Source organism: Lactuca serriola, chromosome 4 (genome assembly GCF_051521515.1).
Source record: "Lactuca serriola cultivar US96UC23 chromosome 4, Lser_US96UC23_V15, whole genome shotgun sequence".
Lineage (NCBI taxonomy): Eukaryota > Viridiplantae > Streptophyta > Magnoliopsida > Asterales > Asteraceae > Lactuca > Lactuca serriola.
In genome coordinates, this window is record NC_136411.1 from 10230180 (window position 1) to 10301734 (window position 71555).

The window sequence follows — 71555 nt, forward strand, 5'->3', positions numbered from 1 at the left end:
AGACATGTTATGAGGGAAATCTAATATCTACCAAGATGTTCAATATAATTTCTTCAACTTCAAAGATTATTTCTTTATGTATCTAATCTTCTAAGCATAGAAAATGAGGAGGAATGACTGTAAAACCAACTTCAAAATATGTGCACATGTTCAATGGGGGGAGATAACTAACAAAACACAATACATTCATTTTGTCCTCATACCCATTTACAATATTAACATTACATTAGTTTCAAGTTGAAGTTGATTGTGATTTGTGCCTATATCTACATGACATTGGTTAGCTTGTGAGATGATGATTATTGTTCCTTTGCAGGGACATGATTCGGGCAATACGTGCCTGTAAAACTGCAGCAGAGGAACGTGCTGTTGTTAGAAAGGAGTGTGCTTCTATTCGTGCAGCAGTTAGTGACAATGACAATGATTATAGACACCGTAATTTGGCAAAGCTCATGTTCATTCACATGTTAGGGTATCCTACACATTTTGGTCAAATGGAATGCCTCAAGTTAATTGCAGCTCCTGGATTTCCAGAGAAGAGAATAGGATATCTAGGACTCATGCTGCTTCTTGATGAAAGACAAGAAGTTTTGATGCTAGTAACCAATTCACTAAAGCAGTATGCACCTACCCTTTAGTAGTATTGTTTTTTTAGATTGTGGACTTCCAGTTGATGAAAAATCCATTGTCATTTTGCAGAGATCTTAATCATACCAACCAGTATATTGTAGGACTGGCTCTTTGTGCTTTGGGCAATATAAGCTCTGCTGAAATGGCTCGTGATCTTGCACCTGAAGTTGAAAGGCTGCTGCAATTTCGAGATCCAAATGTTCGCAAGAAAGTAAGTCAACGAAAATATCCTTCTGAAATGTCATTGTCTTTGAATTGTGTTGACACCATTAATGATTTTTCATATATTTCCACAATATGTTGTACTTATCTACATTCTTACAATGTACAGGCAGCATTATGCTCTATAAGGATTATAAAGAAAGTCCCTGACCTTGCAGAGAATTTTGTAAACCCTGTTGCTTCCTTACTCAAAGAAAAGCATCATGGAGTTCTTTTAACTGCAATCCAGCTTTGTGCAGATTTGTGTATAGTCAGTGAAGAGGCCCTTGAATATTTTAGGAAGGTATATTGGCCTTGTTTTTTACTTTTTCGATATTTTGATTGGAGTTTGTGAATATTTTAGGAAGGTGTATTGACCTTTTTGTTTCTTTCTCATTCTCTATCTAGAAATGCACAGAGGGCATAGTAAAAGTTCTGAAGGATGCAGTGAACAGTCCATATGCTCCTGAATATGATATTTCTGGGATTTCGGATCCTTTTCTTCAAATAAGATTACTCCGTATTTTACGGATCTTGGGTCATGGAGATGCTGATGCTAGTGATTTCATGAATGATGTCCTTGCTCAGGTCAGCTTCCATCTTTTATGTGATATCTTGTTAAGTTGTCAATGATAATAAGGTTTAGGTTGATATCCTCCATCCAACTATTCACTGTGTATACATTTGGTCATTCTGGATTTATTTCTACATATAGGCTCCCTAAACTTTTTAAATCCTCCATAAGTACAACAAAAAGAGTTTTCTAAGGACTTTTGATGAACAGAAAAATCTATAGGGATCAAATGTTGATAGCAAATAGTTGGTTTTTAATATATAGTTTTATTATTATTCACATATATACTATTTTTATGCTTTCGAAAATACATAAATCATAGGTTAAATACATGCAACAGTAATATACTTTTATTTGTTTGTTTAATAACCAACTATATTTGACCTACAAGTGAGATTTTATTAAAGTAAAGTTTAGTGACCTTAAAAAAATCCCGGGTGATTAAATGTGTACACAACAAATAGTTGGATGAAGGATTTCAACCTAAAGTAAACCCCATCTAATATGGGATTTATTTATAGTCATTGATCTACATACACGTTTGGTTTGACTGTTGCTTTCAAAAATCATAAGTTGTAGTTCATGAATAATGTCTAGGTGGCAACAAAGACAGAGTCAAACAAGAATGCAGGGAATGCTATCCTTTATGAATGTGTAGAAACTATTATGAGCATTGAAGATAGTGGTGGTTTGCGTGTTCTTGCAATCAATATTTTGGGGAGGTTCTTATCAAACCGTGACAATAATATCAGGTAAAGCATCTCCTCCCTCTTCCATGCATGGTAGTAAATATCTAGTCAGTCTTGATGTAAATTGTAAATTGTAAAATGAAATGATTTACTTTCAATTGAATATTATTATTATGGCAGGTATGTTGCATTAAACATGCTGATGAAAGCAATATCAATAGATGGTCAAGCAGTGCAGAGACATCGCGCAACAATCTTGGAATGTGTCAAGGTAATATTTGTAAACTAAAAGTAACATTTATGATTTATATAATGATGATTGGATTTGAATACTGCACAATTGCATGTATATAAACAGTAAGTGCTCCTTTTTTATTCAGGATTCAGATGCTTCAATTCGAAAAAGAGCCCTGGAACTTGTGTATCTTCTGGTCAATGAGAACAACGTAAAACCTTTGACCAAGGAGCTAATTGATTATCTGGTAGTAAGTGACCAGGACTTCAAGGGAGATCTTACTGCAAAAATTTGCTCCATTGTGGAAAAGTAAGTAAAAGGGTATTTTTGTAATAACTAATATTATCATTTATCATATGCATTTCTCATTTTAATCTCCACTCCATTCTTCTTCTAGGCTCTCCCCAGAGAAAATTTGGTACATTGATCAGATGCTCAAGGTTCTTTGTGAGGTCCGTATGTACTTTTGTAGTAGTTTTCCAAATGATAGTTTATTTAATCTTCAATGTATGTTTAAATTGGGATTAGTTTTGCATTTGCTTACTGAAATACTAAAAAAACTATGAATGTTTATTAGGCTGGAAATTATGTAAAGGATGAAGTGTGGCATGCTCTAATTGTTGTGATAACCAATTCATCTAACCTCCATGGATATACAGTAAGGTCACTCTATAGAGCAATCCAAACATCATGTGATCAGGTACCATGAATCTTAACAAAAATATTTTGTCTAATCTTACTGGACGTTTTTGCCCTCTCGTATATATATGTTGTTTACGTGTTTTCAAACAGGAAGCTGTAGTCCGGGTAGCAGTATGGTGCATTGGAGAATACGGTGATTTATTGGTAAACAATGTTGGAATGCTTGATATCGAGGAACCTATAACTGTGAGTTTGTTTCTTCATAAATTGAGTTTGAAATACCCAAAATGCCCCACCCAAATCTATATGTTTAACTTAACTTGAAACTTGAGAAGAGTTGTTGTTGATTGATATGACAGGTAACGGAGTCTGATGCAATTGATGTTATAGAAGCTGCTATCAAGCAACACACATCTGATCTTACAACCAGGGCAATGTGTTTGATGGCTTTGTTAAAACTGTCTTCACGTTTCCCTTCTTCTTCACAGTAAGTTTATTTATTTAAAAAAAAAAATTCGTTTATTAAAAATATATAATATATATGGTGGTATCATATCATAGTGGTTATTGATTTTTGTAGGAGAATAAAAGACATTGTGAATCAATCTAAAGGAAGCCTTCTGCTTGAGCTGCAGCAGAGATCAATCGAATTTGATTCCATAATCGGAAAACATCAGAATTTAAGGTATGAAAATGAAATGATGATTATGTATGTATGTATGTTTGTATGATAATATTATGTAACTAAGCTGATATATATATGTAATGAATGGATTTGAAGGTCTGCATTGGTTGAAAGGATGCCAGTTCTTGATGAAGCAAGTTACAGTGGAAGAAGAGGAGGTTCAGGTGTTTCGACATCAGGGATTAATAATATTCCGAATGGGGTTGTTAAAATAGTTGATGCTCCTCTAGTAGACTTGCTGGATCTTGGTGTAGATGAACCTACACATCCACATCCACCACCTCCTAACTCTTCTTCAGGTGCCAATTTTCTTCACGACCTTCTTGGTGTTGGTGCTGACATCTCATCTTCTTCGCCACAATCAGGTTAAATTTTTAGTTTTTATTATAAAAGTTAAAATTTGATGTTATAATAACAATCAGAGCATGAATTGAATGAATGGTGTACCATTTGAAAAATGAATATAAAATATAGAGATTAGATATTAATATTGATATTTAGTTGTATGTGTTTGATTTCAGGAGGTAGAAATACAATGCATGGGCATAAAAGTGGTACAGATGTTCTGCTGGATCTATTGTCAAGTGGGTCACCACCTGCTCCTGCTCCTGCTACTCAAAAAAGCTCATCTACATCTGATCTCTTATCCTTGACCCAACTTAATAATAATAATAATAACAATAATAAAGCCTCACCCTCACCCTCACCTTTTAGTGCTTTGGATACTCTTTCTTCGCCTCTACCTACACCTGGCGCTTCCCCTATGATGGATCTATTAGACGGATTTGGTCCAAATCCTACTACACCACCACCACCAACACCTAGTAAGTATATATATATATTTTTTTTCGATCCAGGTAAATGATGCTTAAAAAATAACAGCACACTGCTAGGAAAAAAATAAAATAAACTAAGTTTCGTGACTCGTTCTTGTTCATTTTACCCTTACATTCCAAACAACAAATTTCACAATATCCATCAATTTTAAGCCAATGGGAGGGAAAAAGAAAGGTAAAAGGGTTAGTGTGTTGATACATCTAGGGAAAACCTATTAAGTGATTCTGTCCTGATTAAGTAATAAAAAATAATGTCCAAAATCCAAATTAAGTGAAAATGAAACAACCCCTATTTCATGTATGTACTCCTTGATAAATATATTAAGTCAAAGCAAGGATATAATATTTTATTTTTGAACAGAAGAAGAGGAGAATGGGCGGACATATCCACCAATTGTTGCATTTGAGAGTGGTGCATTGAGCCTAACGTTCAACCTGTCTAAGCAACCCGGAAGTCCACAGATAACCCTAATTGAAGCAAAATTCACAAACAAGTCTTCCCAGCTCTATACAGACTTCGTCTTCCAGGCAGCAGTGCCCAAGGTAAACCTAAATTACATATCTGCTCCCTCCCTCCCCCCCTATATCTATAATTAATATATATCTCTTGCAACTTTTGTCCTTTTTGGGACCAAAATTGCAAAAATCAGCTAGGGACCCAAATTGAAAATTTATATTCTAACTTATTGTCTCATTTACAATCTACAGTTCCTACAGCTGCATTTAGAGCCTGCTAGCAGTAATACTCTTCCTGGAAATGCAAGTGGCTCTATAACACAGAAATTACGAGTCACCAACAATCAGCATGGCAAGGTATTTATTTATTTTTAATAATTCAATATAGAATACTACTCTCTTGTTTTATCACCGACTCACTCATGACTCATGAGCAGAAATCAGTTGTGATGCGCATACGAATAAGCTACAAGTTGAACAACAAAGATATGTTGGAGGAAGGGCAAATCAGTAACTTCCCTCGCGACTTGTGAACCATCTCTCCCTCTTTCTCTCTTCCTACTTCTAGTGTTTAGTGCAAGTTTAAAGTTTTGGTTGGCTGAAAGTTGAATCAATTGTTGTTTCCCTTTTTTCGTATATTTTTGGGTGTAGCGTTTGGAATATTGAGTTAACAAGTTGAGCTGAGCGTCTTTTTTTTCTTTTTCTTTTTTTTTTTTTTTCTTTTTTTTTTTTTTTTTGTATATTATATGAACAAAAAAGATGTTATTGTATTCAATTGTGAGAACCAAATTTTGCCATCATAGGCATAGACACAAACTCATCAACCTTATTTTTTTTATTTTTATAATTTATTTCAGATGTCAAACAAGTTTTATTATCTTCTAACTTTTCTATTATTGTTGATTTAGATTCAATAATATTACATTATGATAGATTTAAATTTATACATTTGTGTACCTGTAACATAGAATTCTATTAATACAAGTCAATCAAATAAAAGTTTTTTTTTTTCCTTTAACCAAACATATCCCGAAAAAAGAAAAAAACTTTACAGGAACTTTCTTCAATGTCTTAATAAGGCAAAACAAGTTGCATTTCGTATAATATCTTGTAAAAATTATTAATTAATATCCTAATTTTATTTAAACCTAAATACGTCACTCAGAATCATCGTCTTCGTCCTCGCCTTGATCATCTGCATCATTCTCCCCAGCGTCACTCTCGTCGTCGGAATCTTCACTCTCGACGAACATATCAGAATCCTCGTCTGATTCGTCAAACAAATCATCATCGTGAGATAACTCATGCAGGGGTTGAATATGAGCCCTATAAATGTGCCCCACCAAATCAGCACGAAGGGCCTGATGAAGGTCGCGATTGTGTACTTCTCTTTTATTCACCCTATACTCTTGTGTACCAACGGCTACTCCTTCGACATTTGGCAAAACTTTATTTTCGTTGTATCGGCATATCACTCTTCCTTCGTCTTCAAGAATCATATTATGCAATATGATACATGCATACATTACGTGTTGTAACATTTTCACATCATATGACCTTGCCCCGACCGTTAGTACTTGCTAACGTCTCTTAAGTACACCAAATGCTCGCTCCACATCCTTCCTAGCTGACTCTTGCGCCTCTTTAAACTTTTTCCTTTTCGGGTCGTTAGGACATGTAAACGATTTCACAAAAATAGACAAGGGAGGATATATACCGTCAGTAAGATATTATCCACGCTTATATGCTACCCCATTTGCTTGAAAAGGTACATCGTGTGACTTTGCAAGGTAGATATCGTTGAATACAGGCGACTGGTCTAGCACGTTGATGTCATTGTTTGCACCAGCTGGACGAAAGAATGCATGTCATATCCAAAGATCATGTGATGTGATAGCCTCTAGAATTATCGTCGGCTCTTTGCGGCCGCCTCTCATGTACTGACCACGCCATGCGTTGGGGCATAATTACCAACTCCAATGCATGCAATCGATACTACCTAGCATTCCAGAGAATCCATGTTTGCCTTCATGCACCGTATACAATTGGTGGATATTGTTGATAGTTGGTTTGCGCAAATATCGTTGCCCGTAAACCAAACAGATCGCTTTGCAGAACTTGTACACAGAGTCCCTCACGGTACGCTTGACATCCTAAAATACTCGTCCCATTTGTCTGCGCCCATGCTGTATGCTAGCTGACGAATCGAAACTGTGCATTTTTGAATGGGAGAGAAACCTTTTTCCCCTTGCATCCATTTTCCATTGGAAATATGGAAAGCGGCCTTCCAAATCGCCAACAATACGTAAAAATAGTTTCTTCCTCATCCGGAACCGACGTCGAAACTTTACAGCGTAGATGGTGTCATCTGCAAAATAATATTCTATAAGACGATTGTGTCCGGCTTCGTGATTTCTACGTAACGGCGACTTTCTTAGGTTAGGTCGTGCACGTGATGTTTCACCAAGTCGGTTTTGATAGTACGTAACCATTTTCGCCATGACGGAACCGATAAACTTAGCCTCCTCTACTGTCGTCGAATCGGATGATGAAGATGATGACATTTTGAGTAATATTTTTTAGAGAGAAATATAAATTATGGTTTAAAAATGATAAAATGTTTGAGTATTTATAGATTAAGAAAAGGGAAGGAAAAGAGAATATATATATATATATATATATATATATATATATATATATATATATATATATGTATGTATGTATGTATGTATGTATGTATGTATGTATGTATGTATGTATGTATGTATGTATGTTAACGGCTATATAGCCGTTTGAGTAAAAAAGAAAAAAAAAGCGTCGGCCAATGGTTAGAAGAGAGAGAGAGAGCGGGACTCTCTCCCCCCTGTTTCTTCCCACGGTTCCTTTCCCGCACCCACGGTGCGGTGTGCACAGGTGTGGGATCGGTTCCCGCTCATTTCCCTCACCCCACTCCGTCCGGCCTTATGCATGATCCATTGTACTCTATTAAGAAGTTTCATTGCATCCGACGCAAGAAAACCAAACGTATCAAATGTAAATGGTATAAACACGTGTTGATTTTTTATGCACGATTTTCATGTTTGGTGACATTGCATGTAGCAGCTTTTAATGCAACATGTACCGCCATGAAACCCCAGACCATCAAGCCTACGAGAGGGGATACCACTATAAAGTCTATACATGTGTGTTTCCCTCCAACCCATCCAAAAATCAAAATGACAGTCGGTCTAAAGGTTGATATTTCTTCTGTCGGGTCAGTCAAGAAATTCACAGGAGCTTATTTCTTGGCGAAAACCCTGACAAGCTTAAACCAATTTTTAGTACTTCTTATCGATTAATACCATTTTTAATCCTAAACCTAAACTCAAACCACTTTTTTTTTTTGTTAAAACAAATTAAACCCAACCCATAATATCTTATGTTTCTAAATGAAGGGAAAAAAAACAAAAATATAACCTTTTCTTTAAAACCAAATTCTATTTTACCGGACTAATATTTTCTTTCAAACTAATTGTTTTAACTTTCTTTTTTAAACCTAAACATCATTTTTTATTAAAACCATTTTATACTCACCACCTCCTTAGCCACGTTTTAATAAAAAGAAAAAGAGTTGATTTGTTTATATTAAAACCATATCAACCCTATTCTCTTTTAAATTTTCGTCCATCGTAAAGAAAAATAAAAAACCATTTTAAATGTCAAGTTGTTTTGGTAGTCAATTCACCCTAGAACCCTAGACACACCCCATCTTTTTTGGTTTTTGGTGTTACACGCAAAAGAAAAAATTGGCTAAAATTTTGTCAAAGCAAGACTAAACCTTATGTTCATTTATTTCTTATGCAAACCTAATATTAGTTTGCATGTGTATCTTATACGACACGCATATCTATTCATTTTCTTCTCCATACCCCACATGATGTTCAATAAAGCAAAAACAAGAAAGCGAGGGGCTTTAGATTCGTACAAGCCATCCCCTACTTCCATGCATCTACTTCACACGTCTTTTTACCCCATGCAAAAAACCTACCAAGCTAACTTATCCCATTTGCCTTTTCGGACGAGATAAAGACGAAAGATAAGATACATTATGGTGGTTTTTTTCTCATTTATACAACAACAAAAGATAAAATGGGAAATGCCATTATGAGTGATTGACTTTTACTCCATCTCATGGGCAAACAATGAAGAAATAAAAAAGAAACAATGATCGATTGATCTTTAGCAACAAGCAAGTGGATGAATGGAGGAACAATACTCAAGATATCTTCTTATCTTCTAACACTACAAGAAAATTTTGATTTAACTACGGAAAAATTCCGTAGCAAAATGATGTAATTTCGTAGCTAAACCTAAATAACTACGGAAGTTGCTACGGAATTTGCCAATAACATTCCATAGTAAGATTTCTTGTAGCAAAATGTTTAACTACGAAATTATAGTTTCGTAGCAATTTTGCCATGGTCGTTGCTACGACGTCTATCCGTAGCATTTCAACTACAACACACTTTCATCACAATTCCGTAACAATGAATTTTGTAGCAAATTCCGTAGCCATTTGGTCCATAGCAAATTTCGTAGCTAATTGTTCCGTAGCAAATTCCGTAGCCATTTGATCCATAGCAAATTTCGTAGCCATTTGGTCCATAGCAAATTTTGTAGCTAATTGTTCCGTAGCAAATTTTGTAGTCATTCGTTCTGTAACAAATTCCACAGTCATTCGTTCCGTAGCAAATTTCGTCACAACTTTTTGTAGTCAATTTCATAACAATCGTTCTATACCGTTTTTTCTATAAAATTCGGTTATTTAATTTGACTTATTATATCAATTTACAAAAATACAATTAATATAAAACCAAAAATAAAAAAGTATTTCTATAGAAACGAAAAGACATATCCAACACATCAAAGGATACATATTTCAAAATCAAAAGTCGCTACAAATTTAACGAAAAACATTATTCGATACATAATATTCTATCACCATATTTGTATTTTGCTTTCATTGCAATGTTTGAGCACCTTTCTTTTCCTTTGATTATCACCATATGCTCCTCTTAAAATGAACTGTGACATCTTTCCTGAAATAAATGGATGTCAAATTACAAGAAATACCAATGTACTTATGTATTTATACCAATCAAGACAATGTACTAATATTTTTACCCATAATAGCAACAAGCTATCATTTCTTACTGATATAGGCAACTATTTTCACATTGACGATGACATGGCAGCAACCGGTGTGGCGGTGCCACATCATCATTTTATAGGTTTTAAGTTACAAAATACAAATTACATTTGACTGGTTTTGGGGTAGGTGATGGTGGTGGATTATGAACCCGGGAAGTTGAAAGTGACTAGTTAAATATCTAAACTAATGTTGCTGAAGTTGAAGTATGTCTCATCCAAAGTTGTGGACAATATTTTTGGTTAGCATAAAGATCTACAAAGTACTAGAGGTGTTGGCTAAAGGTAAAACTGAAGTTGAGAAGTATATAAGTTAAGTATTTTCTATTATATTGATTTTTTAATCAAATAGAAATTAGAGAGTGGCCAAAGTGTGTTGTTAAAAAAACCCAACAACAAAAATTTGATAGAAGATGAAATATATAACCTTACGGCTGGTTCGAGAGTGAGATGGAAGTAAAGTTGGCCTTAAATGCCACGACCTACATACAACATACAGAGTAGATAAATAGAATTAAAATGTTATTACCCAGATTTGAACCATTGAAGCTGAACCAGAATTAGAGCTTCTGGATTCTTATGAGAGTGGTTAGAGTTATGCTAGATCTTCGACAATATTCAAAAAAATTATATACCTGACTCATATCAAACGAATTACTAGAAAATGAGCTAAAGTCAACACGTAACTAGGTAACTCCAATACAAAAATTGATAATCTCAGCCAAAATCGCAGAACCTGCAAAATCAAATTTAAAATAAACTTAATTAAAAATCAATCTGTTGTATGTTAATAATGACCAAAACAAAAAGTACTTAAATATTTCCATTTTTGTAATTATATTCAACCTTTTTAACAAAGCAAACAAAAATGTAAATCGTAGTAATTACTCACAGTGAAACCACTAGAAATCAACGTAATATCATATTAAAGATCAATAACTCTCAATGCCCCATCATCACCATCATTACTCCTGCAATCCACTTGCATCATTCATAAAGAAATTATAATCATATTATAATTTCTTAAATAAAGTATTTTTTTAAAATAAATCTTACAATCAGTCCATGTCTCAATGATTAGATGTTCCTTTATGTGCTTTTAGCCTTTACAGGCGAGTCTACGTACAGCCAAGAAGAATCTTGGATGAGGCAATTTAGGAGATGGCATATCAGGAACTGAAAATCTTGTGGAATATAGTAACAATTACAATGGTGGTGTAGTGGATTATCTATCCAAGAGTTGGAGCCCAAAAGACATGATTTTTATGATAATGCTAGAACTATTATTAGATAACAACATGTGCCTTAAAGAAATGGAAGAATTTGTTTAATTTCTAACTTAGATTTAATGTATATTACACAAAAAAAATAAAATTTTTTGGACTTCTGATTTAGATCATTAGATGGATATCATCTGTTTCAAGTTTTAGATTGTATAATCTATTTAGGTTATGGTTTCTTGATTAGGATTGCATCATGTGGTTTTTTATCAGGGTATGTTTAGTTCTTAACTCCAAGCAAGCAATCAATAATCTCAGTCGAATAACATGTTGCTAGTTAAAAATATGATAATTGAACTATTCAATGAATGCATATGGATTTATGTGAACCTTATATATTTTCTCTGAGTTATGTTTTATCTATTTGGTTTGATTTGTAATGTCGATGGTTCTTTTAATACTGAGCACTAAGCCAATTAACACTACAATAATCAAACGAAATGTGTCGTGAACTTTTTCTTCCTTACACTCATTAACTCTACCACAACATTTAGAGAAGCTACTATGGAGTTCATAGTTCTCAAAAGCTAAACATTGTTCGAGAGGATCTAATTTATAAAACCAATTACTGGAAAATTGCTAAAATGGACAAAACTACTCTGTAACAATAGTACTTACTGAAATTAGACATCACAAACACTCAATTTAATAAGTAATTAGCAACTACGAATGTCGGTTTCCCATTTTACCTAATTTATTAAGTCTTTATAAGAATTGAATACCTGAAAATGATATAATAATAAATAACTGGCAATCTTCTAGATGACAACCTTACTCCAATTATATATTAATGAACTTAAATTTTATACAATCTTGGTTTGAAAACTTGAGCCAGTGATGAAGTAACTACTTTCTTTCTCCTTTTCATTTCAAGCGCCTTCATATACATTTGTATGAACATTATTTGTTTACACAAAACATACGTTGCAAGTCACAACTTATAAAAAAAACAATTTTAAAAATAAAAGCGCTTATATAAAAATACCTCATAGTTTGTTTGATCATTGAATTAAAAATACTCTTCACAACCTTCATATGCGTTTGTATACACATTATTCGTTTACACGAAAGACAAACTGTATGTTACAACTTATAAAAAAATAAAAACACTTATATAAAAGTATCTTATAGTTCGTTTGATCGTTGAATTGAAAATACTCTTCACAATCTTCATATGTGTTTGTATTATGTGTTTGTATGAATATTATTCGTCTACATGAAACACGCGTTACAAGTTACATCTTACATAAAAAAATTTATATAAAAATACCTCATAATTCGGTTGATCGTTGAATTGAAAATACTCTTTCCAACCCGTCATTGCTTAAATGATAATAAAAACCTTGTGTTTACAACTTATTTTTTATGGAAACTTTTACTTATAGTAAGTATTTTTAATATGTGAAAATAGATAAGCACACACTATAGAAAAATAAAAACGTTGATGATATATCTCTTTTTAGTATGTATGTTGCCTTCTTTTTATAGAAGCAAAACATTTACTAATACTATCATTTACACTACAAGAAAAATGCTTAATAGCTACGGAAAGTTGCTACGGAATCAAAATTTGTAACTATTATACTATGGAATATGCTACAGAATGTTTTGTCGTAGCTATATTGCTACGGAAATGGTTATGGAATTGCATTCCATAGCTAAATCCTAAATAGCTACGGAAAGTTACTATGGAATGATAACCGTAGTTATTTAATTATGAAATATGCTACAGAATGGCTGGTCGTAGCTATTTTGCTACGAAAAAGGCTACGGAAATTCATTTCGTAGCTAAATCCTAAATAGTTGTTACGAAATCAAAAGTCCGTAGCTATTTTACTACAAAATATGCTACCGAATTGTTGGTTATAGCTAGTTCGCTATGACACTTGTTATAGAATTCATATATGTAGCTAGTAAGCTACATAACTAGCTACCAAATTAAAATTTGTAGGTAGTTGGCTACGAAATTGAAATTCGTAGCTACTTTTGCTACACAATAAAATTTCGTAGCTAATCTACTATAGAACTTTTTACGAAAATCTTAACCATAGTTACTTGTGTATACAACTTGTTTTTTGAATTTGTAAAATAGCAACGGAAACATATTCCGTACCTATTTGGCTACGAAATATTTCGTAGTCAAGTAGCTACGGAATATGATTCCATAGCAAAAAATAGAAAATTGTTTTTAATGGTAGTTAAAAAAAGAGAAAGTAATCATGATAGATTAAAGAGGATGGTCTCCACTTGCAAACTAGTAATATCACTTAAGAATATTGGGTATTTTAGTTGATAAATGTTTTATAAATCGTACCACTTCCATTTAGGAACTATGAGTTAGTGAATATATAAAAACATTTGAAGGGTAATTTAGTAAATTAAGTATTAAGGGGCTTAGAGTAAAGATGAGAATATAAAGGGCTTAAATTAAATAAACGGAATCAAGTTTGGTAATGCTCAGACTACTTTATCGTGTTCATAAAATTTATTCTCGAAGAGATTCTAGATCTAGGGCAGACAGAAGCAACGCCATTTCAGACCACACACGATGAAGAGCTAACTATTTCTGGAGCCTAACATGCATTGATTCTATGAGGTTTTTCCAGCAATAACACTCTGGCGTGGCTGAAGTAGCTTCAATAGAGAGAGAGAGAGAGAGAGAGAGAGAGAGAGAGAACTAGACATTCACTGCTCAGATTTCCGACAAAGGTTTGGTGATTGAATGAAGTGCTCCGGTGAAGTGGTTACAAAGGATTTCAGCTATTTGATTACAGAGGTCGGAAGTTGAGTCGATGGTAGGGACGAGTCTAATCTCCAATGTATCTAATAACCGGAAAGCAGTAACTTCGACGAAGAAACTAGGTGGATCAAGTTTAATCTAGAGTCGAATCAGTACATATGTGTAATTGTCATGTATACGAATTGATTAGTTGCGGTATTAGCTAAGTTAGTGTACATAGATCAAAGGTGAGGTTGGATCTGTGCTCGAAAACATTTTTCTGGCAGAGCATCTGCTTTCCGGAGAAGATCAGGTAACTCCGACGAGCGTATTATGCTTGGGCCAGTCGCGTGAGAGATACGATGTGATCTATATGATTTTTCTGCACCATTAACCCTATGTGCTTCTCTGGAGAGGAATCCATGGTGTTGGACGACAATGAGATCTATGGTGGAGTCTGGCGTGACCTATAGATTGTCTCTCATACAGGGAAAGTTCCATTCAACTTCCAAGTTGACTTCCACTGATGAGATTTCAGGAATAAATTAGAGGCCGCTAATAAGCAGTCTGGCATGAACTACAAACATCCTCTGCTGCGCTTCGCCCCCAAATCCTGTAAATCCTCTTGTCTGCTCCGCCTATAGCCCCCTGCTCCGTCAATCGCTAGGTACGTTCCATCCGTTTTTCTTTATTCTGGTCTTGAAAAATCTAAAACATTTTCAGCAAGAATGTTGAGTTCTAGAAGATTTGCTAATTACTTATTAAATTGAGTGTTTGTGATGTCTAATTTCAGTAAGTACTATTGTTACAGAGTAGTTTTGTCCATTTTAGCAATTTTCCAGTAATTGGTTTTATAAATTAGATCCTCTCGAACAATGTTTAGCTTTTGAGAACTATGAACTCCATAGTAGCTTCTCTAAATGTTGTGGTAGAGTTAATGAGTGTAAGGAAGAAAAAGTTCACGACACATTTCGTTTGATTATTGTAGTGTTAATTGGCTTAGTGCTCAGTATTAAAAGAACCATCGACATTACAAATCAAACCAAATAGATAAAACATAACTCAGAGAAAATATATAAGGTTCACATAAATCCATATGCATTCATTGAATAGTTCAATTATCATATTTTTAACTAGCAACATGTTATTCGACTGAGATTATTGATTGCTTGCTTGGAGTTAAGAACTAAACATACCCTGATAAAAAACCACATGATGCAATCCTAATCAAGAAACCATAACCTAAATAGATTATACAATCTAAAACTTGAAACAGATGATATCCATCTAATGATCTAAATCAGAAGTCCAAAAAATTTTATTTTTTTTGTGTAATATACATTAAATCTAAGTTAGAAATTAAACAAATTCTTCCATTTCTTTAAGGCACATGTTGTTATCTAATAATAGTTCTAGCATTATCATAAAAATCATGTCTTTTGGGCTCCAACTCTTGGATAGATAATCCACTACACCACCATTGTAATTGTTACTATATTCCACAAGATTTTCAGTTCCTGATATGCCATCTCCTAAATTGCCTCATCCAAGATTCTTCTTGGCTGTACGTAGACTCGCCTGTAAAGGCTAAAAGCACATAAAGGAACATCTAATCATTGAGACATGGACTGATTGTAAGATTTATTTTAAAAAAATACTTTATTTAAGAAATTATAATATGATTATAATTTCTTTATGAATGATGCAAGTGGATTGCAGGAGTAATGATGGTGATGATGGGGCATTGAGAGTTATTGATCTTTAATATGATATTACGTTGATTTCTAGTGGTTTCACTGTGAGTAATTACTACGATTTACATTTTTGTTTGCTTTGTTAAAAAGGTTGAATATAATTACAAAAATGGAAATATTTAAGTACTTTTTGTTTTGGTCATTATTAACATACAACAGATTGATTTTTAATTAAGTTTATTTTAAATTTGATTTTGCAGGTTCTGCGATTTTGGCTGAGATTATCAATTTTTGTATTGGAGTTACCTAGTTACGTGTTGACTTTAGCTCATTTTCTAGTAATTCGTTTGATATGAGTCAGGTATATAATTTTTTTGAATATTGTCGAAGATCTAGCATAACTCTAACCACTCTCATAAGAATCCAGAAGCTCTAATTCTGGTTCAGCTTCAATGGTTCAAATCTGGGTAATAACATTTTAATTCTATTTATCTACTCTGTATGTTGTATGTAGGTCGTGGCATTTAAGGCCAACTTTACTTCCATCTCACTCTCGAACCAGCCGTAAGGTTATATATTTCATCTTCTATCAAATTTTTGTTGTTGGGTTTTTTTAACAACACACTTTGGCCACTCTCTAATTTCTATTTGATTAAAAAATCAATATAATAGAAAATACTTAACTTATATACTTCTCAACTTCAGTTTTACCTTTAGCCAACACCTCTAGTACTTTGTAGATCTTTATGCTAACCAAAAATATTGTCCACAACTTTGGATGAGACATACTTCAACTTCAGCAACATTAGTTTAGATATTTAACTAGTCACTTTCAACTTCCCGGGTTCATAATCCACCACCATCACCTACCCCAAAACCAGTCAAATGTAATTTGTATTTTGTAACTTAAAACCTATAAAATGATGATGTGGCACCGCCACACCGGTTGCTGCCATGTCATCGTCAATGTGAAAATAGTTGCCTATATCAGTAAGAAATGATAGCTTGTTGCTATTATGGGTAAAAATATTAGTACATTGTCTTGATTGGTATAAATACATAAGTACATTGGTATTTCTTGTAATTTGACATCCATTTATTTCAGGAAAGATGTCACAGTTCATTTTAAGAGGAGCATATGGTGATAATCAAAGGAAAAGAAAGGTGCTCAAACATTGCAATGAAAGCAAAATACAAATATGGTGATAGAATATTATGTATCGAATAATGTTTTTCGTTAAATTTGTAGCGACTTTTGATTTTGAAATATGTATCCTTTGATGTGTTGGATATGTCTTTTCGTTTCTATAGAAATACTTTTTTATTTTTGGTTTTATATTAATTGTATTTTTGTAAATTGATATAATAAGTCAAATTAAATAACCGAATTTTATAGAAAAAACGGTATAGAACGATTGTTATGAAATTGACTACAAAAAGTTGTGACGAAATTTGCTACGGAACGAATGACTGTGGAATTTGTTACAGAACGAATGACTACAAAATTTGCTACGGAACAATTAGCTACAAAATTTGCTATGGACCAAATGGCTACGAAATTTGCTATGGATCAAATGGCTACGGAATTTGCTACGGAACAATTAGCTACGAAATTTGCTATGGACCAAATGGCTACGGAATTTGCTACAAAATTCATTGTTACGGAATTGTGATGAAAGTGTGTTGTAGTTGAAATGCTACGGATAGACGTCGTAGCAACGACCATGGCAAAATTGCTACGAAACTATAATTTCGTAGTTAAACATTTTGCTACAAGAAATCTTACTATGGAATGTTATTGGCAAATTCCGTAGCAACTTCCGTAGTTATTTAGGTTTAGCTACGAAATTACATCATTTTGCTACGGAATTTTTCCGTAGTTAAATCAAAATTTTCTTGTAGTGTTAGAAGATAAGAAGATATCTTGAGTATTGTTCCTCCATTCATCCACTTGCTTGTTGCTAAAGATCAATCGATCATTGTTTCTTTTTTATTTCTTCATTGTTTGCCCATGAGATGGAGTAAAAGTCAATCACTCATAATGGCATTTCCCATTTTATCTTTTGTTGTTGTATAAATGAGAAAAAAACCACCATAATGTATCTTATCTTTCGTCTTTATCTCGTCCGAAAAGGCAAATGGGATAAGTTAGCTTGGTAGGTTTTTTGCATGGGGTAAAAAGACGTGTGAAGTAGATGCATGGAAGTAGGGGATGGCTTGTACGAATCTAAAGCCCCTCGCTTTCTTGTTTTTGCTTTATTGAACATCATGTGGGGTATGGAGAAGAAAATGAATAGATATGCGTGTCGTATAAGATACACATGCAAACTAATATTAGGTTTGCATAAGAAATAAATGAACATAAGGTTTAGTCTTGCTTTGACAAAATTTTAGCCAATTTTTTCTTTTGCGTGTAACACCAAAAACCAAAAAAGATGGGGTGTGTCTAGGGTTCTAGGGTGAATTGACTACCAAAACAACTTGACATTTAAAATGGTTTTTTATTTTTCTTTACGATGGACGAAAATTTAAAAGAGAATAGGGTTGATATGGTTTTAATATAAACAAATCAACTCTTTTTCTTTTTATTAAAACGTGGCTAAGGAGGTGGTGAGTATAAAATGGTTTTAATAAAAAATGATGTTTAGGTTTAAAAAAGAAAGTTAAAACAATTAGTTTGAAAGAAAATATTAGTCCGGTAAAATAGAATTTGGTTTTAAAGAAAAGGTTATATTTTTGTTTTTTTTCCCTTCATTTAGAAACATAAGATATTATGGGTTGGGTTTAATTTGTTTTAACAAAAAAAAAGTGGTTTGAGTTTAGGTTTAGGATTAAAAATGGTATTAATCGATAAGAAGTACTAAAAATTGGTTTAAGCTTGTCAGGGTTTTCGCCAAGAAATAAGCTCCTGTGAATTTCTTGACTGACCCGACAGAAGAAATATCAACCTTTAGACCGACTGTCATTTTGATTTTTGGATGGGTTGGAGGGAAACACACATGTATAGACTTTATAGTGGTATCCCCTCTCGTAGGCTTGATGGTCTGGGGTTTCATGGCGGTACATGTTGCATTAAAAGCTGCTACATGCAATGTCACCAAACATGAAAATCGTGCATAAAAAATCAACACGTGTTTATACCATTTACATTTGATACGTTTGGTTTTCTTGCGTCGGATGCAATGAAACTTCTTAATAGAGTACAATGGATCATGCATAAGGCCGGACGGAGTGGGGTGAGGGAAATGAGCGGGAACCGATCCCACACCTGTGCACACCGCACCGTGGGTGCGGGAAAGGAACCGTGGGAAGAAACAGGGGGGAGAGAGTCCCGCTCTCTCTCTCTCTTCTAACCATTGGCCGACGCTTTTTTTTTCTTTTTTACTCAAACGGCTATATAGCCGTTAACATACATACATACATACATACATACATACATACATATATATATATATATATATATATATATATATATATATTCTCTTTTTCTTCCCTTTTCTTAATCTATAAATACTCAAACATTTTATCATTTTTAAACCATAATTTATATTTCTCTCTAAAAAATATTACTCAAAATGTCATCATCTTCATCATCCGATTCGACGACAGTAGAGGAGGCTAAGTTTATCGGTTCCGTCATGGCGAAAATGGTTACGTACTATCAAAACCGACTTGGTGAAACATCACGTGCACGACCTAACCTAAGAAAGTCGCCGTTACGTAGAAATCACGAAGCCGGACACAATCGTCTTATAGAATATTATTTTGCAGATGACACCATCTACGCTGTAAAGTTTCGACGTCGGTTCCGGATGAGGAAGAAACTATTTTTACGTATTGTTGGCGATTTGGAAGGCCGCTTTCCATATTTCCAATGGAAAATGGATGCAAGGGGAAAAAGGTTTCTCTCCCATTCAAAAATGCACAGTTTCGATTCGTCAGCTAGCATACAGCATGGGCGCAGACAAATGGGACGAGTATTTTAGGATGTCAAGCGTACCGTGAGGGACTCTGTGTACAAGTTCTGCAAAGCGATCTGTTTGGTTTACGGGCAACGATATTTGCGCAAACCAACTATCAACAATATCCACCAATTGTATACGGTGCATGAAGGCAAACATGGATTCTCTGGAATGCTAGGTAGTATCGATTGCATGCATTGGAGTTGGTAATTATGCCCCAACGCATGGCGTGGTCAGTACATGAGAGGCGACCGCAAAGAGCCGACGATAATTCTAGAGGCTATCACATCACATGATCTTTGGATATGACATGCATTCTTTCGTCCAGCTGGTGCAAACAATGACATCAACGTGCTAGACCAGTCGCCTGTATTCAACGATATCTACCTTGCAAAGTCACACGATGTACCTTTTCAAGCAAATGGGGTAGCATATAAGCGTGGATAATATCTTACTGACGGTATATATCCTCCCTTGTCTATTTTTGTGAAATCGTTTACATGTCCTAACGACCCGAAAAGGAAAAAGTTTAAAGAGGCGCAAAAGTCAGCTAGGAAGGATGTGGAGCGAGCATTTGGTGTACTTAAGAGACGTTAGCAAGTACTAACGGTCGGGGCAAGGTCATATGATGTGAAAATGTTACAACACGTAATGTATGCATGTATCATATTGCATAATATGATTCTTGAAGACGAAGGAAGAGTGATATGCCGATACAACGAAAATAAAGTTTTGCCAAATGTCGAAGGAGTAGCCGTTGGTACACAAGAGTATAGGGTGAATAAAAGAGAAGTACACAATCGCGACCTTCATCAGGCCCTTCGTGCTGATTTGGTGGGGCACATTTATAGGGCTCATATTCAACCCCTGCATGAGTTATCTCACGATGATGATTTGTTTGACGAATCAGACGAGGATTCTGATATGTTCGTCGAGAGTGAAGATTCCGACGACGAGAGTGACGCTGGGGAGAATGATGCAGATGATCAAGGCGAGGACGAAGACGATGATTCTGAGTGACGTATTTAGGTTTAAATAAAATTAGGATATTAATTAATAATTTTTACAAGATATTATACGAAATGCAACTTGTTTTGCCTTATTAAGACATTGAAGAAAGTTCCTGTAAAGTTTTTTTCTTTTTTCGGGATATGTTTGGTTAAAGGAAAAAAAAAAACTTTTATTTGATTGACTTGTATTAATAGAATTCTATGTTACAGGTACACAAATGTATAAATTTAAATCTATCATAATGTAATATTATTGAATCTAAATCAACAATAATAGAAAAGTTAGAAGATAATAAAACTTGTTTGACATCTGAAATAAATTATAAAAATAAAAAAAATAAGGTTGATGAGTTTGTGTCTATGCCTATGATGGCAAAATTTGGTTCTCACAATTGAATACAATAACATCTTTTTTGTTCATATAATATACAAAAAAAAAAAAAAAAAGAAAAAAAAAAAAAAAGAAAAAGAAAAAAAAGACGCTCAGCTCAACTTGTTAACTCAATATTCCAAACGCTACACCCAAAAATATACGAAAAAAGGGAAACAACAATTGATTCAACTTTCAGCCAACCAAAACTTTAAACTTGCACTAAACACTAGAAGTAGGAAGAGAGAAAGAGGGAGAGATGGTTCACAAGTCGCGAGGGAAGTTACTGATTTGCCCTTCCTCCAACATATCTTTGTTGTTCAACTTGTAGCTTATTCGTATGCGCATCACAACTGATTTCTGCTCATGAGTCATGAGTGAGTCGGTGATAAAACAAGAGAGTAGTATTCTATATTGAATTATTAAAAATAAATAAATACCTTGCCATGCTGATTGTTGGTGACTCGTAATTTCTGTGTTATAGAGCCACTTGCATTTCCAGGAAGAGTATTACTGCTAGCAGGCTCTAAATGCAGCTGTAGGAACTGTAGATTGTAAATGAGACAATAAGTTAGAATATAAATTTTCAATTTGGGTCCCTAGCTGATTTTTGCAATTTTGGTCCCAAAAAGGACAAAAGTTGCAAGAGATATATATTAATTATAGATATAGGGGGGGAGGGAGGGAGCAGATATGTAATTTAGGTTTACCTTGGGCACTGCTGCCTGGAAGACGAAGTCTGTATAGAGCTGGGAAGACTTGTTTGTGAATTTTGCTTCAATTAGGGTTATCTGTGGACTTCCGGGTTGCTTAGACAGGTTGAACGTTAGGCTCAATGCACCACTCTCAAATGCAACAATTGGTGGATATGTCCGCCCATTCTCCTCTTCTTCTGTTCAAAAATAAAATATTATATCCTTGCTTTGACTTAATATATTTATCAAGGAGTACATACATGAAATAGGGGTTGTTTCATTTTCACTTAATTTGGATTTTGGACATTATTTTTTATTACTTAATCAGGACAGAATCACTTAATAGGTTTTCCCTAGATGTATCAACACACTAACCCTTTTACCTTTCTTTTTCCCTCCCATTGGCTTAAAATTGATGGATATTGTGAAATTTGTTGTTTGGAATGTAAGGGTAAAATGAACAAGAACGAGTCACGAAACTTAGTTTATTTTATTTTTTTCCTAGCAGTGTGCTGTTATTTTTTAAGCATCATTTACCTGGATCGAAAAAAAATATATATATATACTTACTAGGTGTTGGTGGTGGTGGTGTAGTAGGATTTGGACCAAATCCGTCTAATAGATCCATCATAGGGGAAGCGCCAGGTGTAGGTAGAGGCGAAGAAAGAGTATCCAAAGCACTAAAAGGTGAGGGTGAGGGTGAGGCTTTATTATTGTTATTATTATTATTATTAAGTTGGGTCAAGGATAAGAGATCAGATGTAGATGAGCTTTTTTGAGTAGCAGGAGCAGGAGCAGGTGGTGACCCACTTGACAATAGATCCAGCAGAACATCTGTACCACTTTTATGCCCATGCATTGTATTTCTACCTCCTGAAATCAAACACATACAACTAAATATCAATATTAATATCTAATCTCTATATTTTATATTCATTTTTCAAATGGTACACCATTCATTCAATTCATGCTCTGATTGTTATTATAACATCAAATTTTAACTTTTATAATAAAAACTAAAAATTTAACCTGATTGTGGCGAAGAAGATGAGATGTCAGCACCAACACCAAGAAGGTCGTGAAGAAAATTGGCACCTGAAGAAGAGTTAGGAGGTGGTGGATGTGGATGTGTAGGTTCATCTACACCAAGATCCAGCAAGTCTACTAGAGGAGCATCAACTATTTTAACAACCCCATTCGGAATATTATTAATCCCTGATGTCGAAACACCTGAACCTCCTCTTCTTCCACTGTAACTTGCTTCATCAAGAACTGGCATCCTTTCAACCAATGCAGACCTTCAAATCCATTCATTACATATATATATCAGCTTAGTTACATAATATTATCATACAAACATACATACATACATAATCATCATTTCATTTTCATACCTTAAATTCTGATGTTTTCCGATTATGGAATCAAATTCGATTGATCTCTGCTGCAGCTCAAGCAGAAGGCTTCCTTTAGATTGATTCACAATGTCTTTTATTCTCCTACAAAAATCAATAACCACTATGATATGATACCACCATATATATTATATATTTTTAATAAACGAATTTTTTTTTTTAAATAAATAAACTTACTGTGAAGAAGAAGGGAAACGTGAAGACAGTTTTAACAAAGCCATCAAACACATTGCCCTGGTTGTAAGATCAGATGTGTGTTGCTTGATAGCAGCTTCTATAACATCAATTGCATCAGACTCCGTTACCTGTCATATCAATCAACAACAACTCTTCTCAAGTTTCAAGTTAAGTTAAACATATAGATTTGGGTGGGGCATTTTGGGTATTTCAAACTCAATTTATGAAGAAACAAACTCACAGTTATAGGTTCCTCGATATCAAGCATTCCAACATTGTTTACCAATAAATCACCGTATTCTCCAATGCACCATACTGCTACCCGGACTACAGCTTCCTGTTTGAAAACACGTAAACAACATATATATACGAGAGGGCAAAAACGTCCAGTAAGATTAGACAAAATATTTTTGTTAAGATTCATGGTACCTGATCACATGATGTTTGGATTGCTCTATAGAGTGACCTTACTGTATATCCATGGAGGTTAGATGAATTGGTTATCACAACAATTAGAGCATGCCACACTTCATCCTTTACATAATTTCCAGCCTAATAAACATTCATAGTTTTTTTAGTATTTCAGTAAGCAAATGCAAAACTAATCCCAATTTAAACATACATTGAAGATTAAATAAACTATCATTTGGAAAACTACTACAAAAGTACATACGGACCTCACAAAGAACCTTGAGCATCTGATCAATGTACCAAATTTTCTCTGGGGAGAGCCTAGAAGAAGAATGGAGTGGAGATTAAAATGAGAAATGCATATGATAAATGATAATATTAGTTATTACAAAAATACCCTTTTACTTACTTTTCCACAATGGAGCAAATTTTTGCAGTAAGATCTCCCTTGAAGTCCTGGTCACTTACTACCAGATAATCAATTAGCTCCTTGGTCAAAGGTTTTACGTTGTTCTCATTGACCAGAAGATACACAAGTTCCAGGGCTCTTTTTCGAATTGAAGCATCTGAATCCTGAATAAAAAAGGAGCACTTACTGTTTATATACATGCAATTGTGCAGTATTCAAATCCAATCATCATTATATAAATCATAAATGTTACTTTTAGTTTACAAATATTACCTTGACACATTCCAAGATTGTTGCGCGATGTCTCTGCACTGCTTGACCATCTATTGATATTGCTTTCATCAGCATGTTTAATGCAACATACCTGCCATAATAATAATATTCAATTGAAAGTAAATCATTTCATTTTACAATTTACAATTTACATCAAGACTGACTAGATATTTACTACCATGCATGGAAGAGGGAGGAGATGCTTTACCTGATATTATTGTCACGGTTTGATAAGAACCTCCCCAAAATATTGATTGCAAGAACACGCAAACCACCACTATCTTCAATGCTCATAATAGTTTCTACACATTCATAAAGGATAGCATTCCCTGCATTCTTGTTTGACTCTGTCTTTGTTGCCACCTAGACATTATTCATGAACTACAACTTATGATTTTTGAAAGCAACAGTCAAACCAAACGTGTATGTAGATCAATGACTATAAATAAATCCCATATTAGATGGGGTTTACTTTAGGTTGAAATCCTTCATCCAACTATTTGTTGTGTACACATTTAATCACCCGGGATTTTTTTAAGGTCACTAAACTTTACTTTAATAAAATCTCACTTGTAGGTCAAATATAGTTGGTTATTAAACAAACAAATAAAAGTATATTACTGTTGCATGTATTTAACCTATGATTTATGTATTTTCGAAAGCATAAAAATAGTATATATGTGAATAATAATAAAACTATATATTAAAAACCAACTATTTGCTATCAACATTTGATCCCTATAGATTTTTCTGTTCATCAAAAGTCCTTAGAAAACTCTTTTTGTTGTACTTATGGAGGATTTAAAAAGTTTAGGGAGCCTATATGTAGAAATAAATCCAGAATGACCAAATGTATACACAGTGAATAGTTGGATGGAGGATATCAACCTAAACCTTATTATCATTGACAACTTAACAAGATATCACATAAAAGATGGAAGCTGACCTGAGCAAGGACATCATTCATGAAATCACTAGCATCAGCATCTCCATGACCCAAGATCCGTAAAATACGGAGTAATCTTATTTGAAGAAAAGGATCCGAAATCCCAGAAATATCATATTCAGGAGCATATGGACTGTTCACTGCATCCTTCAGAACTTTTACTATGCCCTCTGTGCATTTCTAGATAGAGAATGAGAAAGAAACAAAAAGGTCAATACACCTTCCTAAAATATTCACAAACTCCAATCAAAATATCGAAAAAGTAAAAAACAAGGCCAATATACCTTCCTAAAATATTCAAGGGCCTCTTCACTGACTATACACAAATCTGCACAAAGCTGGATTGCAGTTAAAAGAACTCCATGATGCTTTTCTTTGAGTAAGGAAGCAACAGGGTTTACAAAATTCTCTGCAAGGTCAGGGACTTTCTTTATAATCCTTATAGAGCATAATGCTGCCTGTACATTGTAAGAATGTAGATAAGTACAACATATTGTGGAAATATATGAAAAATCATTAATGGTGTCAACACAATTCAAAGACAATGACATTTCAGAAGGATATTTTCGTTGACTTACTTTCTTGCGAACATTTGGATCTCGAAATTGCAGCAGCCTTTCAACTTCAGGTGCAAGATCACGAGCCATTTCAGCAGAGCTTATATTGCCCAAAGCACAAAGAGCCAGTCCTACAATATACTGGTTGGTATGATTAAGATCTCTGCAAAATGACAATGGATTTTTCATCAACTGGAAGTCCACAATCTAAAAAAACAATACTACTAAAGGGTAGGTGCATACTGCTTTAGTGAATTGGTTACTAGCATCAAAACTTCTTGTCTTTCATCAAGAAGCAGCATGAGTCCTAGATATCCTATTCTCTTCTCTGGAAATCCAGGAGCTGCAATTAACTTGAGGCATTCCATTTGACCAAAATGTGTAGGATACCCTAACATGTGAATGAACATGAGCTTTGCCAAATTACGGTGTCTATAATCATTGTCATTGTCACTAACTGCTGCACGAATAGAAGCACACTCCTTTCTAACAACAGCACGTTCCTCTGCTGCAGTTTTACAGGCACGTATTGCCCGAATCATGTCCCTGCAAAGGAACAATAATCATCATCTCACAAGCTAACCAATGTCATGTAGATATAGGCACAAATCACAATCAACTTCAACTTGAAACTAATGTAATGTTAATATTGTAAATGGGTATGAGGACAAAATGAATGTATTGTGTTTTGTTAGTTATCTCCCCCCATTGAACATGTGCACATATTTTGAAGTTGGTTTTACAGTCATTCCTCCTCATTTTCTATGCTTAGAAGATTAGATACATAAAGAAATAATCTTTGAAGTTGAAGAAATTATATTGAACATCTTGGTAGATATTAGATTTCCCTCATAACATGTCTACATCTAACGGGGTGTCTGGATGATGTGCGTTATCAAAGTGATTATGATGACTTGAAGAATTCGAATCAGGATAAATAATTAGTCAGATTAAAGTTAGGGAAAGTTGGGAAATCTTACAATTATTGAAGTAATCAATTTTCTTAAGGTATTCTACTCGGCCGCATGTTTAAAAACCCCATAAGTATCCTTCCAGATTAGTTGCATTAGTCCATTATGACTCTTCTTGGTGGTTGTAGTTTGTGTATTTTAGTATTTGTAACAATCCATTCCACAAAGGTTGTGATTGTGAAATGCTAGCAGAATATGATCCCTCGGGTGGTTGATTATCAAGATATGTAATTGATTAAGTGGCTCTACAGCCTTAGACGTTACAAATTATATGAGACCATTGGCCTTGGGTTCAAGCTTTGCCCATCCACTTCTCATCTATGGACTCCATAAGTATATTAAGGAAAATTCTGCTGGACTGATAATGACACTGAGAAATGAAAGCTAAAGGAGCGAATGACGAATGGGATCGCTTAGTTGGATTCAGTAAATTGTATGGTTCTAATCTTCTAGGTTTGCATTCTTGATAATAATATTGTGATTAAAGGGGGGCTAGGAACAATTACCCACCATTGTTTTAGTTCATTTGGATGTTTACAGACAGACTTCCTACTTTGGTCATTACGCTTTTCATTCACTATGTTCTTAAGATATTAATATCTCCCTCGTTCACAGTGTAACATCTTAAACATTCTTGTAGCTCATTATAGTATCGAACACATATATGAGATGAGACCAGTTCCTACGCACCATAATTCAATTACGTTACTAAACGAAACCATTTCATATACTCCGATCAGTAAACAACCGCACACTAACATTCAATTCAGAAAACTCGAGATCACAGTCACTCGAATTAGGTCAATTTTCGATTAAAAGAAAGCAACTTACCTTAGACGCGTCCCAGACGAGAAGGGATTCATGATTGGGTTCGTTTGGAAGCCACGAGAGAGCTCGACCAGATCCAGATTATAGCAGAAGACAAATATATAGAGCGATTGCGTATATAATTATTATTATACAAGCTGAGAATCCAGTCGAGATCTGGGGGAGATCAACTACGGTGATCTGTGAAGAGAAATTAAGATCTGAGACTTGATTGATCTCTTCGTGATGATGTGAAGATGATAATGGTGAATCTGAGCATCAAAATTCTTCCATTTTCAGGGTGGGAGAAAAAGATAAAGATGTGCGAGTATTTGTTGTGGTTTGAAAAGTTTAAGAAAAATGAAGTACTCAGTGTTTGCTTAGCTTTTTCAAAGCAAAAAGAAAAAAAGCAATATGTTTTGCAAATTAGTTTTAGAAGATAGTTTAGAAGTTTTTACATAGGAAAAGTAACTTTTTTTAAAAGTTAGAAAATCCTGACTTTGTAACTTTTTCAAAAAGGGCTTTTGGGGTTTGAAAAGCTAAGCCAAACACCCCCTCAACTGCAATTTCTTCATATACTTCATTGTTAAAGTCGTTAAATAATTAAAACCCCTTCTCCAACCCAATGATGGGTGTAGCGGGTAAAACGCAGGGTGCTTGATGATCTTTTGTGAATAATGAAATTTGTAAAATTGTAAAATAATAATAATAAATTGAATGGAATGAAATGAAATCTATTCAAGGCGGCTAAGGTTAATAGGAAAAATATATATTTAAATAAAAAACTTCAAAAATGGTAGTTGTGGTTTCTGAAAATCTGAAATTTGGTCCATATTTTACAAAAACGTTATGGATCGTCCCTGTGGTTTCAAAACTTTTAACATTTGGTCCTTCCGGTTCACTCCGTTAGCATTTCGCCGTTAACTCATTTTTCAATATTATATTGCAGGGGTAATTTCATCATTTCAGTTATAACATTCTCTCTTTAAAAGAAATTGCATGTCCGATACACATCAATCCGAACTGTTGTACCAGGATTAGTGTTTAGTAGCTCCAACACATAATCTCTCAAAAATCCATATTGTACTTGGTAGTCCCCACTAATGATACGTTCAACCATTGTTTTTGCCCTAGCAACCTTTTGCAATGACATTCCTGGCTCTATTTTCTTGCACAACTCTTCGTGTAAAGCTTTCGCTGGAATTCTAGGGTTACTCTGGATTTGTTGAACAATTAAGTTTGCTACGTATCTGGAAGTGCAAGCTTTAACCACCCTTGTTTGCAAACATTTATGCTCATCTTGTACTGCTCTCACCAACCAATACTGATTTTCATTAGCCCTCGATATTTAGACTGCCCATGGACATATACCTTTATTGGCAATTACATCTTTACCCTTGCACTTTGCCCTACTTTTAGTTGAGGGCCCACTACCATCGACTGCTTTAGATGGCTTACTTATAACACCTTTACATTTCACCCTAATCCGGATTTTATCATTTTTTGCTAGGTATAAATGTATGCATGTACTTGACTTACTCAACTCTTTTCGTAGTCGCTTCCTATCATCTTCATGAAATCCCGCAAATTGATAACCATCAGTCGCAATAACTTCCAACTCATCATCAACCATGTCATTCCCTTCATCTTTTGAATGATTGTTTAAGATTCCATGTTCATCTACATCAATAACATCATGGAATTCACTCATGTCTACATCTACATCAAATTGTATGTTAGACTTATCCACATTGTATTGATTGTCATCAGAATCATCTCCACTGCCCTCAGAACCATGGCCACTCTTAGAATATAAAGCCTCTCCACTATCATCACCCACCATACCCTCTAGATAATCCACTTCTGGTTGTTGTTCGCATGAAGTTTGAACATTAAACTTAGCATCATAATCAACATAAAGTGAATAATCCTCTACAAATGGTTCAAAGTCATCAAATGTTGCAGTATTAGCTCCATCATCAGCTTGGCAGCTTGGTTCCTGTACATGGTAAGTTCCCACTGGTTCTTCAGTTTCAACTGCACTGGTGATCACTTTTTCTTGAGTTTCAATTTCATGATTGACCACTTCCTCTTGAATGACATGACTTTGTCTGCTAGCTTGTGTCACACCCCAAAACCGGCACGGCAGAAACGTTTGGGGGTGGAGGACGTCATGTTTTGTAACATCCCAAATTTCGAGTCCAAAAATTTCATTTTAATTAACTTTGCACTTGGGCGACTCGACGGGTCTACACGTGTCCACTGACTCTCTTAGTCCCTCTCTCGGCACGTCGATTCCTTCCCCTTACTCGACGAGTCACACCTGGCATGAATCGCGGGGCTACCCTGACTCAACTCGCCGAGTCTCAAGAACAACTCGGCGAGTTCCGCCTTGAACTCCAGTCCCCTAACCCTACCTGACTCACCGAGTTATTTCCCCAACTCGGCAAGTCTACTCGCTGAGTGATATACGGGAAACCTTCATCCTACTCACCGAGTCTGATCTTCGGACTCGGCGAGTTCGTACCATGCACAAACTCCATAGACCTCCTGAGGTCAGATCTGTTCCTTAAATTCATAGATCTGGCCTTCCCAAGCATGATAATCACATAAAGTTCAGACCTTGACACTCATATAACATCTAAATGGTCTAACTTGGTGATTTACCCCCAAAAATGACATCCCAAGCTCATGGCTCCCAAAATGACTCATAAAGCTCCAAGGGTTAAGGTCTCTGGACCTCTTTGGGTCCAGATCCAAAGCATAGACTCGAGAAGGGACCAAATGCTCCACTTATCCATCCTCTAAAGGGGTTAGAAAACCCTAACACTAAGATTCAACACCAAAACTGAAGAGGGTCCAAACAAATACCTCAATATGAGCTCTATGAACTTAGAAACCACCAAAATTGCACCTCCTTCAGCCTCCTTTTGCCTTGGTCACTTCCTTCTTGCAAATCCACCAACTAAAGGATCAATAATGGCCTCTCTTCCCTCACAAACACTCTATATCTCTTAGGGTTTCTCTCTGGGGTTTGGTAGCCGCAAATGACGGCCTTAAGGGCCTTTAAATAGGTCCTAAACCCAGGAAATTAGGGTTTCATTAAACAGCGTGGACTCGCCGAGTCCGGCTGTCAACCCGGATACGAATCCGCGACCATACTCGGCGAGTTTAAACATCAACTCGCCGAGTCTCCTCACAACTTCCAAAAATATAAAGAATAAAATACTATACCTGGAAATCCGGATGTTACATGCAATTTTCAATTTATTAATTAAAATTTATGCATTGCATACTACTGCAAGAATGCATGTTTTAAATGTAATACCTGTTCCAATCATCTATATTATCAGCAAGCTTGTATACTGCTGCAGGAATGCCCGTTTTAACGTCCCCGTCTGTGTAGACCCTTCAACATAAAAACAAGCTGGATAAGCATCACAACATCTTCATCTTGTAGTGCCGAATAATTCAGGGACATAATCAAGTCTTCTAAATCTTTCAGCCGCAAACATGAATCAGAAATATCTGGGAACAACCGAGCACGGAGCTGTAAATTTGACTGACCCTTTTCGTCGTGGAGTAAATCCACATAATGACCAACTTTTAAACCACAAATCAGAATATATTCAGTTTCACCAAAATCCAACTGAATCCCCTGTATATCAAACATAAACCTCCCCATTTCAAATATTTGTTGAGATCTTACTTCGTTTAACATCATCATATATGCACAAGCAATGGATCACCATGTGGGATATGCATTCCTAAGAATATTCCAAAGGGGGGAAGCTTCGAATAATACTCGTTGTGATGGTGTTAGGCGCGGAAAATACTTTTTAATCATAGTCCCCACCACGCCTTTCAAAGTTAATATTTTTATTCTATGAAATAAATATTTTAGAAATAAAAATATTAATCTATGAAATAAATAGCAACATACTTAAAATTTTGAAAAAACCATCGCTCCGCGGAGGCTAGGTCATTCCGCGGAGTGACCTCTGGCCAACGCAGAGTGATGGTTTGTTCGATTCCATCATTCCGCAGAGGAAACACATCAATCCGTGGAGCACCCTATGCGGAGTGACGTCCCTCTCTGCGGAATGGATCATAGCCAATTTGAATCCTATTCTGTAAAAATCCTAAATCCTAAATCTGTATACATTTTCAATGTAATCAAATGGGTTTCCCTATAATTTGATTCGTATTCGACATTAAAAATGAGATGATAATGTGACAAAATACCCGGGAACCGTATCCATCCTCCATTACGTCGGCAATTTCGAGGTCCATCGGTGAAGGAAACACTGCACCGGAGTTGAAGTCGTCGCCGTAGTTGAATTCCTCGTCGGAGTTGAAGTCCTCGCCAGATTTTAAATCTTCGACCAAATTTGGAGTCGATGCGGAGAGGGGACCAGCAACGAGAACGGTGGGGACCAAAATGAAAAGGGAAAGAAAACCCTTTCCTTTTACTCAAAAAAAATACGTTGAAATTACCAATTTACCCCCCTTCGCGGAGAGTTCATAGTTCCGCGGAGGTCCACGGAGGGTCCTCCGCGGAAAGCATGACTATAATTGGAAATACCATTTTTTGTGACTAAATTTATAAATTAGCCCCAATTTTTTGCCTATTAGTGTTATTTCCCTTTCTTTTTTGTGTTTGCGTCTGACACTAAAAACCAAAAGAAATGGGGGGTGTCTAGGGCTCTAGGGGTGAACTGACTACCAAAACAACTTGACATTTAAAATATTTTTTTTTCTTTACAATGGACGAAAATTTAAGAGAGGATGGGGTTGGTATGAATTTAATTTAAACAAATCAACTTTTTTTTCTTTTTATTATAACGTGGCTAAGAAGGTAGTGAGTATAAATTGGTTTTAATATATGAAAATTGACGTTTAAGCTTAGAAAAGAAAGTTAAAACAATTGGTTTGAAAGAAAATATCGGTTGTTAAAATAGAAATTGGTTTTAAAGAAAATGTTGTATTTATGTTTTGTATTGTTTTTTTTTTTTTTCATTTAGAAACATAGGATATTATGGGGTGGGTTTAATTTGTTTAAAAAAATATGGTTTAAGTTTAGGTTTATGAAATGGTTTAAAAATAGGTTTAGAATTAAAATTGGTATTAATTGCTTTAAACAAAAGACTAAAGTTGAAAAGAATTTATTCGTCCAAATAGCACCACCTTCTTGTTTTGTCAATATACATAATTTTATCAGTTCCTTCAACATCAGCAGCCTCACTTTCCCCTTTGTTTTGTCACTTGCCCTCGTTCTGCAGTCCCATCATCCATGGCTTCGTTTTCAAATTTTCATTTCATCATCGGCATCATCCTTCTTGTTAATATAGTTCAAGGTAAAGTATCTCAAAACCTCGTGTCTTAGTCGATGTTTTTACAAATTTTCTCAACAATAATAAATTTCTCAGGAACTGGTGGCGAGATTGTATTCGAGGAAGGTTACACTGTCTCAACAGTTATCGACGGCGATAAGCTTCACATTAACCCTTACTCTGTCTTATCCTTGTATGGATCATCGTCCGATCTGATCATTCTCGACTCCGTTAAAAGTACATTTTACACAGTCTCGTTTTCCGATTCTCAAGGTATAAGTAAACGGAGTATCGATTTTAGTTGAATTATGATTTTGCTTACCTGTTTAATACTCCACATCAACGATTATAGAAGTCTTGTCGCACTAACGATAAAATTCCACAATATAATGTAACAACGTTACATTTATTTATTCTGTTACAATCAAAACATCAAGAATTGCAGTTCTTTTGGAGAATGGAAACGCGTTTCCCTCGAGAATTTCATAGCCCTAAGAATCAACAAGGTTAGAACCAACCATAAAGAACGTGACGATAATTATACAAGAAAATTAAGATTAGATTGAATCAATGAAGAAAACTTACCAATGACCAAGCTTCCTAGAAAGTGAAACTTGCAAATTTGATGCTTCTTGAAGGAAAAACCTTATTACTTATGCAAGAATAAACAAGATTCATGCAAGAACCAACAATTAAGAAAATGACAATAGTTATATAACAAAATCAAGAAAGAAAACTTATTGATGATCATGCCATCTCATGGATGAGAAAACCACTTCTTTGAAAGTGAAAGTGGACATGACATGATGCAATGTGATGAATGTTTGCTTATCTATTTCTATTTTTTTTGGCATGTATTCACATATTTTCTCAATCAGACGCTGCAAGTATAAATGTGTGATATGATTGTTATTGTTTACAGTGAGTGAGATGAAGGAGCTCTCTGGTAATGGTGTTGCTGGGTACAAGGATGGTGATTTGGGGTCTGCCATGTTTAATAAGCCCAAAAGCTTTGCACTTGATAGGAAAAACAACATCTACATTGCAGACAAAACCAACCATGTCATAAGGAAAATAACCAAATCAGGTATACATGACATTGACACCACGCTTATCATCTTCCTTTATCACTTTTTTTCATGAGACTTTTGCAAATGTAACCATTTTATCAATCAAACAGGCGTGACCACAATTGCTGGAGGGTATCTACAAAAGACAGGAAAAGCAGATGGACCTGCACAAAACGCATCATTCTCTGATGATTTTGAATTGGCTTTTGATCCTCAAAGATGTGCTCTATTGATCTCTGATCATGGCAATAGATTAGTCAGACAAATTGATCTGAAGCCCAATGATTGTAGTGGCAGTTCTTCTGGATCTGGTAAATCTCTTAGAATCTTATGAGCCAAAAAACTTGTCACAATTCTCAAAAACTTACATTTTCAGGAGTGGGGTCCACCACAGCCTGGAGTATAGGCGTGATAGTTGCTTGTGTTATTGGGTTGATCATTGGGTTTGCCATTCGTCCTTATGTACTTCCTCATGTAAGTTTCTTTGATACCACAATAGCATTGTAGTTTGAAAGTAAACAAAAGTAGGTTGCTATTTCATGAATCTAATGAAACTCTGTAGACAGGAAACAACATCAGGCCAGGTCAGCATGACATGGAAGCATTACCTAATCAATCTGGAGAAACAAGTGGTGACCTTTTGCTTCGTCATCAGAAGCGCAATTGTTAGCCATAAACTCTCCCAATTTCCAATCAGACTTTTGAGGTTATCTCTTTCTCAAATCTCTCTAATGTTTGGGCTTAACATCATTAGACCTCCACCTACCCCTGTAAAACCTATTGTGTCTTTGTTAGATTGTGATGACGTGGCACCTACGTGTGTGACAACTGTGTCTTTATTAGATAAGTTAGGTAACAATGAGACATCCATAACCCAGGATTTGGTTAACGAGTTGAAGGATTTAGTTACTTTTGATGCTACCCTTAAAAACCCTAAACCTTTGTTAGATCAAGAAAATGGTTATGGTGTCAAAAATGAAGAGAAGTCGAAGATAGATAGGCAGATATATGCTAACTTTGAGGGTTTTGTGGAAACTAGTAATACAACTTCATCCGTTGGTGAATCATGGGGGATTACTTCTTAGTTTAGTTTAGTTTTGTTTGTAAGTCATATGTCTGGTTTCCTACTTTTGTCTAGTTGTTAATGTGTTGAAAGTTGATGAAATGTTATGTAAAAAGTGTGAATGATGGCTTTCTATTTCTTACCCTATAAAAGATGTACATGTTTTTATACAATAAGTTGGTCAGATTTGGGTTATATTAAAAGTGTTTTAGCTTTAGTATGATGTTAAATAGATAAAGAGGAAATGGGTCAAAGACAAAAGACACCAAACGTCTTCGTGCACGTGATTTACCAAGTATTTTATCCTATTTTATTGAAAAGTATTTTGCATTTTTTTACTATTATATAAAAGGATTTCTATTTGCATTTGGTGGGGTGCACAAGACGAGAGTGGGATACAGATTATCGCCCTATCGCCCATCTTGGAGCTTCTTATAAAATCGTTTTTTTTAAGGACTAAGGTTGGTGTATCACGTGCCTATCTTACGAAAATAAAGACCTGTAGTGCAAGAGAAATTTTTAGGGACTAGAATATACTCACGATCCAAATATACAAGAGGTGTTGACCTTAATGGTCACCTGAAAAGAACTTGTCTCGAATAATAACCACATATTTTCGAAATTTAAGAATATAAAATCTTCAAAATTACATCCTCTTGACAGAAAGGTGGTTCAGAAATTGCTTTTTATGATAAAATAGTTTGAAATTTTCGTTTTTTTTTTCTGTCTCTAGTAGTTTCGAGAATTCATGTGTTTCGAAAAATATCTAGTTCGAAAATTTCAAACTTGTTCATGATTTCTGAACCTGTTCTTTGACGTTTTTTGGGTCGAGTTTGAACTTTTTTTGAAAAAAAGATGATGGTTGGGAATAAATGCAAGAGAGAGAAAAATAAAATAGAAAAAACAATTTGAAATTGAAAAAAATTATAAAATCATTTTTAGCAACGTTTTGTCTGAATTTCATTTTTCTTTTCTTTTTGGAAATTTCTATCATCAAAATTCGTAGATATATTCTCAAATACCGAAGATATACTGTTATTATATGAGATGAGTTTTTTTTTAAATTTTTTTTTATGTGGCCGTTAAGGAGTCAATATTTCAAAATAAAATTTACTCTTAATATATTAATCACATGATTGACAATAAAACTATAAGATTTGTGGAAAACATGTTCATTCCCTCACATTTGAAACCTAGATAAATCGCTTTCAGTACTTCTTGAAAACAGTCCAAATAAAAGAATTCATAATCTAATAGGGCCTAGGAAAGTCAAAATTTTGCAATCTGTCTCTATCCCATCGACATTAGACCCACTCACATACGTACAAATGCAAAAGCTATTTTCAGAGAAAAGTTTCTGATCAATGGTTAGGACTTGGGATGTTAGAAAGTCTTTTACTTTTTAATGAGGAGAAAAAAAAAAAAAAAAAACTGTGCACTCTTGTGTTTTTATAAAACCAAAACTCCACTAGAAACAAACGTAACCGGCATCCAAACAGCTTTGACACCTCTCACCCAGACCCAGCTAACTAAAGTAAAAGAAAGAGTTTTCATTTTTCAAAAAGAAAAAAAAAAAAAAAAAACAAAACTGTACATGTACACGTGATATGCTTCTCCTCAATAAACCGCATCAAAAGTAACCTGAAAGCTAGCGGGATTACTACTAGGCTTAGGATCCGAAGCGTTAGCAAGCCCCGACAGCAGTCTCACCACATCCACAGTGTCATCAAGGTAATACTTGGCTTTACTTGGCTTCCTTCCAACTGTACAAGCAAATATCTCTACTCCCTCTCCACACCTACTATTTGTATTTGTATTTGTATTTGTATTTGTATTTGGAATCATATTCATTATACTTTCAAACATGTCCTCATCAGATCTATCATCCCCAATACAACATACAAAATCCGGTGCCTCCCCTTTCTCAATCATCCCACAAACTACCTTCTCCGACACCAACCCTTTACTCACACCCTGCCAAATGCCAATCAATCAATTTCCAAAATTGCAAAATCAGCTATACCCAAGGGGCCAAAAATGTAAATGTCATTACCTGAGGTTTTACTTCCACTATATGTCGTCCCCGTTTAACCAAAGCCGGCTCATTGGCTAACACATTCTCCAAATGAACCAACAACTCCTTAGCTTGACACGAACCGAAATCCGGATCTGCATCCTGATGATGCCACACCAAACCACTCTCTTTCACCTCAATCGTTGACCCATCCGTTGACTCCCTATATAGTTCCATCACCGGTTCCGCTATCTCCTTCCACTCAAGATCCCCACCCACCACCCCACATTCCCACTCCAAACTCCCACCCCACCTACAAACAAACATATCATCATATCATTAAAATAATAATATTAGTATAACCGGAGGGAGGGGTAAAAACGACATTTCAATACCTCATGAAATACCCGTGTTCCGCCGCTATACCTAACCGCTCACACGGTGCAAGCCAATCGCTCAACGTGTCTTTCCCTCTTCCACTCACGATAAACACCGTGTTCTTCGGATCATTACACAAAACATTCAAAATTCTAATAACTTCCGCGCTTGGAGTTTTCACGATTGACGAGTGGGCGACAAGTGTCCCGTCGTAATCCAAAAAAATTGCGCGTTTATTCGACCGTTTATACGCAGACACAATAGCATCGGGGGACAACTTTCTAAAACCAGGGGACATCGACATCACTCTAAAACCCAAACCAAATCCAATCCCCCAACACCGTTTATTATCATGATCTTTCGATGCACGTTTCAAATCTTGCAAAAAGCTACGCGCCCAATACCCGACGTTATGTGAACTCACGTATTTATAATGCTTTAAATGTCTCAACTGCTTCTCCGATTCTTTCATTACTATAGCCGAATTCATAGCTACAGCAACCGATTCGATATCCCACGGGTTGACGCGTATAGCCCCGCTTAAAGACGGGGAACACCCTACAAATTCGGACACCACCAACATACTTGTACGGGCGTTTTCGTCCGAAATCGGCGAATTTTGTCGGCATACGATGTATTTATACGGGACTAAATTCATCCCATCTCGGACCGCGTTCACTATACAACAATCCGCCATCGAATAATACGCCGACTTTTCGTAGCGCGCGACCGGCCGGTCGATCAAAACCACCGGAGAATATTCCGGCGAACCGTACGCTTCGTTGATTCGGTTTATAATTAAATACGTTTCACGCTTCGCTTCTTGTACGTCTTTTCCGGTGCTTCTTGCGGGATTCACAATTTGGATTAAAACGAGTTTACCACGAAGGGAGACGTGAATTTGTAGGAGATACTCGAACGCAAGTAGTTTTAAACTTATACCTTTGAAAATGTCCATGTCATCAACCCCGACTATAAGCTTCTTACCTTTGAAACGCTCGGCGATCTCTTTAACTTTTCTTAATGTAATCGGGAGGTTTAAAACGGATTCAAGTCGACCCATGTGGATCCCAACAGGTAAAATCTTGATGTAGACTGTTCGACCGAAGTAATCGAGTCCAATGTGACCTCGTTTTGATTCGTAATCGAGACCCATCATTCGACTACAACATGACAAGAAATGTCGAGCGTAATCAAACGTATGGAATCCGATTAGGTCACAATTCAAAAGTCCTTTAAGAATTTCATCTCTAACAGGTAAAGTTCTGTAGATTTCTGAAGATGGAAATGGGCTATGGAGGAAGAAACCGAGTTTGATTCGGTTACAACGGTTTCTCAAGAAAGTGGGGAGGATCATAAGATGGTAATCATGAACCCAGATGTAATCGTCTTCCGGATTAGCAACTTCCATGACTTTATCCGCGAATATTTTGTTAGCAGACACGTAGGCTTTCCAGAGAACTCGGTCAAATCGGTCAGCATGATCCGGGCACATGGGGAGCATGTAATGGAAGAGAGGCCATAGTTGATGTTTACAGAAACCAGCGTAGTATTTTTTTTGAAGGTCGTGAGGAAGAAAAGTGGGGACACAATTGTATTCATCTAGAAGCTTCTGAGCAACTTCTTCTTGCTCTGTTGCGTCTACTTCGACTTTGAGTGAACCGATGTAGATAAACTCAGTTTCGGGAGAAAATCCGTCTTTTAATTGCCATAAAAGTGAATCTTCATCAAAAGTGAAGGTCAATTTTAGAGTGTCGGGATCGCGTTGAATGTGTAAAGGTAACATGTTTGCTACTATGATTTTTCTCTCTCGACAAGTTTTATCGGAATTGGAGTCGTTGTTGCTATCGGCGATGATTCCAGGTATGGTCATGACACGTGGAAGGGATCTGGGAGTTTGAGGGATGTCTAATAGCTTATCCGGATCCAAATCCAAAATGTTTGCATACGATTTTGATGCCATATCACCTGTAATTTGTAAAGTAGAATTCATTGTTAAAAATAGGGTTTTGCAGAAAGGGGAAACCACCCAAGTTCTAGTCAAGTTCTTCGATATGCATATGCATCCATGGCAAATAAGCATCTATGCAAAATTCAGAAATTGACATTATCGTCGGTATTTCCCTGAATGGTAGCAGACAAATTACGTCCTCCTATCCAAAAAAAGGACAACAGTTTTGGAGTTTGATGTCAATTGCGTTAGCATCTGATTTGAACATTGATAATGATATTGATTGTACACTTTTCAGATTCGTTTACTCTTTTTATTACTGCAGCAGAATATAGTAGAATTCGTTTATAATCTACAACAAATCACTATCGATTATCTATTATCGATTTTGCATTTGAAAATACTAGTCTTCAAGTTTTGTTGTAAAACATTCTCGAAATTGAGGAGATCAGGATTCAGAAGAAGTTAAATCGTTTCTCAAAAGATCCAAAACGAAATGATTGCTTCAAACTACAAAAAGGAAACGCACAGCAGGCGTGACTATCATCTAAAAATAGGATAAAAACAGTTTTCTTCGTAAGGAAACTTTCCATTAGCGTGTGTTCGTGATTGAATTAATACCTAATATGAGTGAAGTAACTGAAGATATCTAAATTCCTTGCCTAAATTAATAGTAATTCTTACCTAAAACGCCGATCTTCTTATAACCTTAAGAATCCTGTAATTTTCTGCAAAAATGAGAAACGGAATGAGAAAGAGAAAGAGACAGTTCATTAACTTTCATACAAAACCAAACATCATTTCCATGAAAACAAAGAGCGTCAATTGGAATTAAGAACTGGACATAGATCATATGGATGTGGAGATATAAAAGCATCCATTTCATGCCGAGACTTACTTTGAGACGATACGTGCAACCGTTTGTTTTGAAAATGGAAGTCCGGCGCGGAGGTGAATGGCGTTCCTCCGGCAAAGAACGGCGGTGGAGAGATTGCTCGGTGTTGTATGAGAGAGAGAGAGAGAGAGAGAGACTGTAATAGCGTGGGGGTTAATATTGGGAGGGGTGGAGAGAGAAGGGATAAAGTTGACATTACTTCACCATAGTTAAACATTGGGAGCTCAACCATGGTTTAAGGATCGAGTTTAACATATCATTTTACTGAAATACCCTTTACTTTACCAACATACTTTCATTATGCCATTACCTTTCTAATGGGATTTTTGTTTTTGTTAATCCGAAGTCCAAACAAATATTTGTATTTTTATTAATTATTAATCTAATTTGAAACATAGATGAGAAATTGGTTTTTATTGTTTAAACTAATAGATTTTATATTTTCTTATCTTATTAATGGTTAAATAATTAAAATCTCTTTTGCTTCAATTCTTGACTAATGGAATGATGAATGACTTAAATGGGTAAATTCATAAAATAAATAAAATAATAGAATAGAACATTAAATTATGAGTATATGTTGTTGACATATACGAAAACGAAATTATCATAAAAAAAGTGTTATTGGTAAATACAATATATTGTATGCTATATATTTATTATTATAATCAATAATGTTTTTATGTTAAAATCATAAAATTAAACATAATAAAAGTTTTATCAGGTGGACTAATGATGATTTAGTGATAGTTTGACAGTAAACAATATAGTAGACCCGGGTTCGAATCATCAGGATTCACATAAAAAGAGACGAAATGTATTTATACTAACAAAAAAATATTTTCTAGTTGTTTTTATTCACTAGTGTCCTATAATTCTTATAAATTGATGTGTATTACTAAAAACCACATAAATAAAAGTAGATTATATTATATCCTTTTTCATTTCAGTCGGGTGTAGAGCTTAATAAAAATGAAAGGAAATTTGATGGAATAATTGACTCCATCTTTTAATTTCATCACATCAAATATGATCTTGGTTATAGGTCATGTATAACAAATCGATTATCTTTATAAGATAAACTTATTTAGTTTTCAACTTTTAACACAGATTTTTCACTCTCGTCTTAGAAGTTTGTTATTTTTTTTTTATTATTATAATGTTTTTCACAAACCATTATGTATATTTGGTTCATAATTTATCACGTACTTGCATGATAATTTCTTTTGGAACATCAAAAATATATAAACAAACGACTCTAAGTGTAACATCCGGATCTCGAGTTACTTCACGTTTTCAATTTTTGGTATTTTAGGGTTTGCTACGGTGAGGTGGAGGCACCACGATGTGGCAAATCAAGATAAGACCTCGTGTTTATTTAAGCCGCCACAACGTGACAGTATATGGTCACGACGTGACAGCTAGCAATCGACAAACCCTATTTTTCGGGTTTTCAGGTGGGGCCTGGTGATTGACAGATATGTATACCGAGCGGGGTACGATGGAGGGTGGGGGGCCAGTACGTGTTATGTATGTATGGTATGTGATATTTTGGGGAACTCACTAAGATTTGTGCTTACGTTTTCAGTTTATGTTTCAGGTACTTCGGTTTTCAAATGGAATAGCTCGAGATGATTGCAGAACATACACCACCTCGTTCTGCATTTTCTTGATTTACTCTGATATAATGTGATGATTGATATATTTATTTTATATTGTTGGAGCATGTAAATGCTCTACAAATTATGAGTGATAGTTAGGTTGTATTTTTCCTTTTATTGTATTGGTGGTGTTTTCTCTCTCCTATATATAAAGAGAAGTAGTCATGTAATATGTAAGAGTGCACTCACAATGTAGTTTCTAGAGAGAGAAAGTGTGGTGGGATTTCTCAGATTTATCTCTCCCAACAATGTGCTTCATGTATTATTTTATCTCTTTTCTAGTTTATGGAACTACTCATCTTCATGCTCTTCATTTTTATGTTCGTTAAATCTCATCATATTATTATTCCGCATCCACCGATCGTCAAAATGGGTTTCATCAATTGGTATCAGAGCCGCACCTTGAAGGTTCAAGCGACTAGTTCAAGGAAACGACTCCCGTTCTGTGTTTCTCTTGAAGATTTTTCGGATTTTTGCAAGAATTTTCGGGTCCAAACTGGAAATTTTTATGATGAGTTCTATTTTTATGTGTTGATTCAAGCTTAGAAGAATAAAAAAGTTGCTGATTGTTTGTTCAATTTTCTGCTGGAAAATTCATGTTCATAAATGTTCTTATGATGTTGTTGAAGAAAAGAAGAAGAAAAATGAAGAAAAATTTTTGGTCTTAAAAATTGTTGAAGATTTGCTCCAGGCATTTTATTTTTGCCTTGGAAATGAGACACAAAATTTGGGCTTATTCTTCAAGAAAGTAGAGATTTTCTGTGAAGTTTTTCTTTCCAACAACCTCTTACGTTATTCATAAAAAAGGTATGATATCCATATCTTTCAACTCAAAAATGTTGTTGTGAATCTTTATTATGAAGTGTATGGATGTAATGTAGTGTTTGCATAAAGCCACATGTCCTTGTTACTTTTTTTTGGTAAAAAGTATTCCACTTTATTTACCTTCCCAAGTAAACACCATGTGACTTTGTCCAATCTCACCACCTTTTGTCGCTTTAAACCCCTGCACACTCAACCTTTTTTGCCTTCCCAACACCTCTTTTTGACCCAAAATGCTTCAGATAACATTCTCTTCATTAAAATATGAATAAATGGGCTTTTCGGTATCATTTTTTCATGAAAAATATCATTTTTCGTCATCAGCCTAGCCTTCCTCAGCCCCCAGAACCGCAGCCAAAAATTGCCTACTGGAGCCTCCTGAGAAGCCTCTGCGGTACCCCTTTCAGTCATGGTACCAGAGCCCTTCTCAGCTACCGGATCCCTTCTCAGCTGCGGTACCCCTCTCAGACCTGATGCTGACCGAAACCTTCTCAGTTGCAATATCCCTTCCTTGCCTTCGGGCCGTAGCATCCTCCTTCCCTCTTCTCGGACCGCAGTCCTTCTTCTGCTATTCGCACCGCAGTTCTTCCACTGCAGCTTCGCACCACAGTCATTCCTTTACTTTACCTCTACCGCAACCACTGAACTACCGCAGTCTTCAACTCACCTCGGACCGAAGTCTACTACCGCAGTTACTACTCCCTTCAGTACTCTTCCCTCTCAAACCCGCAATCAACTAACCCTCTCACCGCAAGTAATCCTCTCATCCGCAACTACTCTCTTCCCTCCCACTGTAGTCCTGTCGACTACGATACCTTCTCTTCAGCCGCCCTTCTTCTTCCTACTCCTCTTTCAGCCTCCCCCCTCCTTTCCTTTTCTCCTTCCTCCATCCTTTCCTCCTCCCTCCTTCTTCTCATCAGCCCCTCCACTTCTTATTTTTTTAAACCTTATTTTTTTTAACACAATTTAATTTATTTTTTGACACCATTTTTTTACACCAATGTTTTTTTCTTCAGCCATTTTTTATTTAGCCAATTTATTTTTTTTAACACCATTTTTTTATTAGCCATTTTTTTATTAAAACCAATTTAAAAAAACAATTATTCTTTTAAAAACCAATTACTTTTTATACCAATTTTTGCCACAACCCAACCTTTGATAGTCATGTTGGTTTACTTCATGCCGATTATGTTAGAAGAATTTTATTCTTTCCATGAGGATTACTCCATACCGCAGTCGGACTTCATATCATGCTTTGCGATTTTCGCACCGCAACGGCGCCAGATCAACAAAGTTGTTTCACATTCTTTGCTTTATGAAATTTTTATGACTTGTCGCTTTTGATCTATGGTTGACGAACCATGTATCTTGAGCATGTGGACTTTATTTTCTATTGAAGACCACTTTGTGAGTTCTGGCACCGTAGTTTGGGTATATCGGTATTCTTTTAGCATAGCAGAGATTTTTTTCATGCAGAGTTATTATTGTTTCTATGGTATTTGATCGAGCAATTTTCAGCGACCGAATCAGCTAGCTACATATGACCATAAAGTATTTATTTTACTCTCATTCTCGTGTCTTATCGAGATTTGTTGATTTTTGATCCCGATGATTTGTTGATTTTTGATATCTAGTCATTGGTTAGGGAGAGAATATCATCTGGATGTGATTTTATGATTGTTTGAGTTTGGATTTTTGAAGACTTATGAAGACGATGATTTATTTAGTGATGCGATGTGACATTGATTTTTGGTCTTCACGTATCAAATTTTTGGCATTACTAGATGTTTCCCGGTTCTAGATTATTTATTATTTGGACTCTACCACATGATGATTTTGTGTTTGCATCCGATTTAGGTCTTATGATTTCTCGAGTTTGGATTTGTGATATTTTGAAGACGAAGACTATTTTGGCGATGTGACGTTGCACTTATTTTTTATCTTCCGATCAAATTTTTGGCATTGCTAGACTATGTCTTTGGACTCACATTATTGATTATTCGGACTTCACTTTTGGATGCTTCACATTTTTAGCATGTTATTATTTGAAGATTTTTTGGTGTATTATGATTTGAGAACTAGAGATGTTTTTTAGACTTCTTGAAGCCAAAGTGTTTTTTTTCTTATTAGATCTTCTACTTGATCATTGGGGTTATGACTAGTTTGAAGATTTGGATCTTATTTTTCTGCTTCATTGGTGGTGCTTTGAAGTCAAAGACCTTTACTATTTAGATATTCATGGCCAACATCAGAGATCACAAACACTTCAGAGTTTTAGAGACATTTCAGCATTTGGTTCTCATTATGTTTCATCTTATTACCACACTTGCTAGTCGGTTACTGTATTTTAGCCTTTTATCACTTCATTTGTATCCCTCATTATTTGCGAGCATTTAGGGAGAGAATGTTGGAACATGTAAATGCTCTACAAATTATGAGTGATAGTTAGGTTGTATTTTTTCCTTTATTGTATTGTTGGTGTTTTATCTCTCATATATAGAGAGAGGTGGTCATGTAATATCTAAGAGTGCACTCACAATGTAGTTTCTAGAGAGAGAAAGTATGGTGGGATTTCTCCCACCAAAGGAGATTTATTTCTCCCAACAATGTTCTTCATGTATTATTTTTATCTATTTTCTAGTTTATGGAACTACTCATCTTCATGTTTATTATTTTTATGTTCGTTAAATCTCTAGATATTATTCCGCGTCCACCGATCGTCAATATGGGTTTCATCATATATGGATTTTAATGACAATGTTTCTGGAATACTGGTTTTATTAATTTAAAAATGAAATTTTTGGGTCTTATTTTTGGGACGTTACGGTTTAGCAATTCCAAAGAGCAAGGTGTTTCAATATTTCCAATTGAGCAAATATCACTCCTTAGCTCGAGATAAGGGGATCTACAGTGACTCGGAAATACCGTTTCACAAGACAATGGTTCTTGGATTCATGCATTGCATTTTATTATAGTGCATCATAGCATGAACTCATTGTTTGTATATGATCCATGTTTTGGTATTCTAGTTTGGTATTTGAAACATTGATTTCCAAATGGTATTTGACTTATTTATTTGGACAATTTATTTCAAAATGGTGTTACAGTTTGGTATTTGAAACCATAATTTCAAAAGAGTATTTTGAATTGTATAATTTGATTACTGGTTTCAAAATGGTATTGTAGTTTGGTACTTGAAAGATTGGTTTTCCAAAGAGTATTTTGTATTATATAATGAGGGTAATCGGTTTCAAAATGATGTTATAGTTTGGTGTTTGAAACCTTGATTTCAAAAGAGCAATTTGAAATGTATAATTGGATTACTGGTTTCAGAATGGTATTGTAGTTTGGTATTTGAAACATTGGTTTTCCAAAGAGTATTTTGTATTATATAATGGGGTAATCAGTTTCAAGATAGTAATATAGTTTGATATTGGAAACTTTGTTATTTTCTAAGAGGACTTAGATTGTATATTAGCATTATTAGTTTTAAATGGTACTAAAAAATGTATTTTCAAAGGGGATTTTGGTTTATATATTTGAAATAAGAGTTTCAAAATGAAGTTGTTTGATACTAATTACAAATTCCTTGTATTATATAAATGGTTTTTAAAAAATATTTGGAATTCATTATATATGATTTTGTGTCTCAAACTTATGTATCTCACGAGACGAAAGTCTTATAAATTCTAATTTTTATTAAATGTCATGTACTCATACACCGAAGACACATTATAGTGATTTGTTTAAATAAAAGGCACTTTTAGGATCTAGAATACTTCAAACGTAGAAGTTAGTACTGGAAAGCAAACTTTATTTTATTTTTATGTGTATCATGTAAAGGTTGTCTGCATATGATTTACTATAGATTTATATATTTATTTGTAACCCCCACGTAATATGTTATCGTCTTTTGGAAAATGTTTTAATTATGAACAGTTTTTGCCATATTAAATGTTTTGGAAACCGAACACAAATGAATGTTACTTTAAAATGGTAAGAAAAGTTGTAGCGTTACAAAGCCATGAATGGAAAATACATAATGGGAAAGGACAAAAGTCTTGATTTTGATTTTCAAAAGAATTGGCCGAGGTGATCTGGAATGCCCTTCTCCAAAATCGTGACTGGGAGTTTGTGGAAGGTCTCCAAGATCCTATACAAGACCATAAATATGTCCAGTTTTCTCATATCCGACCCCCACTCATCCAAGTAAACAACAAACCTCCAAGACGAAGGTCCACCAAATCAAAATCCATAACAAATTGGTTAAAATGTAAAGCAGATGAAGGACAAAACTGAGATACAAACTTATCACTAGCATCTTTAACCTCGTTATAATCACAAAAACCAAGAATCTTGTCATTTGACTTGTTAAAAAGATAAGTAAATCATTCAATAACTCTTTTTTTGCCAAGATCTTAAAGGAAGTAGACAGTCTCCATCAAAACCTCAAACTTATTTGCCAACCAAGTTCCTTCCACTGCAACAGAGTTTGTTGGCAAATTAATTTTGTTAATTTCCAAAAATGGATTTCCTCCATTTTTTAGCACAAATTTTGGACTCTAAATATAATCAAAACGAGTTATTGATTATTTAGTCATGTTCTCCTCCGTGATATCTTTGTTTTGGTATATCACACGTCCAAAACAGATTGAAAATGAATGATAATTTACTTGTCAAAGTAAGGTAATTGGAAGAGAAAGTAAAGGAGTTAAGTGAGTTTTAAAACTCATCCCACATTGGTGGGAGAATGAAAAGGAAATTGGTTTATAACAAGAAAGACTAGCTACCTTTATAAGACTTATTAGAAGCAAGACTCTCTCTTGCGCGCACGCAAGGGGTGCAAATACGAGCCAAATTGGCTTCGGGCCACTGAACTTGTGTGTGAGCACGCGTCCTATGGGCACGAATGCACCACTGGTCGACCAGAATTCAAGGACATTTTTTGCATTTTTTTCCTTTTTGGTTAACAGTTACAAAAACGAATTAAGAGTAATTAATCATAGATTTCGGTTTTGATTTCTTGATTAATTTTCTTATTTAATTGTAACAGTTACGATTTCGTTTTAGTTACATCAGTTACATTGGGTAGTATATACAACGCGTATGTGACTGATTCAATGTAACGCTTGTGTTTCCGGGCTTGCCATTTTTAGCAATGTAATAGTCTAGGTTAACCTTTGTAACCCGTTTTGAAATAATAAGAGTGTATTATTTGAGTATTATGTGTTTTGTGCTTAATTGCTTAATTATATGGTTTGATTAATTAAGAATAAAAATAAGCGTCAAAATTTAAGTGTAAAATAAACTTAATATCTTTGGTTAATGTTGTAGTAGTTGAAACGAGGTTTCCGAATATATATAGAACGCCCAAATCTGACTTCGTATGAGGAAGTTATGATTTATCGAAGTTTTGGCTTAGCGGTATGCAGCCTGAAATACTCGATTTGAGATCGAGCGGCTTTTAGCCGAAGCAATCTAAACGAGGATCGAAGGTCTCGTTGTTGGTATCGAAGCGATAAAAAGTTAGGCGAGAACGGACGTCAAACGAAGAAGTTATGAATTTATAACGAAGTTTTTCTGTCGCAGCCTATTAAAAATAAATAATAAAAATAAAGTCAAAATTAGCCGACGGAGTCTAAACGAAAGTTGTAGAGCGTAGTCTCAACTTCGCGTGGATATAAAGAACGTCGAAAACGGAGTTCGTATGAAGAAGATATGAATTTTCGAAGTTTATTAATTAATTTGTATTTATTTTTAATTGAAAAATCCGGCATTATCCGAAGGGGAGTCAACAATCCGATCCGAGGTACGCCCCGCGTACTCCGAAGATGTCGACACTCGCAGCAAGTGGCTCGGATGACGCATGCAGTGACAATTTCGGAAGCAGTACGCCCCGCGTACTCCGAGGCTCCAGCCTCCTATAAATAGGATGCGAGGGCAGCCAGTTCTATTGTTCATTTTCTCTCTTTTCTCTCCCGTTTTGCATCGATTTGCGTGCCAGAAATACCCCGAAGCCCCGATATCATTCTCAAGCCCCGAGGCAAGTCCCGAGATCCCGAAGATCCCGAGAAGTGCGGTTCCCGAGTCGAAGCTCTGCCCGCGAGAAGTTCGATTTTTGTGAAGATCTTCCAGATCTGCTGAGGATTACTACTTCTGCAAGTCGTAGTGCTATCCGATCGTCTTCTGATCAAGTGAGTGTATACTACCTTTCATAAACACGATAATAATACAAGTATGGTTCGAGTGTATTAAGTATATTGGTTTTTATATGTGTGAGTGTGTAGTTACTTTCTTCTAACGCATGATTATGAAGTATTTTATACGAAATACGTGTTATGTGTAGAATTTGTTGTTATGTGTGTGAATGTATGTTCACCCTCTTCCATCTCATAGATCTGAATTGCTTTCTATGAAATACGTGTTACGTGGGTATGCCTCATCTGTTATGTGGAATATATATTGAATGAAAATGATATACAGGTTTTAAACTATGTATGAAAATATATATTTTATCTACTAATATGTTGGCTAGAACATGGGTAGATAGTTGGTGTGTAATAAACAGATGAGAGGCCTCGATGTTGTTGTTGTTGTTGATTTAGTTATTCAGCGGAGTATGGATAACGACCACGGACTCTTTCTAGACAGTCCAGTGGAACGCTAGCAGGTTCATAACCTGTAGGTGTTGTGAACGATGTGTTCACCGGTGTACTCTATCCCCCTCATGGTTGCCTTTAGGATATCTATTGTTGAGGAAACCCCTTAGCAGTGATGTCCGTCCCGATGAAAATCCTAGATTAGGTCCCTCGAGATAGATGTTATTTTAGGGACGTAAAGTGAGGATAACGGGAATGGGTAATCGGGATAGTGATTGGTTGGTGAAATTAAATATAATTTATTTATTGTGGGTTGAAAACCCTATATGCTCACCAGGCTCCCAAGCCTGACCCACTCAGTTTTATTTGTATTACAGGTAGTGGCGCGAGGGCATAAGATGGTTGAATCATCAAGTTGTTTTGTTTACAAGTCTGTATATGTATATATTTGTTGAATGACTTGTAATGTTATCGTTTATGCTTTATGGTCTGTATTGGAACATGACATCCCGAGTTTTGATTATATAATGAAAATGCATCTCTTGATGAAATGCTTTGATAAATATTATTTTATCATGTTTTGTTTTGGGAACAAATTCCGCAAATCTTTTAAATCAAAAGAATTTACTCTGAAATTATTTAAAAAGCATAAATGAAATCGGTCTTTTCTGGCCGAGATTTTGGGGATGTCACATTCAACACGCCGGATGAAACGAAATCACTCTCTTCCTCTCTTACGCTTATGTATAATCTTTTCACTCTTGCTGCAACCAAGGTATAAACTGGTCCAAGTGAGGGTTCGGACAATCTAGAAGAATTGTTTTCTACTGTTGTATCCTGGGAAACAAATACTCAGATAAGGCGAATTTGTTTTAAGGAAACTGTGTTAAACACATGCCTCATTTAAGAATTTTATGGTTTTGTTCTTTCGTACAATTATGAGTTATATTTTCCTAACAGAGTTATCATGTGAAATAAGCTAATAACTCTACTTTTAACGAAAGCATCCAAATCCAAACAACCAAAATGCATCGTGACATACCAAGGGCATTAAAACAAGCATAATCGGAAAACGATTATACCAAATAGCTCTAAAGAAACCCACATTCACTCTAGTCATTTTCGTTTCTTGAACACCTAAAAAATTTACATGATGTTGGATACATAATCTTCTAATCCAAGCTTTTTTATCCACATTGTCAGCTCCTTAAGTATTTATGAAAAAACAATAAATTATTAGATTAAATTAATTTTAAATAACATAAACATATTTAAAACATTTTTTATTAGGAGGGTATGGTTTTAATATCACATAATTGTTTCTAAAACATATCAACTTTCAAAGTCATATGTTACAACACATTTATAACGCTTAAAATTTTATTTGGAAATAAAAAGTTATAAATCTTCCTTTCATTCATCATATTCACCTTTATTAGTTATTCATAAAAAAATAGAAATAGACTACAGATAATGGATATGTTTCTCTATTATTATTTATTATTCAAAAAATATCATAAATGGTCCCTATGGTTTTCTAAATTTGAAGTTTAGTCCCCCAGACATCAAAAATTTCACAGATGGTCTCTCTGCTTTCAAAACTGTTGATATTTGGTCATTTTTGCTAACTCTGTTATCTTTTGGCCGTTAAATGAAGGGCATTTCCGTCATTTTAATATTACACAAACCATTGGTTTTCTTTTACTTTTAAAAAGAGAAAAAATGAAAAAAAATGAAATTTAATATGTAAGGGTCCCACCCCATCTCTCTCTCTCTCTCTCTCTCTCTCTCGTCACTAAAGATAAAAGTCAACAAAAAACCTCACTCCCATCTTCTTCTTCCCTAACCCATAGTGACAAATCCAACCCATTTGTTGCTTCTTTATGAAAATAAGGAAACCCACCTGCAAATTCCTTTCTCAAATGTAAAAAAATAACGAAGAAAATATAGAAAAATCTATACATTTGATTGTTGGAACCAAGTTTCATGCAAAGTATTTCCATCGGACATCCATATAACTTTGGTGACTTTCACTAATTCACACGAGCTACCAACAACCTCCATCAAAGTTATCAATGTAACACCCGGTTTCTAGATTGAATCGATTTAGGGCTTCAAGGAGTCAAAGGAATGGTTTTTGGGTAAAAACCAAGGCTCATGACATAAACCATAAAAGGGCCACGACATGAGGAGTACTTAAATGAAGATGTTGAAATATGCGTAGCTCACGACATAAGCAATAAGAGCTCATGACGTGAGATGCGTTGCAGCCCAAGAATATGATCTTTTAGGGTTGCCTTTGTATTTAAACCCCATAAACTTCATTCTAGGGTTCCAAAACAATCTCCTTCGTCCCTAATCTTAGTAAAACCCTAATCCTAACTTCTCCTTGTGATTATTGAACTTTCGGTGGAGTTTTGGTGGCTTGAAGAGGAAGAGATCATCATGGAAGCATAGTTCAGCTCGAAAGTTTCATTTGCAACCTCTAACTACACTTTTGGACCATTGTGAGTTACCAAGATCCAAACTTTATGTTTTCTTATTGCTAGATCTAAGGTTTTATGCATGTTTAGCCATGGTTTATGAGTTAGAGTGTTGGGACTCCATAAAGTTGGCAACTTTATGGTCCTTAGGGTCTTTTGGTTATTGTATGTTATGGATTTGAGTTTTGGAGGATGTTTGAATTCATACTTTGGAAATTACCTCCTTTATCTTATTGAATGACCTAGTTTGATATCAAGTCTTGTATTGGATATACAAGACCTTAAAGCATAAATTTTTATGATCCTAGGAGTATTAAGAAGCCTCCTGGAAAAGATGGATTGATGGCTTAGCAGATTAAGAGGTTTTGGATCAAAATGGCATACAGACGAATCTCACAACGTGAGGAAGATGCATGTCACGTCATGAGGATTGTAAGACCCGACTATTTTGATCTGTAATGCTCATGACGTGAGCCATAGATGGCCATGTCATGAGGGTATGCTGGCTGTTGACCGTTGACTTTGACCAAGTTTGACTTTGGGTCAAACTTGAGGATATTGGGCTATTGATTAAGATTCTATCTGGTTCTAGTGTTAGTGTATTCATGGGATCAATTAGTGTTGAAAAAAGGGCTATTATCATACTGTTTAGAGTTCTTCAATTCAGGTGAGTTTCGTCTTATTGTACTCGTAGGTCAAAGGCACCTATACCGGCCCACTAGTATTTGTTAGCTGATAGTAGAGGGATGCCTTAGGGACCATATGTAGTCATGTAGGATTGACCGAAGACTCTTAATATAGGCTTTCTTGCCCGCTCCTTGTTTGGTTGTGGCTCTAGAGTCGGATCACTTGTTCGGGTGTCTATCTCACCTCTGAGTATATGCGGTTATGCATTCATTAGATGGTTGGTATATAATATGTTGATATGTTGTAGTGATCCATTAGATCTGTATCCTGGTATATAGGATGTTGCTATGTTGTAGTGATCTGTTAGATCTATATCCTGGTATATAGGATGTTGTTATGTTGGAGTGATATGTTCGATCTATAACCTGGTATATATGATGTTGCTATGCGGTAGTGATTTGTAGATCTGTATGTCTACTTTTCTTTGTTGGTTATTATCTAGTGGAGTTCCCTAAGGACTTTATGTGGTCCTGTAGGATAGCCTGATAACTCTTGATCTAGGCTTTCTTGCCTGTTTCTCGTTTGGTTGTGGCTCTAGAGTAGGATTGTCTCTTCTGGTGGCTATCTCACCTTTGGTCACTTATGGTTATGCATTTCATGAAGGATAGTTGGTAACAAGACAGTGTGCGGTGTGAGGACTGGTAGGCGGTAGTGAGTTGTATGATTGTTGTTTGCATGTATTATTTGCCTACTTGATCCCTAATTGTTTATATGTCGACATATGGTGGTAGTAGGTTGAGGCCGTCCTACTTTGTGTTGTAGGCCACGATACCGGTGTGGGCCAGTTGTAAGTTGAAGGCATGGAGGCTCTGGAGGAGCGGTTGGGTTGAGGCGGTAGGGCAATAAACCTTGGGTATTCCAACCCGATAGTTGATTGGACCCGTTGCATGTTGGCATTCCAGTCCGAGGACTGATCGGACATGAGCATACCAACCGGGAGGTTGTTGGTCGTTGTTCATGCTTGTATGTTTATCATATGGGGTATTTTAGGGGAAACTCACCAAGCTTTGTGCTTACTCAATTATTTATGTTTTTCAGATTTTATTAGTGATCGTGGGAAGGCGAAGGTGGGACTGTACACACTCATCAGTAGCATTGAGGATTCTATGTTTTCTATGATACTTTGATTTTCAATAAATATAATTTGGAATAAACGGTTTTCTTAATAATGGTTTTATAAATTGAGAAGTTTTATCTTAATAAAAATGAAGATTTTGTTTGTGAAAAATGGGGCATTACAATTAGTTTCAACTAGAGCTTTAAATTTCACCATGATCCATCATGAGGTAATATGTGAAAGAGCAATTTTGATTAACTCACCCCCATTTCTTCAACCGATTTTATTCTCTTGGCATGTGCTCGTGTCTCCGGTTTGAACCATCTGGTTAACACGATGTAATTGTTTCCATTCTCATTTGGGTTTGCTTACCAAATAAGTTCTCTCTCTCTCTCTCTCTCTCTCTCTCTTTCTCTCTCTCTCTCTCTCTCTCTCTCAAACACATGGATCCACTTTTTTCTTTCTCTCTCACCTTTAAAAACATATAACCCCCTTCCATTAGAACTAAAATTCAACAAGTGTACATATAAACACATACACACTCAGGCTTGAAAGAAAACGACGCCCCTAAAACATTTTGGGGATTGTTTTTAATCAAGAAATCCACATACAAACACATACACACTCAAGAATACTCCCTGAAATCGATATGGAAATCATCGATAATGGATTCAACCACATGCAATATCATCTTGCATCCCTATCTCATTCCTTCATCTATGTCTCTCTTCCTCGATCTCATCACATAATCATGTATCAATTCAGGTGTGTTTTAGTTTACAAAAATTGACGGAATCAGGTATCCTCTTCACTATGTTTAGGTCGGTCATGACAGGTTAAATGTTGCACCAATTGAGATATTGTATACCTGAAAAGGATTTGGTCTTTTGAGTTTTTTAGAACATGAAAACGATATAGGCTTTAAGAACATGAACCTCTTTTTGTTGATCATTTGGATTTGAATAAGAACCATTGGAAAAGTTGAGAAGATGAATTTCAATAACTAAAAATGAAATCCATAGAATTGTACTAAAAAACCCAGTCACTAATTTCTTTTTAAATTTGCAGTTTGATTTGAGTTGTTTTTTTTTGTAATATGAAGCAGTAGAAATAGTTCAGTTCCAATGTATCCGAATTTCTTTCTTTATGTTATCATTGAAGTATGTGTAACTGTAGAGAAAATTGATTGATTTTAGCATTTGAATCCTTAATTGATAACAAAACAACGTGACACATTTTCATATATTCTGTAGTATGAATGAGTAGAACACGAACCTCTTTTTCAAGGGTGGTGGTTGACAGAAGTTCCGCTGGTGGGGGAAGGGTAGAAGACCCATTTTTGTATCTCTGTGTGTGTGTGTGAGAGAGAGAGAGAGACTTTGAAAATTAAATAATATATTTTTTTTAATAAGACAAAACATCACAAATGGTCTATGTGGTAGTGAAATGACGGAAATGCCCTCCGAATATTGTAATCAAATAATAGTTAACGACCAGAAGCTGATGGCATTAGCAAAAAGGACCAAACATCAAAAGTTTTGAAAACACATCGACTATCCGTGAAAATTTTGATATCTAAGGACTAAACTTTATATATGGGAAAACTACAATGATCATTTATAATGTTTTTTCTTTATTATTTATTGTTTATGTTATAAAATCATGTTTTATTATATTGAATTAATTGTAAAATAAGATTTGTTATTAAGAAAAAAAAATTATTCTTGATTATGTAAAAGGATTTGACAACGTGATGTATAAGGATTTGATAGCCTTTCATTCATCCTAAAGGACAAATATAAGATTGTTTTTTATGGAATCAATGGAAATAAGCATTTACAATGTCAAGCTTTTTCGTAAAGGCTTTAAAAAAATTTAAAAAGACTAATTATCTCCATAGTATAAAGCTTTTTTAAATTACCTATTTATGGAACCCATTCAAAACATATAACGCACACCAAATTAGTAAAAAAAATTCATGACATAGTTTAGTTAGTTAGTTAACAAATAATTTTGATTTGAAAAAAGAATTTATCTAACTTTTAATTTTAAAGATCTTTTTTTCTTTGAAAAAAACTTCCAAAAAACTCACATTAGGAAAGTTTTAACAACATCAAGAGCATTTTAAGGGTGAGGGGTATCTTTATGAGTGAGAAAGAAAGAAAAAAAGGTCACATTATTATTTTAACCATTTTACAATAAATTCATTAGATTGTAGAAATGATGTTAACTAATGAAGTGGTGGTAAAGAAGAGAAAGATTGTAGAGAGAGATAGAGACAAAGAAATGTTCCACCAATCACAATCATAATCTTCTTCCGTAGTGAGTATCACGCCACAAGACATTTGCCCATCTTTGGGGCGATGTTCACGCGTGACTTTCTATGCCACATAGGACATCACACGTAGGGGTGATGCCCCATACCGCACAACCTAATGGTTAAATTCTACTATGACGTAAGATTATTGTCACATCATCATTTTAATAATTTAACCAATAATTAAATAATCATTTTAATGGTTAATTTTTTTTAATAGTTTTTTTTAAATAAAAGTTTAACTAGTTTATCCATATCTATTTAAAATGTTCTATAAAAACCCCCTGTTTAGTTATTAATTTTTTAAGCACACATTTTTTTTTTAATTTTATTAAAAATATTACAATACATTATTTCAAAAGAAATATATTACAACATATCGTTCGGAAAAATTAATACGAAAAAAACTATTACAGAATAGTCATAAACAATATTGAAATATATATATATATATATATATATATATATATATATATATATATATATATATATATATATATTTCATAAATAAGTAAATAAATAAAAATTATTTAAAACTAAAATATATTTAAGAAGGTAAAATGAAATATGACTAAAGTATGAAGGGTTAAATGACAAACCATAGAAGTAATAATAAGTTGTAAAAAAATCCCCATTAGAGATGTTGTAACTTGTAAGCTTTTTTAAAGAGATTTTTCAAAAGAAAAACTCTTAAAAATAAAAAACCTATTATGAAAGTTTTTTTAGTACCATGAGTTTTGGCGAAGAGTTTTTCTCAAACAAAATAACAATGGAAAACGTATTGTGGAAGCCTTTTAATTCAAAATTTTTTTGAGTGAAAATAACTCTTAAAAAATGGAAAACCTATGTGAGTTTTTTAATTCAATTTTTTTTTGAGTAAGTTTGTTAATTAACAAGCTTTTTCATTTATTTTTTTCATTTATGTGTAGGACTCAATACTCATAGATTTTTAACCAATTAAACATATATAACATCTAAAAACAACTAATAAAAAATAAAACAATAAAGCTCTCATATTATAAAAAGATATAATGAATTTTTTTCATTTTGAGTTTTTTCATAAGACAAACTCAAACCAAAAAGATCCTTATATGAAATCATTTTTATAGTGTTCTTTTAATAAAAAGTTTCAAATGGAATAAAAACTCATTTTATTTCCATAAGATAACTTTTTTAACTTACTTATTTATAAGACTCACAACAATAGCAAAAATGTATGTGCATCACCAAATAAGAGTAATGGCGATAGTTTGGGTCATTTTGTGTCGATACATATATTTTTGTGTGGACAGATATGGGGAATAGTTCTGGTTTCCGGTCATTTTATCTCATTTTATCCCTACACCCGTAGGTTAGTCCATCTTCCAGTACCTTCCGTTGGATTTGTTGACGTTTATCTTACTACTATCTGGAATTTTCCACCGCCTCTCCGATCAAATGCCCTTTTCTTCTCTCTTCCCATTCCACATTTCTTTCCGATTAGGTATCTATTTTGTGTCCACCGTCTCTCAAGCCATCCGGTCCATCTCCATCTTTTCTGTTCATCAAATTTTTGTCGGACTTCACTTCCTCCATTTTGCGTCGTGTAAAACTTTTCCTGGTTATTTGCTCTGTTCCTTCAGTTATTTACTTCCACCGGGTTACATATTCCTTGGGTTATTTACTTCAACCCTAAATCGGTTGAAGGAATAGGGTAAAATTTCCTGTTTGGAGCTGAATGGTCACCACGAACGCACCATTGTTGGCTCCCTTCACTTCTCAGGTCCCCCGAATTCTCCATTGTTGCTTCTTCAGACTTCCTTCACCAGGTTCGACTGTATAATCTCCTTTTGTTTGTTATTTTTTGTCACCGATATCGAAAATTTCTCCCTCCGGTAACTGAATCTCCTCGGTTATGCTTCCACATCCCCGTCATCTCTCTCACATCTCCTCCCGTACCATTCTAGCGCGGTTCTCTCTGAATCGTTTAGTATCCCCGATTCATCGACTCTCCGGTGATTCGATTATCCATGTTGGCAGTTACAATCCCTCGGAGTTTGCATGATGCATCACATACAAAGATACAGAGAAATTGAAGGTTGTTATATGACCAAAGAACATATGCAAGCGGATTTTGCTCTGTTTTTTATGCCATCAGAGGTAAATCTATATCTCTTCATGTTCGATTCATTATAGTAATTGACTTTTTTTCCCGTGTTTTACTGTTCGTGGGTTATCTTTTATGCTGGGTTAATTAACAATATGGACCAAACATTTTGGTTTGATTTTTTTTTCTTTATGATTTTTCAGGTTTCATTTATATAGAGTCGATTTCAGGTAGCCTAAATTGACCATTGATCTCTTAAGTTATTTATCTATGTTGTTTCTTACTACACAAAAGTAGTGATGGCCATATTTTCTTTCACCAGGATACCCATATACAATATTTTGTCTTATTTGTTGGATTGAAAGTTTGAAAGAACGATGAATCTAGCGCATGTTGTACAAACAAGGATCATGAACTTTGTGTTGGATTAGGTGTCTAATCCCATAACTATAATTGGTATGTACTTGACCCGAGAGTAGCATGATCCTTTTGGGTTGCCTTCACCAATGCAATTTGATAGGATGGACTTTTGAGAATAAGGTTATTTGTGATTTATTAATATATTACAAGTATAATATATTAATATGAAATCATATTATTTAATTAGTATTGATCAAGAATTAATTTGGAATTAATTTAGTGATCAAAAGAGACTGATTAAATATACAGACACTGGTTAAGTAAATTAATGATTCTTATAGTGTGGGCCAATGATCCATGGTTAATTAGGATGGGCTAAACCAATATGATAGTCCATGGATAGTACATGGAGGTTTAACCCATGGAGCCTAAGTAATATGAAGAGTCATGGTGCATTAAGGTTTGTACGGATGTTGATGGGTTTTGAGCAAAAGAACATCCTATGTGCACATGCAAAACCCGAAAGCTTTGGATCTAGGTTTCTCTATTGTACATGCAAATTTATCCAAAGCTCATAAACCCTAATCTAGCATACTTTGAAATCGAGATCTATAACAAAACAAGTATAGATGATACCTTTCAATAGTTGCAAGAATCTTCAATCTTCAAGAAGCTTAGTGTCACAAGTGTAACAACTCTAATGGCTCCCAAACAACACAAGCAAGAAGATGGTCTAGAAGAGAGAAGGAGAGAGGCACAATTTCGGCTATAGTAACTCTAGGGTTTCTTGGTGTATCCGAAACTGAAGCCCTAGGGTTCCTTATATAGCTGAGCTGCTAGGGTTTCCGTCAAAACCCTAATTGGATGACTTAGGCCCTAAGCAACTTAAGAACCTTCTGGAATAAGGCCCATTGGACAAAATTAGAGTGGGCTTCCACTCTAATTCCCCCCCCCCCCCTTATATCCATAAGAATTCACATCCCAAAATCAATTATCTTATAATTAGTTCTAGTCCCCTTTATTTAATTAATCACATTCAGCCACATAATTAATTCTTAACTAATTCTTGACCAATATTAATTAAACTATATGATTTCTCTTTTAATATATTATTCATATAACATATTAATAAACCATAATAACCTCTCTCGATCTCTCTCTCTCTCTCTATAAATCATCCTGTCAAGTTGCTTTGGTGAAGGCAACCCAAAAGGAACATGCACAACCGGGTCAAGTACATACCAAATATAGTTACGAGCTTGGACACTAATCCAACAGTCTTCCACTTGGATAAGTCTAGTAACTATAAATGCAAGTACGACTTCAGGATTTGATTAGCAATCTTAGTTCTCAAAGACGCTGTCGAACTCTGATCTTATCAGTAACCTGTCGTTTAGATAAGGGATCGTACAGTCCTCCGTTCTAGATATCGTGCGGACAATTACATGGAATATAGTCATACTTATTGTCCTGCAGTTTGTTTCTCGATCTCTGATTCGTTTGGCATAGAACTTAATTAAACACATCAATTCAGTCTTGATCGGGCCCGACACATAAGTCAAACCAAATCATCGAGGGGCCCAAATATCGCTTTTATTTTTTGCAAGTTGGTTATACATTGATAATGTGTAAATACATCAATGTGTTTTATAACATCAAATTACTGATGTATTTACACATTATCAATGTATAACCAACTTGCAAACAATAAACCATATATGTAGGTTTAAAGACTATATGATATTATCGTCTTGCGATCACTCGTGATAAATTCCATGAAGTGATACCAACAAGCGTGGGTCTAATCCAATGCTCAAATCTTATTCACAAGCACTCATGAACGTTGTAGCAAACTTTTTCTATGTGTAATACACTTTAGACAATCTACAAACCATTACATGGCAATCTTCTTTCATACCTACTTCCAAATTATGAGCGACTGTGGACTATTCGAATAATCTTATTATTCAGGAAATCAAAACATGCAAAATGAAACAATAGGTAAACAATTAACATAAGACAGTAACTTACTCATAAATAATACTCCTTTATTTAATCATCAAATGTTAATTACAATTTATCTATTACACGTTTCGAATCTATCTAATCTAAACTAACATCGTCCTTCAGCCCAATGCTCCTAACGTGCTGCAAGTGCTTAAACCTACTCAGTGCCTTCGTAAGGGGATCTGTTGGGTTATCCTCTGACGATACCCTCTTCACTACGAGGAGTCCCTCTTCCACCCAATGTCTAATAAAGTGATATTTTATGTCGATATGTTGAGATCTGCCATGATCCCTCGGTTCCTTGTTCAAGGCAACCGGTCCTTCATTATCACAGAAAATCTCCATAGGTTCATTTATAGCTGGCACAACTCCAAGGTCTCCAATGAATTTCTTTAACCATATCGCCTCCTTTGACGCTTCGCTCGCCGCTATGTACTCTGATTCGCATGTTGAATCATCTATGGTCTCCTGCTTGGAACTTTTCCAAGTCACTGCTCCCCCATTTAGGGTAAAGACTCAGCCCGACTGAGAACGGTAGTTGTCTCGGTCGGTCTGAAAACTGGCATCACTATACCCTCACATCCTTAAGTCATTACTCCCACCGAGGACTAGAAACCATTCCTTTGTCCTCAGATGGTACTTAAGAATATTCTTGACAACGGTCCAATGTGCTCTACCAGGGTTCCCTTGATATCTCCTGACCATGCTCAAGGCAAAGGCCACATCAGGGCGAGTACAAGTCATAGCATACATCATCGAGCCAACTGCGGAAGCGTATGGTACTCGACTCATTTCTGCTATCTCGACTTCGATACTCAAAATTTGAGTCTTACTCAACTTGGCATTACTTTGGATCGGTAACTCCCCTTTTTGGGAATTCTCCGTACTAAAACGCTTTAGTACCTTGTCCAAGTAAGTATTATGACTAAGTCCTATTAGTCTTTTACTCCTGTTTCTCACTATCCTTATTCCCAAAATATAGGCAGCCTCTTCGAGGTCCTTCATAGCGAAACACATCCCAAGCTAGGACTTGACATTCTGCAGGGTCGGGATGTCGTTTCCTATGAGTAGTATGTCATCGACATACAATACGAGGAATCCAACTATACTCCCACTGACTTTGACATATACACATGATTCATCCTCGCTTCGCACAAAACCAAACTCTTTGACTTTCTCGCCGAAACAAAGATTCCATCTACGAGACGCTTTTTTCAATCCATAAATGGATTTCTCAAGCTTACACAATTTATTAGGATGCTTCTCATCGACAAAACCCTCTGGCTTACTCATGTAAACATCCTCAACCAACTTCCCATTAAGGAAAGCGGTTTTGATGTCCATCTGCCCTATTTCATAGTCATGAAATGCAGCAATGGCTAACATAACCCTAATAGACTTATCTTCGCAACCGGTGAGAAGGTATCTTCATAGTCAAATCCAGGAGTTTGAGTCAAGCACTTTGCAACCATTCACGCTTTATAAGTGTGTACATTTCCATCCATGTTAGTCTTCTTCTTGAAGATCCACTTGCACCCGATCGTCTTACGACCTGGCACATTGTCAACCAAATTCCAAACTTGGTTGTCATACATGGACCGAATCTCGCTGTCCATAGCCTCTTTCCAGTTTGCAGACTCCGGGCCTGCCATGGCTTCCTTATAGCTGTTAGGTTCGTCCAAATTTATTAGTGTACTATCACTAATAAACGTATCCCCTTCAGTAGTAATATGGAAACCATAAAACTGGGGTGGAATGCTAACCTTTCGGAACGTCTAAGAGGTAATGATTCATAATGGGTTCAACAGGAGTTTCCTCCTCAAGTTGAGCGCCAGTGTTATAGGTTCCTTTATCATTCGATTCTTGAAGCTCTTCAAGATCGATTTGCCTCCCAATGTCCCCTTGTCTTATAAGTTCTCGCTCTCGGAAAACCCCTCTCCTTGCAATGAAGACAACATTGTCACTCGGTCAATAGAAGAGATATCTAAAGGACTTATGTGGATAGCCGATGAAAATACACCACTCACTATGAGGTTCTAGCTTGTCGTGAGTCTCTCGTCTTACGAAAGCCTCACAACCCCAAACCTTGATATGTCGTGAGGTGTTTTGGCAACCTTCTTTATAAGGACTAAGTTAAGGATATAGGTGGTAATCTCTAAGGCATACCCCCAGAATGAGATATGTAGCGAAGCACGACACATCATGGAACGAAACATGTCTAACAAGGTTTGATTATGCCTCTCGGCCACACCATTCAACTGCAGTGTCCTAGGTGGCATCAATTGCGAAAAGATTCCGCATTCCTTGAGGTAGTCGTGGAATTCAAGACTAAGGTACTCTCCACCTTGATCGGATCGAAGCATCTTGATTTTCCTGCCAAACTGATTCTCCACTTATTTTTTAAACTCTTTAAACTTTTCAAAAGTTTCTGACTTGTGCTTGATTAAGTAGATATACCCATATCTGCTATAATCATCGGTGAAAGTCACATAGAAGCGGCTCGCATCCCTTGTGGTGGATCTAAAGGGCCCACACACATCGGTGTGTATAAGATCCAATAAACCCTCAACCCTATCACGAGTACCATTAAAGGGTGGTTTGGTCATCTTTCCAAGTAATAAAGACTCGCACACGTCATCGTCTCTAAGGTCGAATGACTCCAACACTCCATCCTTTTGGAGTTGGGCTATGCGTTTCTTGTTGACATGTCCAAGACCACAATGCTACAAACATGCCTTGTCCAAACTATTGGAAGATTTAATATGCAATACATCATTTCCTAAGTTATCTACAACCATCACAGTTTCGTATATTCCATTACAAGGCAATGCTTCAAAATAGAAAACACCTTTTCATTATCAAATGAATATAAATCCTTGTCTATACAAACCATGAAAAGAAATGATGTTTCTTGCCATTTTTGGCAAATATAAACAGTTATTCAAATCTAGTCCTAGTCCATTACTAAGCACTAAAGAGTAAACTCCAATCTTAGTGACAGGAGACGCTCTTCTATTACCCATAATCAAGTTTATCTTCCCATGCTCCACATCCCTATTTATTCTTAGGCCCTGCAAATCAGAACAAATGTGAAGACCACACCCTGTATCGAGAACCCAAGAAATTGTTGGATTAGTGTCTAAGTCCATAACTGTTTTGGTATGTACTTGACCCGATTATGAGCATGGTCCTTTTGGGTTGCCTTCACCATAGCAATATGTAGGATGAATTAAGGAGAAAAAGGATTAATTATGATTTATTAATATATTATAAGAATAATATATTAATGGAGAAATCATATTTTCTTAATTAATATTAGTTAAGAATTAATTAATTATTAATTTTGTGACTAAAAGAGATTAATTAAACTTAGGGGACTGGAGTTGTAATTATAAGATAATTACAATTGGGCTATGGATCACCTAATAATATATAGGTTGGACGAATTCTATGGGAAGCCCATAAGGAATTCGTCCAAGGGATATGTTAAAGGAGTCCATGGGCTGCTTAGGGCCTAAGCAGTCAGATTAGGGTTTCCTAGTTGCAAACCCTAATAGCCTTCATGTATATAATGGACCCTATGCCCCAAAAAAGTGGCTAAGAGTTCCTTTAGGGTTTCCAACCGTTTTTGGTGCCTCCTCTCTCCTCCCTCTTCATCCAAGTTGCTTAGTGGTGTTTGTGACTCCATTAGAGGTGCAACACTTGAGGCACTAAGCTTTTTGAAGCCAAGGATTGATTGTTATTGCTATATAACAATCAAAGGTAAGATCTAAACCCTAAGGATTGATTGTTATTGCTATATAACAATCAAAGGTAAGATCTAAACCCTAATTTCAGTTATTGTTTATTAGATCTAGGGTTTATGGCTTTGGATTATCAATTGCATCTTCAGTAGACAAAGTAGATCCAAAGCTATTAGGGTTTGCATGTACACCATAGGAATGATGTATTGCTCGAAAACCATCAGAAAAAACATGTGATGAATCATTAGATTGAATAGTATAAATACCTGTGTAGGACAACTTGATCTTTCCATGCTTGATATCTTGCAAATATTTCAGGTAACTTTGTTTCCAATGCCCTTTTTCGTGGCAGTGATAGCACTCTGCATCCTATGGGTTTGAGGTGGGTGCATCGGGACCAGCCTTGGTTCCACTAGAAGAGGTGTCATCATGGGACTTTCCCTTATGGTGGCTCTTTGAGGGAGCCTTCCTCTTCTTACCCTTCCCCTGCCCAATAGCCAAGACGGGGGTAGCTGTAGGAGTAGGTGTTTTTGCAACAAACTTATCCTTGAGGTTGCTCTCAACAGTCCTCAATAGGCCTTGAAGCATGCTCAACGTGACCTCCTCTTTGTTCATGTGGTAGGTCATGTGAAACTGGTTGAAACAGGGTGGTAGTGAATGAAGAATGATGTTAATTGCCAGCTCTTCATCAAAGTTAACATTTAACTTCAGCAGGCAGTCAACATATCTTTGCATCTTCTGCAGATGAGCAGTGACAGACTCTCCGTCTCTCATCTTGGTCGTGATCATCGAAGTGAGGATCTCGTACCTCTCATGCCTTGTAGTTTGGTGGTACCTTTCAAGCAAATCCTGGTGCATTTCATAGGGATAGAAGTCCTCGTAGGACTTTTGGAGTTCAGCGGTCATGGTCGCTAGCATGATGCAATGGACTTTCGTGGCATCACGCTCATGGGCCTCAAAGGCAGCAATCTCCTCGGGAGTAGTAGTGTTGATGTTCACCTCTTTCAGCTTCTTGTCGAGGACATACTCCTTGTCCTCGTAACGGTTGACCATCCTTATGTTGCAAATCCAATCATTAAAATTGTTTCTGTCGAAGATCATCCTCCCACACAAATTCATGAGTGAGAATGAGCCAGAGGTGTTTGAGTCTGAAGCGTTTTTGTTTGAGTTTGACATCTGAAAAGGAAAAAGAGACAACATTGATTAGATAAGAATACCTAATTAAACACCCAAATGAGAAATTAGGGCTAGGATCCAACAACATTGTTTGCAATTTAGAAGAGGGATGTCGTAATCTAAACAACAAATAATTTGAAGGTAAGTGAATCACGATTCACTAATTTCCACCATGAAAAACAAATTAAAAGATAAGTTTTAAATGTATTGAAACTCCTAGATCTTTTGAGATTCATTGAACTTTTCAATGGCATGTTTAAATCTCGATCTGCCCCTCAAGTTTGTAAATGGGATACCGAGGATCACAAACAGGGTGTGAATAACCATGTAAATGTACATGGTACCCCCAATGTTACAGTCACCTAATTAATGTACCGGTTAGCTACACACGCTCCATTGATCTATAACAAACATCGAGTCACCATTTGCCACCTTTGCTTAGAGCCAAATTAGTGTGTTGGTTAACCACACATGCTCCACTAACGTCTTAGCAAGGGTGCAAAGTGTAACTTCATGGAATAGCATTAAATTCACATTTTTCCTAAAGTAACTAAGATTGGGAATTTTATAAAAAAACATTTAGTTACTTTATTAATCATTATACTTTTAATGAGCAATGAGTTGCCCTATCATACCTGTTCGGCTAACGACCCTCCACCAATCAAGGAAGCGGTGGTTGAAAGTGGACACCCATTAAATGGCCATTTTATAGGCCATAACCTTATACCCCCTTATAGATCGGCTTCGTGAATGAGGCCAACTAACGGTAAGACTAGGATTTATGTTATACATATATAATACTTATTCTTATAATAGTATAATAGTATAAAGTGAATTTTAAACTTGTAAAATTATACGGTTTGGAATTTAACAATTTCAAAATTAAACTTTTAATCCTTTAAATTCCAAAACTTGAGGGCAAGTTTTGAAACATTTCAAAACTATATAGATCAAAATTCAAATAAACAATTAAACAATTAATTTTGCTGGTTATCTAATTTTGACCTATCAATTTTCATGCAATATAATGATCAAATAATTCAAATAATTAATATTTATCAAATAAGGTAATAATTATCTAATTAAATGACAAAATCTTTTTATTTTGACAAGGATAATCGTAAGGAATCAATAAAATTTGTATCTTATCAGTTAGAAACATTTATGGTAATTATCCTAAGTCAAAAACAGCAAAAATCCCGAAAATATGTCTGTCTGACAGTCCGACTCGCCGAGCCCCTTGCAGGACTCGCCAAGTACCTCATTGGGCTTGACGAGTCTGTCAAGCAGATTGCACAAAATTCGTTTTTTAGCAATGGACAATCGCATTATGCATCAAATACAACAGAAGCCAAGCAAGGCTCTGATACCACTGATGGGTTTTGAGCAAAAGAAACATCCTATGTGCACGTGTAAAACCCTAAAGCTTTGGATCTAGGTTTCTCTATTGTACATGCAAATTTATCCAAAGCTTATAAACCCTAATCTAGCATACTTTGAAATCGAGATCTATAACAAAACAAGTTTAGATGATACCTTTCAATAGTTGCAAGAATCTTCAATCTTCAAGAAGCTTAGTGTCACAAGCGTAACCCCTCTAATGGCTCACAAACACCACAAGCAAGAAGATGATCTAGAAGAGAGAAGGAGAGAGGCTCAATTTTGGCTATAGTAACTCTAGGGTTTCTTGGCGTAGCCGAAACTGAAGCCCTGGGTTTCCTTATATAGCTGAGTTGCTAGAGTTTCAGTCAAAACCCTAATTGGATGATCTAGGCCATAAGCAGCTTAAGAACCTTCTGGAATAAGGCCCCTTAGACAAAATTAGAGTGGGCTTCCACTCTAATTTTCGTCCCCACTTATATCCCTAAGAATTCACATCCCAAAATCAATTATCTTATAATTGACAGTTCCAGTCCCCTTTATTTAATTAATCTCTTTCAGCCACAAAATTAATTCTTAACTAATTATTGACCAATATTAATTAAACTATATGATTTATCTTTTAATATATTATTCATATAATATATTAATAAACCATAATAACCTCTCTCTCTCTCCATAAATCATCCTGTCAAGTTGTTTTGGTGAAGGCAAGCCAAAAGGACCATGCAACATCCCTAAAATACGACTTAAAAATTTCGTTTTCATATTATTATTAAAATCATAAACCATTCTAATCATAAGTAAAATCATAAATCTTGTATCACAAAACATCATAGTATCTGTCTCAAATCCAAATTTCATAACAAAACATCAGAGTAAACTCTGAGGCTGTGATTGTGGTGTGTGCCATGCGATCACCTCGAACTCTTCCCCTTGCTACTGGTAGTACTTGAAACCTAAAATGAAACTCTAAGCATGAAGCTTAGTGAGCTCCCCCAAACTACCACATACCATATACATAATATATCACACATAAATCAACGATGGGACACCGCCCAACTGCATCGGGACGAACCCAACATCGGCTTACCTGGCATCGGACTCCTGTCCGGCATCGGACTCACCTAGACATCCGAACGTATCGGGCATCAGGCTCACCCCGGCACATACACAGCATAAAAAATAATCATATAATCTACATCGGCTTTTCCCCGGTATCGGGTCGAAGCTCAGAACATATAATATATAACATATAAATTAGCATACATCAGGCTTACCCTGTCATCAGACCGAAGCCTGAAACACATAATGCATAACATACAACATGCCTGAATCACAGAGAAATCAAGCATACATAGCTACTTCTCGGGACCGCCCCGACATCGGACCGAAGTCCGGAAACATATAAACTGCATCGAGCTAACCCCGACATTGGGCTTACCTCGACATACTATATCTATTTAAACAGGCCATCATTGGTGCCTTAGACCCGCTCCTACTGGAGGAAAAACTCACCTCTCAAACTGACTGCTGAATATCTCGTGCAAAGGTAACACCGTCGGCTGCTCTAACTACTCCCCGACTATAATAACCAAACAAACATTTAGTCAAAAGCTGATGACTCTCCCATGGGTAAAATGACTATTCTACCCTATGATCTATTTTGGGCCATGACCAAGCGCAATCTCTTCTAGTCCTCACTAAGGCCCATTAAGTCCCCAAATGGCCCAATTTTCTAAATTGGGCCCAACTATTCGAATGGGCTTTCCTACCAATACCACTAATCCTTAGGCCATTAACTGACTCCTAAAGGCCCATCACAACCCTTTACTACTATATCCAAGACTTGGCCCAAACCAAGGCCCAATAACAAAAGTCCACTATCTGGACGTACCTCTATGTAAGTTGCACATACTGCTGAAAAGGCTTGTACGCTGCGCATACCGCGGTGGATGCCAAGTGTACTCTCCTATTAAACACTTTTCTCCAAAACGACTTAATCCCTTAAGACCCTACGTCCAAACTACAAATCTGAGCTCCATGCTTCGTCCTAACCCTTAAAGTTGATCACTTGGTGGCTTGCAACCCACCAAATGAGCCCAACACTAAGAATAACAATGAACTTCCATAAAATTGGCTAGATCTCTTTTATGGCTTCATAAAAGCCTCAAATCTTGCAACTTTATGGCTAAAGGAACTCATTGAGCTTCAAGGGTGGCAACCCTAAGCTCAAAATCGAAGTTGAAAGGTCAAGATCAAATCTTTGGACCTAAAAAGGTCCAAATCTTCAAAACCCTAGATCTAGACTTTGAGGAGGAAAGATAGGAGCTCTATACCTCCTATTGTTGCCAAATGGTGAGCTTGTTCCAGATCCTTGAGCTCAAGGTACTCAAGGGCTTCTTCTCCAACCTTTCCTTTCTTCTTCCAAGTCCTTCTTTGCCAAAATAAGCTCAAAAATGTCAAACACACACACACAAGGAAGAGTATGAACGAGTTAGGGTTTCTCTGAGGGTGATGGACAGCTGAAGAGGCCAAAAGGGGAGGCTATAATGATGTATTTATAGGTCCTTAACCCTAAAATTAGGGTTTAGCATCTGCCTGCGTATGCTGGGCGTACCTCTTGGTACGCTGGGCGTACGCACCCGCGTCCCTCGAATCTAATGGACATTACGCCCCACGTACGCCAGGTTACGCCCCATGTACGACTTATGGGCAGCCCATCTTCTCGTCCCACTTCTTAAGTCCACTCTAAAAGAATCCATTGTCCAAGATAGTCCAAAATAAATATTAACTCAATGAATTAAATAATACCTCAAGGAAAGGGTGTTACAAATCACCCCCACTTGAATCAAAATTCTTCCAAGAAGTCTGCTGCTGCTGTTGTCACATCCAGGTAATGTTCACTCATCTCCTCCTCGGACTCCCACGTCCACTCCGAAGCCTTGCGGTGCTGTCACTGCACCTTTACTAGCTCAACCCTTTTGTTCCTCAACTCCTTAGTCTTGTGATCCAGAATCGCCACCGGTCTCTCTATGTAGTTCATGCTATCATCAACATGAATATCATCTAATGGCACCACTGATGAATCATCCACCAAGCACTTCCGCAGCTAGGAAACATGGAAGGTGTTGTGGATTTGGCTGAGCTCTGCTGGAAGATCTAACCGGTAAGCAACCCGACCCACCCGAACCAAAACCCTAAACAGGCCAATGAACATGGGGCTTAGCTTGCCCCACTTCTGAAACCTGATAACACCCTTTTAGGGTGACACTTTCAGGAGGAACATATCACCCACCTGAGACTCTATGTCCGAATACCGCTTGTCGGCGTAACTCTTTTGCCGACTCTGAGCAGTCTGTAGCATGCTTCAGAGTTGCTGAATCCGTTATGTGGTCTTGAGTACTACCTCCATACTCCCCATGACCCTCTGACCGACCTCACCCCAACAGATTGGGGTCCTACACTTCCTCCCATAGAGCATCTCAAAGGGAGTTCGGTCTATGCTGGCATGGTAATTGTTGTTATACGAAAATTTCGCTAACGGAAGATATGTATCCTAACTTCCAACGAAATCTAATGCGCATGTGCGTAGCATGTCTTCGAGAGTCTGAATTGTCCTCTCACTCTGACCGTCCGTCTGGGGGTGGAAAGCGGTGCTGAAATGGAGACGAGTACCCATCTCGTCGTGAAACCGCTTCCAAAACCTAGAAGTAAACCGGACGTCTCGGTCTGACACCACCGAGACAGGCACTCCATGACGTGCCACTATCTCTTACAGATAAATCTCAGCTAGCTTCTTGGCCGATATACTCTCCTGGATTGGTATGAAATGAGCACTCTTGGTCAACCGATCCACGATGACCCATATTGAATCGACCCCACGTGCGGTCCTTGGAAGATTAGTAATGAAATCCATAGTGATGTCCTCCCATTTCCACATGGGAATGTCTAACGGCTGCATCTTGCCGTGAGGCCTCTGGTGCTCCGCCTTGACCTTCCTGCAGGTCAGGCATCTCTCCATGTACCAAGCTATGTCCCGCTTCATGCAGGGCCACCAGTAATCGGGACGAAGATCTCTGTACATATTCTTTCGCTCCTGGATGGATGGAGAATCGGAACTTGTGGGCCTCATCCATCAATACCTGCCATACACCGCCCCAGTACGGTACCTAAACCCTCCCATGCAAGGTCAACAACCCTCGGCTATCGTAATCAAACGAATCTACTCGGCCCACCAACCTCTCGCACTTCTAGCGCTCCTCCTTCAGGCCCTCTACATGCGCCTCCTTAATCTGCTCCAGCAGTGGATTCATCGCTGTCATCCTCAAACAGATGTCTCCAATCGGGGCCGCCACCGCGTTGCGGCTCAGGGCATCTGCCACCACATTGGCCTTGCCCGGGTGGTAAAGGATCTCACTGTCGTAATCCCTCACCACGTCTAACCATCGACGCTGCCTCATGTTCATATTCGACTGGTCCATGAGGTATCTCAAACTCTTATGGTCTGTTTAAATGGTATACTGGACCCCGGAGAGGTAGTGCCGCCAAATCTTAAGGTTGAACACCACAACACCTAACTCTAAATCATGCGTCGGATAGTTAGCCTTGTGAGGCTTTAGCAGTCTCGAAGCATAAGCTA

At 36.0% G+C, this 71555-nt stretch overlaps 4 protein-coding genes and 2 long non-coding RNA genes across 17 annotated transcripts in view; 3 read left to right on the forward strand and 3 right to left on the reverse strand.

The window, feature by feature from the left end:
• LOC145101012 (AP-1 complex subunit gamma-2-like) overlaps positions 1-5825 on the forward strand; it is a 7088-nt gene extending 1263 nt beyond the window's left edge. The window contains exons 2-18 of one of the 2 annotated variants that reach the window (XM_079038184.1): positions 317-619; positions 700-841; positions 962-1135; positions 1240-1419; positions 2003-2157; positions 2275-2365; positions 2475-2638; positions 2727-2781; positions 2907-3029; positions 3122-3217; positions 3331-3458; positions 3552-3656; positions 3753-4021; positions 4178-4480; positions 4857-5035; positions 5201-5305; positions 5386-5825. In XM_079038184.1, coding sequence (XP_078894310.1) covers positions 317-619; positions 700-841; positions 962-1135; positions 1240-1419; positions 2003-2157; positions 2275-2365; positions 2475-2638; positions 2727-2781; positions 2907-3029; positions 3122-3217; positions 3331-3458; positions 3552-3656; positions 3753-4021; positions 4178-4480; positions 4857-5035; positions 5201-5305; positions 5386-5481 — 2668 coding nt within the window. In that variant the 3' untranslated portion in view covers positions 5482-5825. Of the gene's footprint in view, positions 1-316; positions 620-699; positions 842-961; positions 1136-1239; positions 1420-2002; positions 2158-2274; positions 2366-2474; positions 2639-2726; positions 2782-2906; positions 3030-3121; positions 3218-3330; positions 3459-3551; positions 3657-3752; positions 4022-4177; positions 4481-4853; positions 5036-5200; positions 5306-5385 lie in introns of both variants that reach the window. The other variant, XM_079038183.1, reaches the window with a different exon arrangement.
• Positions 5826-9795: 3970 nt separating this feature from the next.
• LOC145101013 (uncharacterized) lies at positions 9796-12056 on the reverse strand. 3 transcript variants are annotated; one of them, XR_013705407.1, is made up of 5 exons: positions 11192-12056; positions 11028-11116; positions 10771-10871; positions 10563-10617; positions 9796-10026 (listed from the first exon to the last, which is right to left on the reverse strand). It is a non-coding gene; the product is annotated as an uncharacterized LOC145101013 (long non-coding RNA). The 3 variants fall into 3 exon arrangements; XR_013705408.1 differs by having other exon boundaries at positions 11028-11106; positions 11192-12055; XR_013705406.1 differs by having other exon boundaries at positions 11028-12050.
• A 1819-nt stretch (positions 12057-13875) lies between these two features.
• Positions 13876-17164, forward strand: LOC145101014 (uncharacterized). 7 transcript variants are annotated; one of them, XR_013705410.1, is made up of 6 exons: positions 13876-14801; positions 15641-15768; positions 15844-15932; positions 16089-16189; positions 16343-16397; positions 16934-17164. It is a non-coding gene; the product is annotated as an uncharacterized LOC145101014 (long non-coding RNA). The 7 variants fall into 7 exon arrangements; XR_013705412.1 differs by having other exon boundaries at positions 15649-15768; XR_013705413.1 differs by having other exon boundaries at positions 15649-15768; positions 15854-15932.
• Positions 17165-21090: 3926 nt separating this feature from the next.
• On the reverse strand, positions 21091-28188 carry LOC145101016 (AP-1 complex subunit gamma-2-like). Of its 2 annotated transcripts, none has more exons than XM_079038187.1 (18): positions 27856-28188; positions 26297-26599; positions 26075-26216; positions 25781-25954; positions 25497-25676; positions 24759-24913; positions 24551-24641; positions 24278-24441; positions 24135-24189; positions 23887-24009; positions 23699-23794; positions 23458-23585; positions 23260-23364; positions 22895-23163; positions 22436-22738; positions 21881-22059; positions 21611-21715; positions 21091-21530 (listed from the first exon to the last, which is right to left on the reverse strand). In XM_079038187.1, exons 1-18 carry the CDS (start codon positions 27885-27887, stop codon positions 21435-21437), a joined length of 2700 nt encoding a protein of 899 aa, XP_078894313.1. In that variant the 5' UTR covers positions 27888-28188; the 3' UTR covers positions 21091-21434. The 2 variants fall into 2 exon arrangements, with proteins under 2 accessions (XP_078894313.1, XP_078894311.1); XM_079038185.1 differs by having other exon boundaries at positions 21881-22062.
• A 4842-nt stretch (positions 28189-33030) lies between these two features.
• On the forward strand, positions 33031-35514 carry LOC145101018 (NHL domain-containing protein). Of its 2 annotated transcripts, none has more exons than XM_079038188.1 (6): positions 33031-33188; positions 33261-33437; positions 34087-34251; positions 34345-34545; positions 34611-34708; positions 34801-35514. In XM_079038188.1, exons 1-6 carry the CDS (start codon positions 33125-33127, stop codon positions 35317-35319), a joined length of 1224 nt encoding a protein of 407 aa, XP_078894314.1. In that variant the 5' UTR covers positions 33031-33124; the 3' UTR covers positions 35320-35514. The 2 variants fall into 2 exon arrangements, with proteins under 2 accessions (XP_078894314.1, XP_078894315.1); XM_079038189.1 differs by having other exon boundaries at positions 34797-35128.
• A 1204-nt stretch (positions 35515-36718) lies between these two features.
• On the reverse strand, positions 36719-40696 carry LOC145101019 (putative alpha,alpha-trehalose-phosphate synthase [UDP-forming] 9). Its single transcript, XM_079038190.1, has 5 exons — positions 40539-40696; positions 40325-40368; positions 37707-39657; positions 37351-37624; positions 36719-37271 (listed from the first exon to the last, which is right to left on the reverse strand). The coding sequence occupies exons 3-5, from the start codon at positions 39650-39652 to the stop codon at positions 36915-36917; spliced, it is 2577 nt and encodes an 858-aa protein (XP_078894316.1). The 5' UTR covers positions 39653-39657; positions 40325-40368; positions 40539-40696; the 3' UTR covers positions 36719-36914.
• Between the last annotated feature and the right edge of the window lie 30859 nt (positions 40697-71555).

Excerpts from the sequence above, each read along its gene's own strand:
- LOC145101016 (XM_079038185.1), bottom strand. The coding sequence starts at position 27,887 with ATGAATCCCTTCTCGTCTGGGACGCGTCTAAG. Across the intron at positions 26,600-27,855 it reads TCGTCTGGGACGCGTCTAAG|GGACATGATTCGGGCAATAC; the intron begins GTAAGTTGCTTT and ends GTTCCTTTGCAG. Across the intron at positions 21,716-21,880 it reads TCCAGGCAGCAGTGCCCAAG|TTCCTACAGCTGCATTTAGA; the intron begins GTAAACCTAAAT and ends TACAATCTACAG.
- LOC145101018 (XM_079038188.1), top strand. The coding sequence starts at position 33,125 with ATGGCTTCGTTTTCAAATTTTCATTTCATCATCGGCATCATCCTTCTT. Across the intron at positions 33,189-33,260 it reads TCTTGTTAATATAGTTCAAG|GAACTGGTGGCGAGATTGTA; the intron begins GTAAAGTATCTC and ends TAAATTTCTCAG. Across the intron at positions 34,252-34,344 it reads AAGGAAAATAACCAAATCAG|GCGTGACCACAATTGCTGGA; the intron begins GTATACATGACA and ends TCAATCAAACAG.
- LOC145101019 (XM_079038190.1), bottom strand. The coding sequence starts at position 39,652 with ATGGCATCAAAATCGTATGCAAACATTTTGGATTTGGATCCGGATAAG. Across the intron at positions 37,625-37,706 it reads GAACACGGGTATTTCATGAG|GTGGGGTGGGAGTTTGGAGT; the intron begins GTATTGAAATGT and ends GTTTGTTTGTAG. Across the intron at positions 37,272-37,350 it reads TAGTGGAAGTAAAACCTCAG|GGTGTGAGTAAAGGGTTGGT; the intron begins GTAATGACATTT and ends GGCATTTGGCAG.